This window comes from Anas platyrhynchos, chromosome 1 (assembly GCF_047663525.1).
Source record: "Anas platyrhynchos isolate ZD024472 breed Pekin duck chromosome 1, IASCAAS_PekinDuck_T2T, whole genome shotgun sequence".
Taxonomy (NCBI): domain Eukaryota; kingdom Metazoa; phylum Chordata; class Aves; order Anseriformes; family Anatidae; genus Anas; species Anas platyrhynchos.
The window spans coordinates 105,083,088-105,155,176 of record NC_092587.1 but is presented as its reverse complement, the minus strand read 5'-3'; the positions used below and the strand labels follow the sequence as shown (position 1 = coordinate 105,155,176).

The following is a 72,089-nucleotide window of genomic DNA, read 5'->3' as shown; positions in this document are numbered from 1 at the left end:
AAGTTGACACACTGGAGGGAAGGGATGCCATCTGGAGTGATCTTGACAGCCTTGAGAGCTGATTCCATGCAAACCTGATGAAATTCAACAAGACCAAGTACAAGGTTCTGCATCTGGGCTGGGGCAATCCCAAACAGTTACAGACTGGGTGATGAGTGGATTGAGAGCAGCCCTGAGGAGAAGAGCCTGGTGCTGTTGATGGATGAAAATTTGAACATTAACTAGTAATGTGCATTTGCAGCCCAGAAAGCCAATCATATCTTGGACTGCATAAAAAGAAGCATGGCCATAGGAGGAGATTCTTCTCTTCTGCTCTACTGTCATGAGACCCCACCTGGAATACTGTGTTCAGCTCTGGGGCTGCAAGCCCAGGAAAGACATGGACCTGTTGGAGACTGAGTCCAGAGGAGAGCCATGAAAATGATCAGAGGGTTGGAGTACCTCTCTTACGAAGACAGGCTGAGAGAGCTGAAAATGTTCAGCCTGGAGAAGGCTCCAGGCAGATCTCATTGCAGCCTTCCAGTACTTAGAGGGGGACTACAAGAAAGATGGGAGAGGCTGTTTATTAGGGAGTGTAGTGAAAGGACAAGTAATGGTTTCAAATTAAAGAAGGGTAGGTTTAGATTAGGCATTAGGAAGAAATTCTTCACTCGGGCTGGTGAGGCACTGGAACAGGTTGCCAAGAAAAGCTGTGGATGCCTCATCCCTGGAAGTGTTCAAGGCAAGATTGGATGGGGCTTTGAACAACGTGGTCTAGTGGGAGGTGTCCCTGCTCACAGCAGGGGGATTGGAACTGGATGGTCTTTAAGGTGTCTTCCAACCCAAACCATTCTATGATTCTATGATTCTATAACAAAAAGACATCAGATTTTAAATGTAGGTATATAAAATCAACGACACACACTCACCCCTCTCCATAATCCTGTTCTGTGTGAATGAATTGCTACACCTCTGTATTCGCCCTCCGCTCCATGTAATTCAGTAACAAATTACTGAATTGTTGGAATATTAGCAACCTGTACCTGACCAGGCAAGCAAGATTTTTGGCGTAACAAAAAGTCCCATTCCCATTAAAGTTATCCATGTCTTTGCTGGATTATGATGGAAGAATCAGTCCTTATAGCTTAGTATTGGATTTTTTATTATTATTATTAACTTTTAATAACTCCTCTGGAGTTATACATGTAAAACAGCACCCAAATTACTGATGTGTTGAGTTTCAGTGGACAGAGCATAAGAAAATTTCTCTGTTTATATGTAGATTATAACAAATAAAATATAGCTAAAATTGCCATTTCTCTTGAAATAACTAAATAAATTAACCTGTTATTTTATTTTATTTTTTTATTATTTTTTAAATCTATAAGAATAAACTTCCAAGCAAATGAACACTTTATTAAAAGTCAGAGATACTGTTTGCTATGTTAAGTTTCACACTGAAGTTGTGTTTTTGTCTCACACGTCTGGTGTTCTTCAAAAACAGCTTGGTAACAGTTGTTTTAGAGTTTAATTATTGTGTCATCCTTTAGAAAATATCTGTAAAATATCTAGTAGATAAGGTTATTTAGGTTACACTTAAAGAAGCTATTCATTTTCGAATAAGACAATTACAAAAATTGGGCTTCTTAAACAGAATTCTTCAGAAAACATGTTACTGTTGAACTCCTGACTCACAAAAAAAATAGTTCTCTGTAACCATTTAGATATTATGATTGATAATATGATATTTAGATGTTATGAAAGGTAAAATATATTAAGATAAATGTTAAACGTATTAAGATGATATGGGACCTGGAGCATCTTCTCTATGAGGAAAGACTGAGGGACCTGGGTCTCTCCAACCTTGAGAAGATTGAGGGGGGAACCAATGTTCTTAAATATCTTAAGTGTGGGAGACAGAGGGATTTGGCCAACCTCTTTACAGTGGTTTGTGGGGACAGCAAAAAGGTGATGGCCAAAAAATGGAGCACAGGAAGTTCCACACCAACATGTGAACTTCTTCATGGTGAGGGTGATGGAGCACTAGAACAGGCTGCCCAGAGAGGTTGTTGAATTTCCTTCAAGGAAGGGTATTCAAGGGCCCATCTTGGGTATTCAAGGCCCATCTGGACGCCTACCTGGGTAACCTGCTTTGTCAGGGGAGAAGGACCCAATGATCTCTTGAGGTCTCTTCCAACCACTACAATTCTGTGATTCTGTGAAGACACCTTTCATTCTTCTAGGTAATGTGGTTTAGTAGCTCCTAGCTTGTGTGTGCCTAGAAAGGAATTCCAGAGGCAAGGCATCTGTCTTATTCTTAGGCTGTAACACAGCAATTAACTCAAACATATTCATCGCTACTTTGTAAAGTGTGAGCTAAGAGCTCTCAAAGTATTTATTCTGACTGTGGACTGCCATTAGCAGTCTTAAAACGACTCTCAGTTGTTGGTTTTCAAATTTTGGCCTGGGATGTTGCCATCCATTGCCATGCACTGACTCTCACAGTTGGAGGAAGTTTTTGCCCCTAGTCAGGATGTTAGCAGTCCCTTCTCAGCATGTTTATGGTATGCTTTCATCCAGTGACTCCAGCTGCAATACCAGTTCTTAAGGTCACTATTTCCCAAGAGCTCCTGAAACTCATCTAGCTGTTTACACTACATGTATACCTTCCTTTTTCTTCCAACGCATCATTTCACTCCCTTGAGGGCAGAATGTTTATATTTCTTCTGCAAGTTGATATAGAATATATAGTTGCTGTTGATGACAAGTATGAGCTATACTTCTAGTAGGAAAATTGAGTGAAGAAAGTTTCTCTTGATGTAGTTAAGCAATGAACTAACCTAGGTAAACGTGCCAACTAGCAATCTTCTTCAGAAATATGTACGGAGATTCCTACAGATTCAGGAGCCATTTAGGTAGAAAGCACATACCACATGACCAGGATATTCATGGCCGATAAGACTTCAGGAAGGAAGAAAAGTCTTTTGGCAGAAGAATAGCTGCTTAACATTAAGTAGAGGTTGTAGGCAACACAGAGCAGGAAGGAATCAGTTATATGCAAATCCTGGTCTGCTGTGAAGGGGAAGTGCTGATCTGCCAAAAAAGATTATGATAAATGACATCATACTGAAATGAAGAAAAGACCCAAGGGGAACTGCAGAGGTGGTGATTTCTTGGCTGATTTTATTTATTTATTTTTAGTAATCTGTCAGAGAAAGTAATGTAAATATTGCTAATGCTTTCAAACAATTCTAATTGGTGAACTCTATGCTGAATAAGCTGTAGATACCACAAATAAAGGCACAGGAAGACAGTTTGAGAATAAAGACAGAAAACAACCAAGAGATTTAATAATGGACGGATGCAAAGTAACACCAATAAATCTGTTTAAACAGATTAAAGGAAGACAGCAGGGCACAAATTGGACCTGTTTGCAGTGTACTATAGCTTATAAAATTCCACAACAATTCTGATATTTGCCTTCTCATGGTGGAAAAACAACAAAAACAACAACAACAAAACTAATTGTCTGGTTCTGTCTGGCTTTGGTGCAAGCACAAATGGAATATTAAATAAAGTTCTGGACACCTGAGCACTGGAAAGATAACAGCAAACAGTGGGATATTTAGAGGGGTGCTACCAAAAAAAAAAAAAAAAAAAAAAAGTAAACAAACAAAAAAGAACACCTGAAAAGTTGAAAGGATTTAGGAAAAAAAAATAATCCCAGATTCATATTTAGAGATATTTTGTATATCATCTTCTGGAACTCATATCTTATATCATTATGTGTTTTTAATATTTGTAATAGAGTCAAGGGTTTATTCTTTTATGTGATTATATTTCTAAGTTACTTTTAATGTATTGTCAAAAAATGATCCTGACATCATTTTCTCTTTGCATTACATTCAGTTTCTATAATGTATTCCCTCTGTTTGCCCTGATTTAATTTCATCTGTGCTTTTGCAAAACTGAGTCAACAACAGCAGTCTTGCTCTGCAGATGACATCATGCAAACAAAGTTTTTTGTTTGTTTGTTTGTTTGTTTTAAATGAGAAAGATTGAAAACAGAAATCTAATGAGACTATGTACTATGGTATAACACTGTAGACAATGCTTCTCACCTAAACTTTACAACAAACTTCTTAACAGGTCTTCCTATATCTGTAAATAACCATTGTTTTCTTTAAAATATGGATAATGATATTTCTACACCTCCTGAGAATGATCTAATAAGGTTTATACTCAAGCGTAATATATTGTGAAGTGGGGACAAAACCTGAAAATTAATGAACTGAATCTAATCTTTTAGAAGTTTCATTTTTTCAAGTATTAATTTCCTAGATGCTTCACTTGAAGATATTCAGTTGATCTCCCACAATTTTGCTAGATATACAGGTACTGTGAAAGCTTGCACATGGCATTCAGTTATACTGTTGCAGTTTAAATTACAACAGTATTACTTTACTTGTTCTCAAATGTGAGAATGCTTTCACTTTTTAATTAGAATAGATCACATATAGGAAATGCTGTATATCATAGTGTCAGATAGAGGCATCCTACCCTTTTTCAGTTACATTACTAGTTGAATATAAATTTTACAACTTTTCTATTCCTACAGTGAGGAAAATATTTCTTTCCAGTCTTTTCATAAACAATAAAAGCATATTCCATTCAGCATGAACACAGTTTCTTAAGTCTAAATTTCTAAATGACATTAGGCAACTACCCTCCTTCCTGCCAAAGTCCTCTTTGCTTCTATGCCTGTTTATACTTAGGTTCTCTTTCTTCATCAGCAAATAATTATGGGTTTTGGCTGACAGGAACTGAAGGGAGGCAAGTACCAGGGAGTTGACTCCTTCAATTACTTGTGCCGTTAGCCTTACATCCTTTGCTTGCTGAAAAATAGACAGTGATATATATAAAAAATAGACAGTGATATAGACAGTGAAAAATAGAAAGAAGACAGTGATATGGACACAGTGATAACCTGCTCTTTATTCAAAGTAGTCATTCACAGGGGTGAAGAATGTAGAATATTTTGCATGTTAACTGTTGTCAGCTTCATGTAAATATTTAAAAGGCAAAAGAGATTCCTATTCCTCTTTTGGATCCCTTTACTGAAGAATAGCTAACACTCTCTGATATTAGAAGGGCTCACCTGATTGTGGAGAACTTTTGGATTTCACAACATTGGATTGATGGGGTCTGAAAACTGCTTTGGCTGAATACCTGCTGTTTGCAAGCAATAGAGTAAAATTATGAGAAACTGTGAAGTTTATCCCAAGGCTTTTGACAGAAATTTGGGTAAATTAGATTATTCCTATTACTGAGACATGTACTTAGAATTAAAATGTTTATATCTACAGTAATTGTTAAGATTATTCAATGACTATGGTTTCACAAGCACTTTAGGGAAGCCTAAAAATGCAATGTCACTAAGGGGGATATTTCAGTCATGTCTACATGTCTCCAGCCCCCTGGACTTGATATCTCTATGTCTATCACTCTCCTTTTCTACTAGCACTAGGGCCAGTTTCAGCAGGCTCCAAAGGGACTTGCCAGTCAATGTTGTTTGTGCCTCCATGGGTGCAGATTTAAGAAAGGGAAACAAACAAACAAACAAACAAAAACCTGCTGCATAACAGCAGCTGAGAGAGAGAGGAGTGAGAAACAGCCTCACAGACACCAAAGTCAGTGCAGAAAGAGGGCAGCAGGTGCTCCAGGCATGGAGCAGCAGTTCCCCTGCAGCCTGTGGAGAGGCCCACGATGGAACAGGCTGTCCTTCTGCAGCCCATGGCAGAGCAGATTTCCACACTGCAGCCTGTGGAGGAGCCCACAGTGGTGCAGGTGATTCTGGCCTGAAAGAGGACATGGCCTGTGAAGAACCCCCACTGGAGCAGGCCCAGGGCCGGAGCTGCAGCTCGTGGAGAGGAGCCCACGCAGGAGCAGGGGATCTGGGGGGAGCTGCACCTGTAGGTGACCTATGTTGGAGCAGTGTACTCCTGATGGATGGACCCCGTGGTACAGACCCATACTCGGAGCAGTTCTTGAAGAGCTGCTGCCTGTGGGCAGCCCCAGCAGGATCAGTTTTGGAAGGATAGCATCCAGTGGGGAGGACCCCATTCTGGAGCAGGGGCAGAGTGACCATGAAGGAACAGCGGAGATGAACTGTTAGGGACTTAACCACAGCCCCTGTTCCCCGTTCCCCTGTGCCACCTGGGGCAAGGACATAAATGGATGTGGGAAAGGTGTTTCCAGTTGGTTTGTTTGTTTCTCACTGCTTTGGCTTGTTAGTAATAGGTAATAAATTTTATTAATCTGCTTATGCTGAGTCTGTTTTGCCCATGATGATAATTGTTGAGTGATCTCCCTGTCCTTATCTCAGCACTTGAGTCTTTCTCATCATGTTTTCTCCCCCCTTTCTCTCTGAGAAGGGGGAGTGACAGAGCAATTGGTGTAGCTCAGCTGCCAAGCTGGGTAAAACCACCACATATAAATCTTAGTTTCCTAATGTCATTCAATTTACATAATTTACGCACAGGCAACAAGCATCAAGATGAGTGTCTTACTGTTTTGGTGAAATATCATGTGTTAGCACCAGAAATAATTTGAAGTAATAGTCTTATTGGCTATGAAGAAAAAGAGAGACAGAAAATAACTACAATACTGATAGTGTAAGAATATGGGAACATAATGTAAAACAATCAAAGTTACAGCAGCCTTAAGTTATTTCGTGGTGACAAAGCTACCATAACTATGTATGTGCTGTTAGCTCACCACAAGAATTCAGTCATAAAACCATTTTAATGAATTCTACCTAACAGCAAAACAAACCTAACGGCAGCTACACTGTGATTCTTGACAGCTCAGCAGATAGGTTGTAAATTCTGATCAACTTTTAAAAGCTGGATACTTAAAACTGTGGGAGAACACATTTCCAAAAGTGGGTACATTCTTCTACTCTATAAATTATTTCATTATCAATTAGTTAATTCATATGTTTACTGTAAATATTATCATTAAATTAGTGATGTGAATACATGATTGAATAAGTAGATAAATAAGCAAGCACACTGTGGTGGGTTGACCGTAGTCAGCAGCTAGGCCCCACTCAGTCACTTGTCCACTCCTCATCCAATAGGATGAGGGGGTGAATTGGAAGAGCACAAGATAAAAACTCATGGTTTGACATAAAGATAGTTTAACAGGTGAAGCAAAACTTTGCCCACAAGCAAAACAAAAAGAGAAATTCATTCACTATTTCCCATTGGAAAGCAGATGTCCAGCTGTTGGCTGGAAAGCAGGGACTCCGCAGGTTAACGATTGCCTGGGAAACAAACATCATAATCACAAATATCCCTCCTTCCTCCTCCTTTCCTTTTTTTTTTTCTTCTTTTTTTTTTTTTTTAATTGCTGAGCACAACTTTATATAGCATCAGATATCCCTTTGGCCAATTCAGGTCTGCTGTTCTGGCTGTGTCCTTCTAGCTCACCTTCTAGCCCATCCAAAGGCTACTCACAGTGGGGGATGAGATGAGAGTCAGAAAAAGAGAAAGTCTTGACACTGTGCAAGTACTATTCAGCAACAGTCAAAACCTATGTTGTGCTATGAAGTAAATTAACTCCAGCTAGATCCTGTACGATAGCTCAAATTTTTTATTTTATTTTTTTGAACACAGAACATAATAAATCCAAAGTAGCAGTTACTTACTATTTCTAATGTCAGATTAGATTTCGATCTGGAATCAGTGGAAAATATTCTGTCCTCAAACTGTCATAAATATTCTGTCTAGTGACAAATTTCATGTAATTAAACATCTTTTTTTTTTTTTTTAATGAAGTTGACATCATTTTTATTTATTTTTTGCTATTTTCATACTTATCAACAACAAAAAAAGTGCTTACATATAATATACTCAACAATTCTTTAAAGTAGAAATTCACCTTAAATTGATTTGATAGTTCTTGGAATATATTTTACATATATATGAAAAGCACTGAGAAATCTAGTGCTAGTTACAAAATGTAGGTATCTTGCTTACGGAGAGGTGTGTGTACATGTGAATTCCAATCTTATATTTCTCAGGATTCATTTACGAAGTTATCTTCAACTATGAAAAAGTGTCTACATTTCAGTGTCCCATCTCACTAACAACATGCTTTGTCAAGACAGTTTTTGTACCAGTGAAGTTCTTTGGGTCTGAAGAATGGTACAGATGCCCGGGTGCTGGCAGTGGGGTGCTGTGGGGCCACTGCGTGATGCAGTGCCGGGGCTGCCCTGTGCCAGCCCCAGCCAGTTCCAGCAGCCCCACCACAGGGCATTGCCAGGCCCTGCAGCCAAGATGGCAGCGCCTTGGGGGCAGAAAGTGATGGACAGGAGAGGAACAGGAGGGACAAAAAGTGGTGAATACCAGAAGCAACACCAAGGTCAGAGGAGGAGGTGGATGAGGCGGTGCTCCATGGTGGAGCAGAAATTTATACTGCAGTCTGTGGAGGGGGCAAGTTTACCCTGGAGGGCTGCACCATGTGGAAGGGACCCACAATGGAGCAGGGAAAAGTGTGTGGAGGAAAGGGTTGTAGAGAAGAGCTGTGAGTGACTGACCACAGCCCTCATTCCCCTACACTGGAGGAAGTAGAGGGGTCAGATGAATCAATATCCAAGCCTATTTTTAACTAGCAATCAATTAAATTAATTTTCCCCAAGTTGATTTTTTTTTTTCCCATAACAGTAATCAGTAAGCAATCTTCCTGCTTTTTTCCCTGTTTTATCTTGTCCCATGAATTTTTTCTTACTATTTTCTCTCCCAATACCCTCTCCAATCCTATTATGGAAGGGGAGTGAGCTAAAATCAATCCACCAAAAGTACTTTCAACAAATCACTTTGTTGTGAACTATTGGATGTATGCATGTATGAACAACACCTAGCAAGTGCAGCTGTTGTTAGTGCATTTCTACAGGAAGAAGGGGCTTGTTCTTTCAGGGAGCCAAAAAGACTTATCTTAATCAAATACATAGTCTGCTGCACACGTTACAGCTAGAAGTTTTGTGAAAATAGTTATAGTCCTACACACTATGCAGCACATGTCATATGCAAAGTCTCAGTTATGAGCATGCAGTCAATATTTATCCAAAATTTGAGAACACAGAATTCTTCTTTGAGAACATAGAATTCTTCAGGTTGGAAAATACTTTCTGAATCATCTAGTCCAACCATTCCCCTACCACCAATACTACCCGCTAACATGTGGTAAGGTTCTCATCAGCTGATGTTAGCATTGATGTAAAGTGGATCACCTATCTTCACCAGTAAACCACTCCCTTAGTAGGAAACTGTAACTCTATTTTGAGACCTCATCTAAACTATAGTAAGTTTTTTCCCCCTTTTGAGCATTCTAATTTCAAATCCCCTTAATACATTTTACAAAAGTGGAGAATTTTGTTGTAGGTACCTTGAGTGCAGTGAGCATTTTTGTTTGTTTGTTTGTTTGTTTGTTTTTTCCTTCAGTTTTGGACATTTGAATGTTAAACATCTACATAAATCCATCATTTAGGCTCTTCCTATAGGCACTATTCTGCCTGCCTGTGTTACACAGATGGTCTCAACATCAGAGAAAAGAGGTAGGTATTATGAAGTTTTTTATATAACAATTTAAATTTAATTATTTAAGTTTTCCTTTATTAAATTATATGAACTACCAGACTATGGAAATACTGAGTTAAAAAAAATATATATATATAAATCTTTAGTTCTATAAACGGTTTGTTCCCCTTTGCCTGTAACAAGATTTGGGGTGTAACATCCTGGCTACTTTTGTTAATGTTTGTCCCTGATGGGCCCAACAGCCTCTTTCCCGATATATCTTCTGCTATATAGTGTAACATCAAAGAATGCCATGTCTTGCCAGTATCCACGTTCAAACATTCATTCCAGACTTTACACTGCAGCACTTGTTTACTTCATTTTCTCCAGTAGCCTGCTCTAATTTAGGTCTATTACGTTTTCCGAGGGTTGTGGAGACATTGGTCAAAGCTACATGCTGACATTTATGGGTGGTCAAAAAGAGCATAGTAACCCCTTTTTCCTAAAGAAATAATGTGTATCTCTTGTGCTTGGAACATCCATGGGTGACCATGGGAAATGGTAAAGCAATCCTCATGCAAAGACTCCCAGAAGTCAGTTTGCATGTCTTCATGTACCCTAGAGAAAAGGGTGTACAGTTAGATGGATCTCAGCTCACTATGGTGTTATTCCAAAAGAGCTGCTTAGCCTCTGTACTGAGTTCACCACATCATCACTGAGGGAGATGCTGTACAGCAGACATTATCAGCTTGGATTAAAAAGAAAGGTTAAATAGCAGGCAGCAGTTTGTTACTGAAAATGAAATAAGGAATAACAGAAATAAGGCTCAGGAGATTTAGCACCATCCATTTCAGTCTATCGATCTGTTTCTGTCACACAAAACAACTTACTAATGGACACATAACCTTAGATAATTAAAGCTAGTAGAATGAATCTCCCCACAACGACTTTTTTTTTTTTTTTTTTTTGAAGTACATGAATATTTGTATGGTTTTGATTCCTTCAGTCTCCTTTACTTGTTTTCTTTCTGAGGGATGAAGCAAAGGAACTCTTGAAGGAAAAAAAGATAAAAGTAAGATTGTCCTTAAATTAATACAGTGGGAGTATTTTATGACTATGTGATATAAAGGGCTTACTAAGCTACTATCACAGGTTTTCTGTCTGTTATCATTTTGTTAAACCAACTAACATGTTCTTTAACTTTCTCCTGGGGTTATAAAAATGTAAGCTCAGTTGACTTTTTATTTCACTACTGATCAGGTTAACAGTACCAGATGAATCTTCCTGTCCACAACAATGAGCAGCCTTATATTTTTGTCCAAGACAAATGTTAAATGTAATTTGAAGGTCACTGGGAGTGATGCAGTAGTTGCTGGGAAACACTTAATATCACTTTACTTTTAAACAGTCTGCTTCCAGCTGAGACTGAAAAAGATGTAAGAAATTGATTGTAGAGATGAAAAACAGAATATGTAATATTGGAAGAAGCATTGTTAACAGACTACATATGAAGCCTGAGCTACATAGTTCCCTCACTAAAACAGTTGGATATACAGAGTAAATATCTGAAAGCCACATAACATTCACAATGTGTTTGGCAAGGCATCAGAGTAAAAATTCTAAAACAGACTGCAACATCCCTGAAGATGAGGGACTGGAGCACTTCAAGTGCTCATGAAGAAAAGTCTGGGAGAGCTGGGGGATGTTCGGCATGAACGGAATGTTCTAGGGAGACCTCATTTCAGTTTTTCAGTACTTAAAGGGGACTTATAAAATAGATGGAGAGCAACTTTTCACTTGGGCAGATAATGGTAGGACAAGGGGGAATGAATCACAGAATCACAGACAGGCCGAGTTTGGAAGAGACCTCTGAAGATCATCTAGTCCAACCCCCTTGCTGAGCAGGATTACCTAGAGCAAATTGTGTAGGATGGCATTCAGGTGGGTTTTGAATATCTCCAGAGGAGGAGACTCCACAGCCTCTCTGGGCATCCTGTTCCAGTGCTCTGTCACTCTCACAGTAAAGAAGTGACCTCTCATATTCAGCCAGAACCTCCTGTGCTTCAGTTTGTACCCATTGCCTTTCGTCCTCTCACTGTGCACAACAGAAAAGAGACTGTCTTCATCCCTCCCCATGTCTTCAATGGCCTCCTGCCAGATATTTATATGAATTGATGAGGTCTCCCCTCAGTCTCTCTTTTCCAGGCTAAACAGGCCCAGTTCTCTCAGACTGTCACATCATCACAGAACCACAGAATCATCTAAGTTGGAAGAGACCTCCAAGATCACCTCGTCCAACCTCTGATTAATACTAACAAGCCCTTCACTAAACCACATCACTAAGCTCTATGTCTAAACATCGTTTAAATCCCTCCAGGGATAGTGACTCAACCACTTCCCTGGGCAGCCTATTCCACTGCCTAACAACCCTTTTGGTAAAGTTCTTCCTCATGTCCAACCTAAACCTCCTCTGGTGAAACTTTAGCCCATTCCCCCTTGTCCTATCACCGTGAACGCGGGAGAACAGACCAATCCCCACCTCACTGCAGCCTCCCTTGAGGTACCTATAGAGAGTGATAAGGTTGCCCCTGAGCCTCCTCTTCTCCAGGCTAAATAACCCCTGCTCCCTCATCTGCTCCTCATAAGACTTGTTCTCCAGACATCTCACCGGCTTCACTGCCCTTCTCTGGACTCACTCGAGCACCTCCATGTTCTTCTTGTAGCGAGGGACCCAAAACTGAACACAGCACTCAAGGTGCGGCCTCACCAGAGCTGAGTACAGGGGGACAATCACCTCCCTAGCCCTGCTGGCCACACTGCTTCTTATACAAGCCAGGATGCCGTTGGCCTTCTTGGCCACCTGAGCACACTGCTGGCTCATATTCAGCTGACTATCAATCAATACTCCCAGGTCCTTCTCCACCAGGCAGCTTTCCAACCACTCATCTCCCAGCCTGTAGCTCTGCTTGGGGTTGTTGTGCCCCAGGTGCAGGACCTGGCATTTGGCCTTGTTGAACCTCATACAGCTGGCCTCAGCCCAGATCCTCCTACAGAACCTTCCTACCCTTAAGCAGATCAACATATGATTCTAACTTGGTGTCATCTGCAAACTTGCTGAGGATGCACTCGATCCCCTCATCCAGATCACTGACAAAGATACTAAAGAGAACTAGCCCTAATACTGAGCCCTGGGGGATGCCACTAGTGACCAGCCTCCAACTGGATTTAACTCCATTCACAACAACTCTTTGGGCCTGGCTACCCAGCCAGTTTTTGAGACAAGGAAGCAAACGCCAGTCCAAGTCATGAGCAACCAGTTTCTTCAGGAGAATTCTGTGGGAAACTGTGTCAAAAGCCTCACTGAAATCAAGGTAGACCAAATCCATAGCCTTTCCCTTATCTACTAAGTGCATCACTTTGTCATAGAAGGAGATCAGGTTTGTCAAGCAGGACCTGCCTTTCATAAACCCATGCTGACTGGGCCTGATCGCCTGCTTGCCCTGCACGTGCCGCGTGATGACACTCAAGATAATCTGCTCCATGAGCTTCCCTGGCACTGAAGTCAAATTAACTGGCCTATAGTTTCCCAGGTCTGCCCTCCAGCCCTTCTTGTAGATGGGCGTCACGTTTGCTAGCCGCCAGTCGACTGGTCCCTCCCCTGATAGCCAGGACTGCTGATAAATGATGGAAAGTGGCTTGGTCCGCTCTTCCTCCAATTCTCTCAGTACCCTCAGGTGGATTCTGTCTGGCCCTATCAACTTGCGTACATCTAAGTGCTGTAGCAGGTCGCCAAACACTTCCTCTTGGATTATGAGGGTCATATTCTGCTCCCCATCCCCCTCCACCAGCTCAGGGTACTGGGTATCCAGAGAACAACCGGTATTGCTGCTAAAGACTGATGCAAAGAAGGCATTAAGCACCTCAGCCTTTTCCTCATCTTTTGTAACTAGGTTTCCCCCTGCATCCAGTAAAGGATGGAGATTCTCCTTAGTCCTCCTTTTTGTCTTCTCATATGACAGGTGGTCCAGTCCCCTAATCATCTCCATGCTTCACGGTTTTAACCTAAATGAGGTGCTTCCTCTTCCTTTGTGCTTCTTCTCTTCCTCTGTGCTTCATGGTTTTAAACTAAATGAGGACAGATTCAAATCTGGTACTAGGAGGAAATTCTTCACCCAGAGGGTGGTGAGGCACTGGAACAGGTTGCTCAGAGAAGTTCTGGATGCCCCATCTCTGGAGGTGTTCAAGATCAGGTTGGATGAGGCCCTGGGCAACCTGACCTAATGGGTGGCATCCTTGCCCGTGGAAGGGGGGTTGGAACTAGGTGATCTTGAAGGTTCCTTCCAAACCGAGCCATTCTATGATTTTATGAGGTTCAGTTGAGCTCAAAGGACAATGTTTGTATCTACAAGCTCTGCCATTAATTGTTTAGAGTATGAATTATCCTTATAATTAAAGTAATTTTTTCTTCGTTCTTTTCCACTCTCTGTCCTTACAAACGAATTGCTCCTTAACCATTTAGACTCTCCTTTTAACAATAACAATTCAGGCTTTTTTTTTTTTTTTTTTTTTTTTTTCCCCTTTGGAGTCATTTGGCTATTCCTCCACGAGCTCTTTCCCAAAGACATTATATTTTACCACATTGACACCTATTACCTTCTCATTAACAGGAAACTAACTAACAGGAAACACTGATAATGACTTGGAGTATAATTTATCAAGTTGTGAGTACTCACTTTTTTATCTAGGTTCTTTTGTTTGCTTATGAGAAAGTCCTGTAGAGCAATGGGGAAAACATTACTGAAGTCAGTTACATGTTCTGTTATAACCTGGTAGAGGTCAATTATTTCATCTTGGAGAAAATAAGACACTATCACTTTTGGCACTATTTGATCTATGACAAAACTATACCAGCTGTCTTAATTATTTTATTGTCCCTTAATATAAATCGATTGATAATTATTTCCTGAAGGTAGTTGTCATGATCTATAACCCCTTTACATTCCTCCCCCACCCACACAACTCTCAGTTTTTGTGTGTTGTTACAGAATTTCACATTCTTCTGCATTCTCAAACCACCTGTCTTCCATGATCTATTGAAGAGAACCACTAATATTTTTAAATCTCTTTGATTAGATTTTTTCTCTAAGATTTTAACAATGCATTTATAATGTTGTTCTAAGATTTTAACAATGCATTTATAATGTTGTTCTGACTTAAATTCAACTCATTTATCTAAATAGTCTTTACCCTGCTTATTTGCATATTCTCACTGACAACCTTGTGATAAAACAAATTAAAATGTGTGAAGGATCTGGTTAAAACTATAATTTTCTTCCTTTCTCTCTCTCTCTCTCTATTTCTATTTATTTAGTTAGTTAGTTTTTAAGAAAAAAAAAAAAAAAAAAAAAAAAAAAAAAAAAAAACAAAGAGGGCATTGAATTTAGTCTATCGTGCATAATCTTTTTTTTCTGTTCTCTTTTCTCATTAAATATGAGACTTTTGTTTCCTTTTGATTTCATTTTCTACTGTGTTTATAAAACCTCTTCTTTTATCTAATTTCATGGAGAGCCTTTCTGATTATTTTCATGTCTTTTGTTTTTCTGTCATTCCTTGCATCTATCCTTTGACAATGGTATTTTTGTCAGTATGCATTTTTTTCCCTTCTTTTTCCCTTCCCTTTTTCCCTTTATCATTGATGCATTTCTGATTAGATTTGTATTTTATTGAATTAACTATCTTTCATTTGAATTATGTTAGTCTGGTTGCTCTCTTTTTAACGCTGTCATTCTCAGGAACTGCCAGTTCTCTTGTAGAACAGCGTAGAAGATTAAAAAAAAAACATCTTTCAAATATATAACACACACATAGATTGCTCTCTCACTCATCCCTTCAAATTAACATCTGCCTTTCTGAAAATTGCTGTTCTTATTCTGCTACCATGGTCTGTCCTTTGCCCTGGAATAATGAAGAATATAGTTGTAGGATTGCTTCCTTCCAAATTATTTTCCATTTTCTTTTTAGAAAACCAAGGAAGTTATCAGTGAGCTATTATTCTACATTTGATCTTGAGTAGTGTAAAGCACTACCTGAGATTTTAAATAAGGAAGATAATTTGGTGGAGAAATTATACCTCATCACATTTTAAGAATTTATACTGCTTCTAGAAGATCCTGGGTTAACTGAAGTATTTGTTTTTAGTAACTGCAGTTCTTTGCATGTTTCTGTTTCTCAGAAAAGTAAACAAACAACAGAAGAAAAAAAAATCTGTCTTTAAGGTCTTGTTTTTCCAGTTTCTCTGTTGCAATTTTCTAATTGCAATTAGTCTTCTTTCCACATACCCTTTACCCTTTCTCTAGATTTCCACTATTTCACAATATTTCATAAGATAAATAATACCTGCTTTCTAGTAGACTTCTGCCAAATCTCTTAAGTTCTTCTTCAATAAGTCCAGGATAGGACAAGATTGTATTTTTATTTTTATTTTTTTTTTTGGTATGGAACTTGATCTCTTGCCAGTGGTTTTGCTTCAAGAAATATCATCTGTGATATAAAAAAAAAAAAAAAAATCATTTATCTCAGATTCTCATATCAAATATTAATGAAGTTACACATGTATCTTGTAGTATTTGTAAGTCAGTGCAATAAAATCTATGCTCAAGGTGAGGGACTAATAAATACATCAGCTGTCTCCTCACCTCTTTCACTTACTCTAGAAGACTGTCATCACATCAGTCTTATATGAGTAACATATATCAGTGTCCACAATAATTAGTAAAGTACCTTAGACTGAAGATTGAATGAGGCATGGCCAAAGGGCAGCATTAGTATTGGCAATATATCTTTAATATCTTTGATTTAGTTCTGGTTAGGCTTCATGTGTTGGTTGTCAGACAGGATTAATTCCCTCAGCTGGGGACCTTTAACTATCTCATTCTTCACTTTGTGATGTTGGAATAGTAGCAAAAGTCCTCTCATTATTAAGACATATAGTCTCTCATTTTTATTTTTTTTTGTGGTCATTGTTTTTCTTTTGATCTTAGCGTCACACAACAGTCCTTAAACTTGAAGGACAGGGAATTTGAATAAGGCTACTGAATAGTTCTTGTACTTATAAGGTGGCTGTCACCTCCTTTCCTTTCCACGGAGCCAGCTAGTGCTTTATGCACAGTTAGCTTGCTCTCTCTCAGGAGCTCCTTGCTGCTGAGATGTTTTGACTGGTAATGGGTCGAACCCTTCACATCCCACTGACCTTCTGTGATGCCTGAACTGCTCTGCAGCAGAGTTGAGGTCACAGTGCAAACTGTTGCCATTTATAAACATAGCAAAGAATCATAAAATCATAGAATATCCTTAGTTGGAAGGGACAAGAATCATCAAGACCATTATATATTTATTCCCATGAGGCTACTAACATCCTCTTGAAGCAGGTATTTTCTTCCACGGTGAAGGTATTTTCTTCCCTGTTTGGCGAAATCCTGACAATCCTAGACGTGGGAGCCACTGTGTCCTGACCTGGTATTCCATCTTCCTTGGGTTCTACACCTAAAATTACATTTCATACTGTGTGCGTATCACCTTTGTGTTTTGTTTTATTTATTTATTTATTTATTTATTTTCTCCTACTGGAAATTGAGATTCCCTTCCTTCCAGGGTGGTTCCCCACATCTCTGTCTGGGCTATATCCCTGTGTTAGGTCACAGAAAAAAGAGCTCTCAACAGTGCTGAGTTCTTCCATTCTAGACTATTTATGAAAGAAAAAACTATCTTGTGTTTGAATTTGGCCTGTTGGCAAAACTTTTCTTTTTTTTTTTCTTTTTTTTTTAATGATTGCTAGAGATTGTTTGGTCTTATACAATGATTATTCAGTGGTTATTGTCACTGACATTTCAATGAATATTTTTCTTTAAACTACCTTAAAAAACTATAATCATTATGTTAGAACTTAATCTAAATGTAGGCCATTAGAGGTTAGAGTGGAATTGTTAGCTGTTTTTGTTGTTATTTCTTTCAAGCCATGGCTTCCATGCAGATGAAAAACAAACCAAAAAAAATCTGTATTACTTGTGTTATGCTATCATGGCCATGTTTTTGCTTCTGCTGGTATGACTTGAAAAATTCCCATAGTTTTTAGCTGCAATGACGGAACTGGTGTTTAAATCCAACAGCTGATACTGTATGTCAGCACCTGAAGTAAATAACACTCTTAGTGATGTACTTGTCTGTCCCAATAAACATGTTCATTTGAAACTGTCATGGAGAGACGCCATGATTTATTACAGCTTGAGTTTCCATACAGTAGCATAATCAGAGCCATACAACAGAATGGCTAGACAGAAACTGTGGCTTCTCTTCTTTAACATACTTTTTGTTACTTCATTTTAATGGTAGATCAGAAGATTACTTGTTTTAATAATACTTTGTGGCATCATATAGTTAATATTCTAATCTCTCGGCCTTTTAAAATTCATATGAAAGATTAGGTAACTTACAGAGGGGAGTCCTGAAACTTTAAGAATGTAACAATGAACATTTTAATATTTTCTTTTCAAGACTGAAGTTATTGGAGATGGAAATCAGCTAGTTATTTTTCTTAGCCTATGTGTTCCATTACTCTAAAATACAATCAGTTCAGGATGACCTTTTATAGTGAGTCTGTTTTTCAGAATAAGACATTGAGGGAATTCTCCATTTTAAAAACTAAGGTCATAGAGAGTACAAAGTAATCAGTCTAAACAAGTCTAGTTTCATTATTCAATGGTTTGTCCCTACCCATCTGTTCTTGACAGGTATGATTCAGATGGATTGTAAAAATTCTCCAGTGAACTGAGGATGTAGCAGAGTGGAAAAATAGAGGAGCAAATGGGAATTGCAGAGGAGTTGCTAAGAATGGTTTTGAAATAGAACAGAAATAATCAGTGAGGAAAGGACAAAATGATCAACAGAACTAGTCAGAGTTGGAGGGAGCAGTGAATTTTCAAGGCGTTTATAGAAAAAGTGCACAAAGAAAAAGCAACTTAACTACGGGCTGAAATATATAAATATGTGGAAACTAAATGAGAATCTTTTCCTGAAAAATAAGATGCCAAAAGAGAAGTAGAAGAAGTGCATAAAGGATATATATTGTTTGAGTAAAAACACAACCTGAAATTGTTTTGAACACAATAATTGGTTTCAAACATGGACACAAAAATTATTTTGATTTTTGCACTTAACTAAGTGATTTTAATATGCAATTCTATGTCAGTAGTAGACCAACTGGGCTAGTTTTTATTAAACATTTCTAGCAATTAAAATTACTGTTCTTTGTTACTGCTGTTTTTCAAATGTTTTAATTAATTCACTACTTTGGAAATTAATTAGGCTTTCTGCTGCTTTTCTTTTCTTCAACACTTCAATTCATCTTTTATAATGCCTAAAGATTTCTTGGCATTCTGTTGTATAAAGACTCATTATTTTTGTGTAACCTGATGCACTGCTTTCCAGAAAACAGTTTTAATAACAATCTGACTCCCTGAAAACTATACTCATTGGTCAGCAGCACAAGAGGATCTGAAAAAAAAAAGTGATACAAACAGAAATGTACACAGAAATTAAAACAAAAACAACAAAAACAAACAACAACAACAACAAAAAAAAACACAAACAACAAAAAAAAACAGCAATAGGAGGGAAAATTTTTAGAAAGGAAATTTTTCGAGCTATACTGAAAATATGTGCAAAAGAAAAATCCTTAATAAAATGGTACTGTGTTGGGTTATAGGGTTGATGAAAACAAAAGCAGTAGGTAAACTGATAGTCCAGTAGAAATCAAAGAAAAAGGGCTACAGAAGAAAGGCAGTATCTGTGTGGAATCAAAGTGTAGTGATTCATGTTTAGAATTAGCAGGGGCAGACTGCCTTACTAGAGAGACCTTGTGGTTTCCAAAATGGGCACTCATCTCTGAAATTTTGGCTTAAGTTTTTGAACAGTAAAAGCAGTGTTAAAAAGCACTTTTAATATCTCTACAGAATAAAACTGTGATAATTCATTTCTGTCTGTTACTGATGTATGATCTTTCTTTCAGATGTGAAAAGGATAAAGTTAAAAGAACATGTCACTGCTTACAGTGATGAAACTAATAAAAATAGTTATGTAAGCTAGTATACTACCAGGTAAAATATGAAAGTAGAAAGAAGAATAGATAATCAAGATCTGTAAAAGAAAATAGTGGAAGCCACCAGGTTTTGAATTTTCTCTCCAAATATTTTGATTGAACTGGTCATTGCGCATTGATTTCTATTAACTATTCTGAGTCTGTTGTACTGCAAATAAGAAGCAATATCTAAGATAAAATAATGCTTCTGCTAAATGGCAGTCATTTTACTGTACTCTTCTATTTGAGCAGAGTAAAATGAGGGTCAATTACTGAAAGAGGTTGCAAGAAGAAAGAAATAATGTGACATGTATCACAGCTCTAAGTGATGTGTCACAAATGTGACACACATCTATCCCTTGACAATGATAAGCAGGGAAAAGGAGACAGTGTTGGATCATTTTTTTGTACATGAGCCTTGGGAATAAAGAGTGAGAGGATCACGCTTCACTGGTCCTGTGAAAATTGCACACAAATCCTTCATAGGCTAAAGTGCACTTCTAAAATGACAAGGCTTGCACCCTGGAGTTGCAGTACATGGCAGTACATGGGCTCTGAGTGCAACAGAGCTGAAGAAGGAACAAAGCATATTCTGTTCCTGCTAGGGCATCTGTAAGATCTAGCCTTCAATATCCAGTACCCATTTCAGTCAAAGGCAAAAGTTGCTGCATTCATTTGAACTGACATTCATTCGCCCAGAGGTAATATGGCAGCAGTGCTTCACTCCAAGCCAAGCCCCATGTACAAATACGTGCACACATATGCACAAAAGGGGGCAAGTCTCCTTCCTGTCATATACCTTCATTTCCCAGGCTTGGGCCTCAGCCCTTCCTACCTGTATACACACTTAGGCTTCCACAAATCTCAGTTCCTCTGAGGCATACCCTAATAATAATAATCTCATATGAATTCCTGAAATGGAGATTCTGGTAACCTAAGTGTCATTAAACATTAACATCTGACAGGTCATTATATGACATTTCATGTCTTATTTGTATTTTACTGATGAGCTTTTTTTTCTATACTTCACCCTATTTTTATACAGTGAACTAGTCCAAAAAGCTGAGTGTGTGTTTTTTGTTGTTGTTGTTGTTGTTTGTTTTGTGTGTTTTTTCTTTCCACAACAGATGTGAGGAGGAGGAGAAACTATATGTTCATAATAATTTTCAAAGATTACAAAGAACTCCTCCTCTATAAAATAATAAATATATGTGGAGGAATGGTTAAGTGAGGCAGGACATGTGGATGTTGAGCAGTTGGGAGGCAATGGGCTGGTGAAGCACCCTACTCAACTCACATGAGCCTGGGCACGTACACAGCTGGCTGAGAGCCAATCAGGCTCAAGGACACGATGCCCTTGGGCGATCCGGGAAAGTCCCTAAGGCTGGACAGGTAGCCAAAAGAAGGAGGACCAGACTGAAAAGCCCGGGAAGTGTTAACCAATCCTGAGCTTAGTTTCTGCAATATGTATGAGTTGATTATGTTCAAACTAGATAAAAGGCGACTGAGCTATCCATTAAGGTTGAAGTTCACCGTTCACTCATATTGAGCGTCTGGGTCTTCCTTCCGTCGGCAACAAATATAGAAATGGACAAAATGTTCCTTATGAAAAACAGGAATGCACAAAGTACACTTCCAGCCAAATAAAATAATTACATCTGCTCAAGAATCATATAAAGCAAATTCATTTTATTTCATTATATGAGCGAAGACCTTAGTTATGTGACCTTCTCTATTATTTTCATTTTTGCTCTCCACTAAGCTGCATGTAAGCAGCTCAGTGAAATATGAAAAAGAATGGTACATCAAGTTATTTTCCTATAATTACATGAAAAATATAATATAAAGTATAAGTGAAGGAAGGAGCTGTGATACATGAAAAAAAAAAAAAAAAAATTAGAAGTTGTCTCTCCTGTAGTGTTGATCATGATCAATCATGTGTTATATCTATTTGCAAATATTTGCAAATGACAGCTGTCATTTTCCACAACCCTAACGAAAGGGTTTATTGCTTTTGTCTTGATTTTAACATACTAAAGATTTATTAAAAATAAAGCTAATTGATCAGACAAACCCATCTGGGATCTAATGTCTCCCTTTCCCCATTCAAGATGTTATGTTTCTGAATAATGTAGCAGATTCCAACTTTCTATTTGGAAATCTCCCACATGTTGCTTTAATGTTAAATGTTGCATATTTTTAGTGTTAAAGATTTCTTCAACAAAGATGTAAATGAATTGGGATTAAAACTAGTAACTCTTGGAGGAAAATAAACCAACAAAAAACAGTATTCCTTGCCTCGTTGCTTGGTTCTAAACTCTTATTCCAGTGGTCTTAGTATTTTGTTCTTTGTTTCTTTTATAAGGGTTGTTTCTGTGTACTTTGTTAAGAGCTTATGTTCTTTCAGTAAGCACTTACTCATCAGAGTAGCTCCATTTCGATTAATATGACTAAGAACCAAACATTTCAGACTGTTCCTGAGCAGTCTTACAGCCTACTAACAGTGGGTTGCTTTCCTCAACTGAATGCTGCATCTTATTGAAAGATCCCTTTAGTCAGGTGTAGGTAGAATAACAGACAAAACAACTCAGGGTATAGAGAAAAAATATAAAGAACTGTTAAGTTCTAAACTGTTCTTTGTGAAACTGAGAGTATATTTCATTCCACTAGTGACTGGTAAATGTGATTTTAAATGGGCATTTAAAATCCACTCAAACTGATGGAAAGTGTCCAGCGACTCCAGCGGGTTTTACATAAGGACTATACAACTGAGATGTTTTGACCTATCTGCAGAAATTCTAAGAGCCCCACTAACTAACATGGCTCCATTAAAAGAAAGGAGATATTTCCTTTATCTGTTGTGACTAGTTTGGAAGATAGTTAGACAGCATCCAGTTTTGTTAAGCAAGTATGTTCTGCCAAATACAGGTTTGCAAGCTTGTGCAAATTAATATTCTCTAAGCCTCAGATTTTTTGGTATACCATCTTTGATACACAAACTGACTGTGGTTCAGAAATGCAAGATGGAAGCAGAACTGGAATCCTCCTAAAAAGCTACGATATCTTTTAACCCTTTCTAAAGCAGAAGAATTTACATACTTTTTTTTTTTTTTTTTTTTTTTGTTAGACTAAATCTGCAGCTGAGAAATTAATGGTATAGCAATAGCATAAGGGAAGTCACACATGTAGCGTGTGCTATTTTCCTGTGAAAATGGGGACAGTATAAACATTACAGTACAATTCCCTTGTTCAGAGTCTTCCTTAATGTGGGACCCTGCTTTGAAGTGACTAATTTCTCTATTCTTCCATATCAATGGATATGTTTTATTTATTTATTTATCTATCTATTTATTTATTTTAATCTTTGAGTTCTATATCCAGATGTTTTGTGTCTGGGCATAGCCATGGGAAAATAAATAGGTTGTAAGTAAATACATCTGCATGTTTATCACAGTGAGAATTAGTATGCAAATTTTTCTTCTAAACAAGAGCTATGAAAGAAATTAATGCAAACTCCAGGGATGCTGAAACAATCCAGGATACTATGTGTATATTTGTTAGTCCCTTGTGTACGTAACTTTTCACTTTCTAGGCATTTCACTCTTCTGGAAGAAATATATCAAAGCATGCAGAAATCTGGAACAGTCTGCTTGGTAAAATCTGCTAAGTATGGCCAGTCCACACTGCTGTTGCAGTTCATTGGCTCTTTCTTAAGGAGACAGGAGTGGAAGACAGGAGAGAACTGTGGTTGTGGTCCTCTGTTTTTGCCAGCAATCCTAAAGCAAGTAGAAGCATGAACTCAGAAGAGTCCCCTGTACTGTCCTCTGTGGGCTCAGTATCCTAGATCTGTAGTCAAAGATTTTTAATCTTTAAATAAAAATAAAAAAGCCACAGCTTCAGTGTGCTATTAGAAAGCATTGAGGAACAGATGTTCTTTGATAGAATCCAAAGGAAAGTCGGATTCGGATGTGTCAGCTAGCAAATGTACACTTTACAGAATGGGGCCTGTGTAATTCAAAATAAAAATAAAAATTTGCATCTATCTTCTAAGCAGAGGAAACTCCTCTTGGACCTGACCTACTGGCAAATTTGTTTATCTCCAGAATGTGAGCAAAGCACACTAAACAAATAACTGAAAGATTTCAATGCCACTGCTGCACAAAAATATATGATTTCTAGCTGCTGTAACTGATAATGCTTCAGAGAAAGGTAAAAGAATATCCCCTACCAATAAAAAAATAAAAATGCTCACAGGTGAAATTTTACAGTGCTTTGCCACCTAGACCTTAACCATAAGTGAGGGAAAGACAAAAGCATAGTGAAAGGTAAAACTATTTGGATCTGTTTACTGAATCTCCACATTCAGGTCTCATTCAGTCAAATTAAAGCTTCTGTATACTTACTGCTTTTGAAAAGGATGTTTTGTGTGCAACAGAATTATAGATAGAATTACTTTTGCACCAGTGCTAAAAATGAAAAATTATCCTGGGGAGGAAAGTCAAATTTTTCTCTGTCATACCGTGTATCACATTTTTTCTCTAATAACAACTGAATGGCTTTCTGTGAGTTCCTTGAGAAAATAAATAAATAAATAAATAAAAATGTCCTGTGGTTTGATAGCTCATCCTGTTGATCAGCTTTAATATTTGTTAATTTTCTTTTAAAGGTCTTTTTCATTTTTCCTGGTAATTCCTGTACACTTCTGCCATCCTTCCCGAACTGAGCCTGCAGGGGCTGCCCACAGGCTGCATCTCTCCAAGCACTGCTCCCACACGGCTCCGTCCCACGGGGTCCATCCCCTAGGAGCAAACTGCTCCAGCACGGGTCCCCCACAGGTCGGCAGCTCCCCCCAGATCCCCTGCTCCTGCGGGGGCTCCTCTCCATGGGCTGCAGCTCTGGCCCGGGGCCTGCTCCACTGTAGTCTCCTCCACGGGCTGCAGCGTGGAGATCTGCTCCATGTGGGACCCATGGGCTGCAGGGGGACAGCCTGCTCCACCAGGGGCCTCTCCACAGGCCGCAGGGGAACTGCTGCTGTGTGCCTGGAGCACTTCCTGCCCTCCTGCTGCACTCACCTTGGGGTCTGCGGAGCTGCTTCTCACTCCTCTCTCTTCCAGCTGCTGATGTGCAGAAGGTTTTTTTTTTTTCCCTGTATTAAATCTGCTCTCACAGAGGCGCAAATAGCTTCACTTACTGTCTTGGCTCTGGGCAGCAGCAGTTCCTTTTGGAGCCTGCTGAAACTGGCCCTTATCTAACATGGGTTAGCTTCTGGATTCTCCTCAGAGTCCAATCCTGCAAAGCCCTGGTACCAAAACTTTGCTGAAAGAAGGAAGTAAAGAAGGAAGGAATAAAAGAAAGAACAAAGGAAAGCAAGCAGGAAAGCAAGAAAAAAAACAGGAAGAAGGAAGGAAGGAAGGAAGGAAGGAAGGAAGGAAGGAAGGAAGGAAGGAAGGAAGGAAGGAAGGAAGGAAGGAAGGAAGGAAGGAAGGGAGGGAGGGAGGGAGGGAGGGAGGGAGGGAGGGAGGGAGGGAGGGAGGGAGGGTGGGAGGGAGGGGGCGGGGGATTCTCATATGCCATTGTTCTAGACTACCTTCACAGTCAGTAGAAACCTGAGCAAGTCCTTCTGTGATCTGCAAGAAGGTTTCAGAAAAGGATTGAGCTACTAGAGGAATGACCTGTGGATGTTATTGTCTGCCTAGATGGGACAGTGGAAGCTGAGCATAGACATACCCAGCTCACTACAACCTTGTCTTGGTGCATGATGGCATCATCATGAGATTGGGCATTACTCAGATACTGCAGCATGTAGGTTTAGGACTTTGCTTCGGAAGCAAACTTTCAAGTTCATGTTCAAAGCATTTTTTACACACTTGTGCTGGACTCTTATTCAAGCAGAATAGACCACTGTGTGCCCTGCGGGAGGGGAGCACTGTCTCACATGAGCACTGCCGCATGTGTACTCTGGAGCTGATCAGGTCTGGTTTCCTGTATACACCCAGTTCCTGTCAAATTACTCATCAGCTGCTCCTGGGAAGAATCTGCCAGGCAGAGATAATGAGCAGAATTCTTCTCATTTACTGGGCAGGAGAGAGCCTGTCTTGCACAGACCTTTTCATTCCCCGAGTGTGACAGAGACTGAATGCCAGAAACCCCATATGAAATGCAAGATTCCTCTGCAATTTATTCTTGACATTTCACATCAACCTGTTATATATACAGTCCATTAGAACGTTTGGTATTATTCTTCCACTTACCCTTCTTCTAAAATATATCCTAACCCTAGCTTCATTTTCACACAAAGGCCAAAAGCCTCTCTATGCCTTAATGCCTTTTGTGAATCATCAGAGATGCTTGTCATGAGCCCTTGATACACGTTGGCAACCCACTAACCTGCCGGATTCAAACTCAAATAACATTCACTGAAGAATTCATAACTCGTAATTGCTTTACTTTGGATACTCCTTATAAAATCCCTTTTTATTGTACCTCTTTTCTTTCTCTTTCCCTCAGCTTTTACCCTAACCCTGACCTGTAAAAATTCATGTATAATTCATTGAAGATGTCTGTTGGTAACCCTTTATTTCATTTTATTTTATAGGTGCTTCTTAAGAATCCTATTCACCTTGTAGCCCAGTATTTCTTCTGCAAAATCTAATCCCAACCTTAAGTCTGGCCTGACAGACAAACCAAAATTTGAACCTAAGTATAATTTATTAAAGATTTCATTTGATTACTCTTAATTCATTTGATTACTCTTAATTCCTTTGTCCATCATCCCTCATATATATTGTCTTTCTATGAATGGAAACTCTTACTGTGTATTTAATCCTAGTTTGACATAAGAACTGCCTAAAAGTGAAGCATTTCTCCTGGATTTAATCCCTAACTTTAATCTCAGTTTTGCAGAGAGGTTAAAGACCTGTGGTAGTCTGAAGCCCATACAATCGTTAAAAATACTATTAAGAGTCCTTGGTTTATAGCTGTTATGAAATAAATTGTTTGTCTTTGGTTTATCCAGATTATCCTAGTTTTATCCATGATGAGCTGGTGATTGAACAGCCTCTGCATTTTATTTGCTTCACAGATGCTGCAGACTGTGGCCCATTTTTCTCTCTGGGTACCCTTTATGAATCCCATTTTCCTATCAGACTTTAATACCATTGCATTTGTTTTGTAAGAGATACTTTAATAAATACAATTACCATTATCATCTCACATTAGCTTACTAGAAGAAGTTATACAAAAAGTAGATCAGGGAATCAGAGAGAATTTTCAGGCCCAAAGCAATTTAGTCCCATATATAATTTCAGGACTGTGTCCTACTACAAACAGTGGATTGCTATTGTAGAAAGCTGAGTCAAAGTTTTAAATTTCATACCACTTACTACAATACTTACAGTATTTTGCATTGTATATATATATACATATATACATAAGCAAATACAAAAAAAAATATTACTTTATATGCTCTGTGTTTATGAAATATTTTTTCTGTTTCTTCAATATCTGCACTGCCACTAGAAAACCCAATGGAGAGAGAGAGAGAGAGAGAGAGAGAGACTGCTAATACTGGCTCAGACCTATGAGATTCAGCTGCCCTTAGTTAATTAAGGTTTGGGGAGCTGGAATGTGCACAGTGAATCAGTTTGCTTTAATGGTCATGATTGTGTTAATGTCTGCCACCCAACAGTTTCTATTAACATGATGAAAGAAAGAGGGGATAGAGAGAAGTGAGAATGATGTATGAATACCCCCCCCCCAAAAAAAAAACATCTTGAAAAAAGAACACAGTAGTACTCTGGCTTGTGTGAAAGTGCAGTTTTTTCTAGTTTTGCAGAAGACAGTGACAGTAGCATTATTATTAGTTAGTTGTTTTTTTCCCCCCAAATTTTTCTATTTTTCTCTTTTGGGTGAGCTTGAGGATTACTTTTTTTTTTTTTTTTTTTTTTTTTTTTTGTGTGTGTGTGTGTGTTAAGCTTTTCTGTGAAGTCTGGGAGGTAATCTCTTGGTGTCATATTACTCCTTAAGTATCTCTAAAATAAATATACTTAGCTTGATAAATATAATAATATGCAACATTGAATGATTGATCAATAACCTTGGACTACAATAAAGCTTAACATTGTGCGGATGTGCACAGCAGGTGAGTATAGTACTTATTTGAAACTGAAAACAACTACCTCTTTCTTCTGCAAAGTAGGTAAAGCAGATCTATGCAGATGTACAGTTCTTAAGTCTATTTAATTATTTTATGCGAAGTGCCAGTTGATCGTTACTAGACAAGTTAAGACAATTTGAAACAGTTTATTTATATGTAGCATGAATGCACTAACAATAAAAAGAATGCTTGCATTGCATAATTTATTAGGTGATATCACAATGAAATTTATGTTTTATGACTTGAAAACTAAGCACCCACTACATCTTGCTAAAGATGACAGTGCTTGTCAATTGTCAGTGAAAAGTAAGACCTTATGCCTCTCTTGGGACAGCTGCAATGTAAATCACAGAACATAAAGAGATGTTTTTCATCAGCTGAGCAACACTTCCACTGATAACAAAAATTGAATGCTTTGTATTTAAAGATTTTTAAGTGTAGAATCTAGATTCAAAACTTTGCAGGCAAAGTCCTTTATTAAATTTGATGAGTTTATCCATGGCAGTGGATAATGATAGAGAGCTCCTCAAGCCATCCTTGTGCTGTTTTACTCTTCAGATCTTCATGTGGTGAGTGAAGCAAGCCTGTCTCTATTCTCCAGTCTCCTCTTGTTTCACCACACAAACTATGATGCTTTATCTCAGGAGAACCGAATAGGTGAAATAATTCACAGTGTGGCAGCTCTACTGACAACTGTTTCCATTCTACCAACATTATTTTTTGCAAGTCACTGAAATGCCATTACATAGTAATTACTTTTTACCCCTTCCTATCTGAGCTTGACAGAAACTAGTGGCCTAGTCTTGTAAAGCTTAATCTCTGATTACTCTTCTTTCTTGACACTTTTAGTCTCTCTTTCATTGCATTCAATTACAATGTCTACCACTCTGCATACACATGGTATTGTCATGTGTTTGAAATGCTCATAAAGTTTATTGGAAGTAGTATTAAGAAAAAGGTGTGAGATATGTTCATCTGATTCGTGTCAGTATGGAACAATGCTAGGGCCTCATGGTATGATGAATGGGACCTTCTGTCTTACATACCCTTGTATAACCACAAGTCTAAGAAAAACAGAGTGGTTAATGTATATAATTCTTGTATCTTGCAAAGGAATGTTTTAGCAATTCGTGTCAATAGAGAGCTTGAAGGGAAATGTATTTGTAGGTTTTTCCTTGAAGTCCCTTGATATCTGGGGGGTTTCAGAGTAACTGCTAACTATTATGACTATTGCGTGAGACACTATGCAAGTCTCTGATATCTGGCCAGGAGGTTAAGGAGATGGGGAGAGCTGAAGAACAACTAAAAGACAAAGCTTGCAGGGGATGTTGCACAAGTCTCTGACATACAGCCAAGTTGGACAAAGGAGAAGGACAAGAGGGAGGAAGACTATGAGCTTTCAGCACGAGAGACCCCCAGAGACCCCCAGAGGGACCACCAGAGACTGATACGCATGCTCCAGTAGGAGGGTTTGTATTCCGGAAACTAATTATAATAACCCTGTTTTTTTTAGAAGTAGTAATGAATATGTATCAGCCTAGGAGCATAAAAATCAGCTGCTTGATGTAACTGGTGTGTGTCTTGGTGGAGCAGAGACTCCCGCTGCACCCAGCGCTGTTTGCTTACTTCTGTTCCTTTAATAAATTGTAAACTTTGATTATAATCCTATTTTGAAGACTGAGCTATTTATTACAAAGGGAAAGATATTTGAGATTTACTTCCATTAGTTCTGATGTGAATAAACAATGATTAAGCCATTTTCAAGCAACTTTCTTAATTTAGTTTATACTGGTTTTGTATGGTGCACAAAACTTTCTTCCCGATCCTTTTTTGTCAGAGTAGCATTTATAGGAGATCACGTGCAACCATTTTTACATAAAACATCACCGAAATGTAAAACTTTGATGAAAAATAAAGGTGATAAATAAAAATAATGAGAAATCTACAACACACACACACACACACACACAAAAAAAATAAATAAAGCAAGCTCAGGTTGTTGCATGACTACATTTGACTCAGAGAGTTATTAATTGTTTGGTTTGATCTTGGATCTTGGCTGGTTGCTAGATGCCCACCCAGCTCTCACTCCCCCTCCTCAACAGGATGAAGGGAGAAAATGGAAAATATGAGTTAAAATAAAATAGCATGCCTTTACAGTAAAAACAGACTTGAGAAGATTAATTTACTGCCAATTAAAATGAGTTTGGACAGTGAAAAACAGACAAATTAAAAGAACACCTTTCTTTCCACTACTTCCACTTCAACCTTTTATTTCCAGCCCATGTGTCGTGGTTTTGGCTAGGATAAAGTTAACTGTCCTCCTAGTAGCTGGTATGGTGCTGAGTTTTTGATTTAGGGTGAGAATAATGCTCATAACACAGTGATGTTTTAGTTATTGCTGAACTGTGCTTTTTCTAAACCAAGGACTTCTCAGCCTCTCTCTCTGTCCTGCCAGTGGGCAGGCTGGGGGTGCAGCAGGAGCTGTGAGGGGACAGAACCAGGACAGCTGACCTGAACTGGCCAAAGGGGTATTCCATACCATATGATGTCATGCTGAGCAATTAACATAGGGGAGCTGGATTTGGCTCGGGGATAGGCTGGGCGTCAGTCAGTGGGTGGTGAGCAATTGCATTGTGCATCACTTTTTTTGTACACATTATTAGTACCAGTACTATTATCATTATTATTTTCTTTTATTTTATCTTCTAATAAACTGTCTTTATCTCAACCCAGAAGCTTTTTTTTTTTTTTTTTTTTTCCAATTGTCTCCCCCATCTCAGAAATGGAGAGGGGAGTGTGAGTGAACAGCTGTGTGGTGCCTAGCTACTGTCTGGGTTGAACTAGAACACCATGGCTGTTTCCCTCTGCTGTTCCTTCATTCTCACACTTTTTTTTTTGGCTCTCATGGGCCCTTTCCATGGGTTGTAGCCCTTCACAATAAACCTCCTTCAACATGGGGTCTCCATGGACTGCAGTTTCTTCAAGAGCCTCTCTACAGGTTGTATTTCCCTTCAGAAATACCTATCTGTTCCACTGTGATCCTATCCATGGGCTGCAAGAAGATACCTTTTCCAATGGTCTCTCTGTGGGCTGAAGGGGAATATTGGCTCAGGAACTTGGGTCACCACATTCCCGCTCTCCTCCTCTCCCCTTGCTGTCTGTACAGCGCCGCTCCTCACACCGCTCCCCTCACCGTCCCCTTGCCATGCGGTGTTTGCCCTCCCTTCCCCAGGATGCCCCCGAGGTGAGGCGCCGCCATCTTGGCTGCGGGGCCCAGCTGTGCCCTGCAGTGGGGCTTTTGGGGCTGGATGGGGCCAGCACAGGGCAACCACAGCATCACCTCATGAGCAGCTGTGCCATGCCCCTAATGCCAGAACACTGATACCTATGCCCAGTAGAGCCTTCTAAAAAGTTAGGGTATCTCTGCGTACATTGCCCAGTTTGCCAGACTGTGCGAGCCGTCTCCATTGATAGCATGATTTCACTGTCACATGTCTGAAAAAACAGAATTATGGACTTGAAATCTTATGGGATTTCTTTCAAAAATATTTTTTGTATGATCGCTCTTGTAATGTTCTCCCTGAAAGTTGTCTACATGTGATTAGTTTAAGTGAAACAAACATTTGAGTAGTAACGGGTGAGGGGAACTAAACTGACATAGGCTCAATTTTGAAATGGTAATCTATCTTCAGTATGATAGAGAAACCGATATTTTTATTTTGATGTAGCAATTTGGATGTAGCAATAACATTTGACAAATAGACAGATTTTCAGAAAACTTTAGGGACTCCAATAATGCATTTATTTGCCTTTAACAATCAGATTAGTCACTCAACCTGTCAGAGATGGGCATATAATCAGTGCTAGGCCATCAAACTTCAATAATCACCAAACTCAAAAACAAACAAACAAACAAAAACTATGGATGACTTTTTATTCTATTCACTTGAAGGTGCATTGTCTAATGTACCCGTTACAGCTGTATTTCTTCAGCAGACCATCAGTGGAAAATTTTGTGATTAACATTTTCTCTGATAAGTCACTCGCGTGGACTGATAAATTGCTTACAATCACTTACTGATATTCCATTGCTGTTTTCTTTTACAAATGTTACTTTCCCACTGTTTGCCATCTGTTTTTTTTTTCCTTGCTCAAAATAAAGAATGTAGAATAGTTTGAAGAGGGTTTGCTGTTATTTTTTTTGTCGTTGTTTTAATTCTTTTTCCACTTGCATGTCCCTTTTTACCTTTGAAGGTATTAATATTTTTATTTTTTTTCATTAAATGTTTGTTGGAATATAGTCATTATTAACTTGTTATGTTTATGACTAGTTGTTCTAGGTCACACATTGCTTGAAGCAGACCTCTATTAACATGTAAATTGCAATTTTACACCAGTGGCCTCTTTAAAGTCAAAGGGGAAATAAATTTTTTAGATTAGAGTTAGAAGGTTACCATACCGAAAGGGATAACAAATCAAATAGAGTGTGTTTATATCACTATGTTTGCATGAAGATTATGAATGGATTTCTTTATCCTCAATAGGATACTACATTTAAAACTATAAAGTTCTTCCAGGTGATAATGCTTTCTATAATACTTATTTTTCTATTTTTCTCCTGGCCATTGTTTAGCCTTTCTGTTCTTCATAAAGTATGTGTTTGGACTGAGTTTGAGGTCTTTGTTGTGAAGGGAGCTGTGTCATGTAATCACAATGTAATATTATGCAATCAAAAACATGGCTTAATGAATTTGAGTTAAATCTTTTGTTCATGCAGTTAATATCCTCACTCTAATTTCTGGTCTATTGCATTGAAATCTTACTGACATTCATGGTTGTGTCAACATAATCCCTTAACTTTACCTGTTTATTTTAATCAGTGTTATGGGGGTTTATGATTTTTATTCAGAGAAAGTAATCACCTACTTTTTCAGCCTTTGCTTTACTAGCCAACATTTGACAAATTTTTTCTGGTAACAGTGGGTGGGATGACCACTCTCCTTGCTATCTGAACTCTGCTCTTGCATTTTCGAACACTGCAACAAGTTGAGCCTGGTGTAATATAAACATCTCACCATGTATATCACTCTTGATGATCTTACAGATTGTTTTTAAACACGTACTGCTCTCATGTTGTTAATCCATATTCAGCACCATTCCTTTACTCAAAAACTTCCATACAAAATAACACCAAGGAACTATTTTAATTACTGGACAATATGGGTGGGCAATGTCAGCTGAGGAAATTTGTGTAGCTGCTTCCAAGAGAAATCAGTTTGGAATCACAGCGGCTGAGCATCTGGTCATCTGCCTTAAAAATGCTGTACCATCCCAGGATTGACATCTCTGGAAACAAAGATATCAAGACTGTCTGAGCTCTGTACCCAATGACATTCTGTCTATGTTTACACACATATATATTAGACTTTACAGAGTTTGTGTTTTGTCTTGTAGACCTCAGAGTACATAAAATTGTGTGGTTTTCAGGTAGGTAATTAAATTTCTTTTTAGGCAAATAGGAAGAAGAAGAGAACAGGCTAACAAAATGTTTTTATTTATGATATATTTGGAATGTAAATGCCTTGAAAATGAGATGTGCAGTATTTGGATCCAGTAACTGGATCAATCTCTTCAAGGAAGATGACACATTTTATTTTACTTCCATCTCTGTTGAGTAGATCATAGAATTTGAACATCATTACTATAAGAAGTGAAAATAACAGTACGGAAGATTGGGCTTGTCAATATGGAATATTCCAATATGGTATTGGATTTGTCAAATGCAAGCATAGACTTACAGTCCTGTGAAAATGCCTCATGATCAGCATGTTTTTTTATATTGATGTTGCTAATACAGTATTAACCATACTTTTTGTCCATTTTCATATTAATGAAGTGAAAGATGAGAATTCATTAATACCATGTCTCTTCATCCAGATGTCACAATCCAATTAAGTCTTCTTCACTGAAAGGATATTTATATGTGTATTCATGCTAACAAATGAATTTCATGTGCTCCTGGGTAGTGCCCATGGCTACTGGTAGTTAAGGTCCTGTGTGTGGTCCAGATGACAAAACCTACAAATTCAGGAGAATTCTCATAACCTCCCATCAAATGCACAGAGCAAGCTACCTGTTGCAGGTAGGTTGCTCTGTGCATTTGATGGGAGGTTATGAGGATTCAAAAAATCCTCATTTTTTTGAAAGGATACACCTTTTCAAAAGAGACTTGTTAGTATCAAATCACAGAATCACAGAATTGTCTTGATACCCAAATCACTTGGCTGTTATTACTTTTGGATAGTAGTTTTAAAATATATTTACAGCTTGAATCTACAATTTCAAAGGAGACTGATGCATTTCCATATTTAAAAATCAGTCCTAAAACAGATAGATCATTCCATTTTTTTTTCTTTTAAATTCTACAGAATTTCTATATACAATAAAATGAACATTACAAACCATATTACTGAGCTACTGACTAAAAGCAGATTATTTGTGCGTATTAAAATATCTTGTTCTTGAGTATTTTGTATTGGATTCCAGACAGGGGCATCTCAAAGATTAATATTGGAATGCTGTAGAAGATGTCATTATACCCATAAGGGTTTATTTATTTATTTATTCCCAAAATAATATTGCTTTTATAAATAAAGACCTCAGCTCTTATAAGGAAATGGATTGTTCCAAAAACAAAAACAAAAAACAAAAACAAACAAATAGAAGATTTCGTTCTAACTATGGTTATCATCTCTCAGAATAAAAGATTTTGGTTTGTAAGCAATAAAAATCATGAGTACTATTACATTAGCTTCATTTTCTTCTCTCCTTATCCAAACCTGGCAATTGTGTTAGACTCAGAGAGATCCCAGCTGTACATGTAAATTTTTCTTGCTAAACTACATTAAACAACAAATGCATTAAACAACAAATTACATTACATTTTTACATTATCAATCGTAACCAAAACAAATGCTTTTAAATTCTTGAAAATGTATCAGTGATTGAAGAACTAGGAAAAAAAAATGTTTCTTCATTATTTTAGTGGCAATAAAAATAGTTGCATAGTAATACATAGGGTAATTCTACCATGGTTTTGACTTTTAGATTTATAAAATTAGTCTTTCACTTTATTTTCTGTACTTTGAAGCACTAATATTAAATGCTTTTTAAATACAAGTTAACTGTACTTCTTTGGAGAAGTATAAATTTTTCAGATAGCTCAGTCTGAAAAAAGCTGATCTACATTAGTTTAATTCTTTGATATGAGTTTCTTGACATATTTATTATTCCTCAGGAAATGGGTGGGAACAGGTATGCAGAAAACAGTAGAACTTTTGCTGTCAGAAATATTGACACATTCATAAAATGAATGTGTCAGTACTTTGATGTCTACACAGGAATACATGTGATCCTATTCTGATTCACACTTGAATAAGAAACATGCCATAAATTAAGTTCAAATCCAAATATAAACATTATTTTCTTGTCCATATTTTTCATTAGGTTGTCCTAAAACTCTCTTGAATATAAGTAGTTGAGATTGTCACCTCTGATTTTCGTATGAACTGAAGGGATAGCAAAATTGGAGTCAGTCAGTGGAAACCTGTATGATATGTGTCTACACATATTTGCAGCTAGATGTATTCAGCCTTTTGCTATTTCAGAAAACTCTCAAGCATCATCGTCATGAGGAAATCCCTTGCATCAGCTATTTTAAGAAGTTATCTTCCTTAGCCAGACTGTCTACTTGTCCAGACTGCACGGACAGCATGTTTTAGTCTTCATACAGTGGCTACTACAAGGACTTTTTTTTGTGCACTTTAATTTCACTTGTACATTTATTAGTACTATATTATTGTCAAAAAAATCTGTGATGAATTCTTTGTGGAAATACTGATTACTTTTAAACATATGCCATGTTATTGTATTCTTAGGAGATATAATTATAAGACCTTGTTGTTAAGCTTGGAACTGACAAGATTTAAGAGCTCTTTTTGAAATTCTAGGGTACTTCTGTCAGTGGACCTGCAATAATGTAAATAGTGCCAAATAGATCATTCACCTTAGCAGTTTGGTAAGTAGCTGGCAAAATGTCAAAATGAAATCCTGCAGATTTCATTTTTCTATAGGATTGAAGATAAAGTTTTGATGATGTAAAGTCATTATGCAGAAGGTAGATATAAAAATCAGCACACTTCTGTGTATTAAATTTTAATAAATCAAGTTTGCCAATGAGCACTATAATTTTACTCTGTCCAGTATTTCAAGTTGTGTGTAACTACTTTATTTGTTGGCTTGAATTAGATATGGATCTCGAGCTACAGCTTGAATTAGAGCTCTGTCTGAATGCATGTGGCTGGGAAAATAAACAAACAAACAAACAAACAAATAAATAAAAAGTCTATGTTTGCTGCAAACCCAGCTCTAAAGAAATTCTATGCTAGTTCCACTGCACAAAAATATCATGGTAAGCGTCAGACTATTTGGTATACATATAATAAAAAATATTAAAATATATTAAGAATGTATTTAGGAGTCTAAGAGAAAGAATGCCAATGGCATTCAAATATTTTATTTTTTTTACTATAACATTTCCTTCTCTTTTTTGAGCTTGCATGTAACTTAATCTTTATTATTATTTGTTTACATTATTTGCAATAGAAAAAAAAAGTCAAAAATAACATCAGCTAAGTATGAACCTCATGTTTCTTCAAGGTTTTGCTTTTCATTCATCCTCTGAAGCCAAGAAATAGAAAAGCTTCTAGAAACGGAAGCTGATTGTATTCTAAATCGATTCTTATCTGTCAGATGCTTTAGTTAATCAGTGCCAATCATTAACACTTGTTTTCAGATGCTGTCCTACTCGAGTGCTCAGACTTTGCATTTTGACAACTCAGGTGTGTAGTAGTTAGACTATATGTTCTATTCTGAAAGTGACCTTGAATCTTCAGTGTATAGCAAGAATCAGCCTCAGTAAGTTAAAGTATCTGCATTTTTTTTTCCCTGAAATGATATATTTAGTATATCAGTATTCACTTCTGTTTTATGGGGCCAAACCCTTGTTGGGCCTAGGTGATATATTGCTGTTATAAATTGGAGATCAATGAAACTCCATTAGAGGTTTTGTGATAAATCAGTGTTTATTTAATAATTCAAGTTGTAATTGTCTTTCTTCAGGATATCAAGAGAGTTAGGGAGTGTACTAGCATGTTGGGGGAGGAAAGAAAGAATGTATTAGAAAAATCAGATTTCTTTCAAACGATTAATCTTTCTAAAGCTGCAAGTTCCATCCAACTCATAATGCAGCTACCAGCAACAATGTGAGTTCCAGAAAGAATAATTTGTGAAAGATAAAACATTCTACAGTGATTTTACAAAGGGAGATTTCTGCTTGTTATGTATAAAAATGAAATATTCTCTTTCATTTTATTAAAAAAGAAATCAGCTTTTTTGTATGTAAACATCTTTTCCTCCGTGTTCATTCAAATTCATATCAAATGGTACAGCAGGCTCACTTTATTACTCAAATAAGTATATATAACTCTTTTCTAAATCCTGTCAGATGAAAATAGCTATATTCTAAATAACTACTATATTGATTTAAATGCCAATATAAATGTTTAGGAGCCAACGTTAACTGATAACCTATCCTGCTGTTTAAATTACATGTATATTAGATGCTTAAAATTTGGTAACATTACTGTGAAAGTTATCTTCATATGAATACTAAGTTGTCTCAGGTTACTTAATGAGTAATGACTATGCCTTGGACTTAGAACGCACATTCTTTAGTCCTTCATTGATTATACATTAATACATACAGACCTTTTTAGAAAATAACCTTTTCCTCTTTAGGTAGCAGATCAGTTTCAACACTTCTTAAGAGAATACAGTGAATTGCATCTGGAACATTATTCCAGGTGGTATTTTTTATTTGATATAGTGTCTGGGAAGTGAATACACAAAAATGTGTATTCCAAAGGGCAGATAAGATCGAGTAACCAAGTCTATTCATAGTGACATACCTCAGACTTTCAAAGGATGGAGAGATTAATCTTGGATATGTTATCATTATAAAAATTCATGAGAAATCATTTAGATCTGTTCCAAAGCAGGTTGTTCTAGATGAGTTCTTCACTGTATGATTTATGTTTTTCAACTTTTCAATCTGCCCCTTTTCTTCTTTTATGTAGTTTACATCTTGCCCTTGAGATGTGATTTAACGTGCAGCATTTACATGCATTTAATGCAGCATTAAGGTTGTTCCGTACTATGCATAAGTATTAGCTTATTAGTATTAGTATTAGCTATGTCTAATACATCCTGAAAGATTGTTTACTTCAGATGAGAGCAAGAAATAAAAAACTAAATAGGCCCAGTATTGATTTTTTATGATAATGATAATATAATATTTGAATATGATAATGAAATTTGATATTGAAATTTGTTTTAATTATATTTGGAATTTACCTCAGCTTTTTTTTCCATGTAAGGAAGAATGGACACTTTTATATACTTTTATACATAACATAGTATAATGTATATACTATTAAATTAAAACTACTTTTTTTGTGTGTTTTGTACTTGTTATTTTTACTGTTACTGGGATTTGATCTTCAATTCAGAATTTAACAGTAGCTAAACTTGCCTTCAGGAAATATTTAATATATCTACCCTTAAACAAACAAACAAAACCCACAAACATAATAAAATTGAAGTAAGATTGTATAAGATGTCAGTCTTTATTGAATACTAAAAGAGTTACTCAGAATAAGGTTGTAGTCTTCCATGAGGTATATTGTAGAGTTTCTTCTTTATTTTAGATTTAAGAAGTTTTTAACACCACTGACATATTTTTTCGCCCTCTGGAAACCCAACCTCTATTATGATAATCGAGTATATTTACAGGTGTTAGTGGTTATTCTACACAAACAATGCAATGTTTACCTGCCTGAATCTAACTTGAAGTGACTTTGTGACCTTCATATTCTTTCTCAAAGATAAGCAAATTGGGAAAAAGCTTAGCATTAAATGTGAATTCACTGTTATCCCTAAAATAGAAAATAAGTTTATTGTTTGAAACACCTACTTGTGACTGCGACCAGAACTCTTGCCAAAATGTCAGTTATCCAGTTCTCAGCTAGAAAGTGATCTCCATTGGAGTCCTACAATGAAAAAAAAAAAATAATAATAATTTTCAGCACTGAACATGTTCCAAACCCAAATTTTACCATAAAAATTACTGGATTTAGTAAGATGCATGTTCATCCATAGATGTCTATACAAAAACATCAGACTTGCAATGAAAAATCTAGAAAATCTTCGTGATACATATTATTTCCTTCAGCTCTAATATCTGTGTTTTTCTGTATTCCTGTAGCTTAAAAATTATGCCTTCAAATTTGAAATAATTATTTTGGTGAAAACGTGTCATTACTAATATGAGTAAGCCCAGCTTATTTGAACATTTTTATACTTAAAAAAATAAACATTTAAATATATATAAAATCAGTTTAATTGGCATGGATTTCATTGCAAGTCTACGTACTTTTGCTGTTAATGAAGCATAATGATTAGCAAAGTATTTCCCAGTTTTCTGAATGTGAGCCAAAAATTTCAATGAGAGTCAAAAAATAAGACTCTCTGGACTTGAGCACATCTACACTGAATGCTTTATAGGGAGTTTAAGCATGCAGGGATTACGTGTGCCAGGTTAATTTTGGAGTGTGAAGAGGTATGTGGCACATTAGGAGCTGTTAAATTTGAAGATAACTTCCTCAAAGTTTGAGCAACTCCCTTGACATTTCAAGAATAAACAAGAGTCAATAGAATGTTCTAGGGGTTGGTATCTGTTTTTAAAACCTCAGTTTGAAAACTCCTCAATAAAATGATATATTTTCAGGTAAAAATGACTTTGAGTATCGCTGCACCTTTGCTGAGATTCTGTTTATCTTCTATTATAAGACACTTCAATTGTATGTGCACAAGTACCCACAGTCTGAGGGGAGGAAAAAAAAAAAAAAAAAAAGGTGGGGTGGGGTGGGACTAGAGTTCAACACAAGCATTTTTTGTGTTATTCTTCACTGACTAGAAATCCCAGAAAATTGGGGATTCAAGGACAAGATGAACCTGGAAATTGGGGTTCAAGGACAAGAGGAACTAACTGCCAGTAGTAAAAGAAGATTCTGTCAGGGATATGTTGAGAAATCCCAAAGCAAGTGTGCTTTGTTAAAGTGTGCTTTGATACATGTAATTTCCTTCCCTATGGAAATGACTGAAGATTTGGGTGAAGTTAGGCCAGTAGATGTTGTCTACCTTAATTTTAGCAAAGTTTCTGATGTTTCACCCAAGATGGAACAGCAGAGTCAAGATAAAGGGAAAAACTGGCTGAAACAGTATTGTGAAAGGGTAGATAGAGGCTAATGATTTGTCATTTACCTGGAGGATGTTTACAAATGGAGGAGTGCATGGATCTGCCTTGGGACCTGTCCGATATCTTATGATCTTATGTTGACATGGAAGAGCAGATAGAAGTCAATGTCAATCCCTTTTTTTTTTTTTTTTTGGATGACAGCACACTGGGGAAGCAATTCATATTGCTTCAGGAGGACAGGGCTGGGTTCCTTTCTATTAAGTGGGACCTGGAGGAATAGGCCAACAGGAAACGTAACATTCGGCAAGGAAAGATAAAATGTCCTGCCATAGGGAAGGGGAAACCTTTGGTGGTGATTTCAGTCTCGTTCTTGATTGGGCAGGGAGCAGCTTTGTGACAAAGGCCCTAAGGATGGTCAGTTGAGCAGGAATCAGTAGTGCAGGGATACAGGTTGAAAGCATCTTCAATAGCAGGCATGTAGGCTGTGGATTGAGGGAAGTGATTATTCCCCTTTATTCCCCTTGTACTAGTTCTTTGGTTTGCAGTTCTGCTTCAAGAATTATACTCTTAAGAATGCACAAGAATGACTTGAGGTAACTTTTTTTTTTCTGTAGGTGAAAGGCTGTAGATGAAAGGCTCTTTCTATCTCTATGCTTTTTTACCACTCTCATCAATAACTACAGAATAGCTGTTTTAATAAAAAATATATATTTCATCAGAGAAAATAGAAAATCTATCAAGATATATATTTAGATAATTGCAATGTCTTAGTGTCATCTGGCACTACAGAGATTTGTGCACTCTTCTCACCAGTCACTTACTCTCCATATACTGTCCCTCAGGGGTCAGTCTTGGTGCCCTTCAACATCTTTATCAATGACATAGACAATGGAATCAAGTGCAACCTCAACAAGTTTGCAGATGACACCAAGATGAGCAACACAATAGAAGGAAGGGATGCCATCCAAAGGGACCTGAACAGGCTGGAGGAGTGGGCCCATGAGAACCTAATGAGGTTCAACAAGGCCAAGTGCAAGGTGTTGCACCTGGGCTGGGGCAATCCCAGATATTTATATAGACTGGGAGAAGAAGAACTGTGGTGAAGGACTTGGGGCTCCTGCTCTACAAGAAGCTGGACATGAGCCAGCAGTACATGCTTACTGCCCGGAAGGCCAACTATGTCCTGGGCTGCATTAAAAAGGGGGTGGCCAGTAGGGAGAAGGAGGTGACTGTCTCCCTCTATTCTGGTCTTGTGAAACCCTACCTTGAATACGGCATGCAGGCCTGGGACCCCCAGCACAAGAAGGATGTGGAGCTCTTTTAATGGGTCCAGAGGAGGTCCACTAAGATGATCAGAGGTACCTCTCATATGCAGAAAGATTGAGGGAACTGGGCTTGTTTAGCTTGGAGAAGAGACGACTCCAGGGAGACTTCATTGCGGCCTTCCAGTACTTGAAGAGAGCGTATAAAAAGGAGGGGGAATGCCTGTTTACATGTATTGATAGTGATAGGACAGGTGGGAATGGTTTTAAACTAAGACATGGCAGATTTAGTTTAGAAATTAGGAGAAAGAATTTCCCTCAGAGGATGGTGAGGCACTGGAAGAGGTTGCCCAGAGAGGTTGCGGATGCCCCATCCCTGGAGGCATTCAAGACCAGGCTGGATGCGCCTCTGGGCAGCCTGCTCTAGTGGTTGGCAACCAGAGCAGGGGGTTGAAACTAGATGATCTTGAAGGTCCTTTGCAACCCAGGCCATTCTATGATTCTATGATATATCCCCCATAGCACAACTCTACAATATTTTCCTGATTTTTATAAATTATTTTCATAGTACATTATCTGTCTTTGTTTCCAAATTCCCAATATTTCTTCAAGTGATTTTTTTTTTTTTTTTTTCACTGAAATCCTCTCACTAGGTGTTTGAAAGTAAATTATGGTCTGTGATTTCTGTCTCTTTATCATTCTTGATCATAGCTTGAATCTTTGGATGTTTATTTTTCTTTTCTTTGTTTTTACACCATAGTTGTTTATACTTTGCCTAACTTCTGCCAAATCCATCAGACATTGGTTCCATGTCATTCATGCATAGGTTAAAATGTCAAAAACCACATGGAATAAAAACATAAGTATTGCTTTCCATCACAGTCCATCAGAAAAGCCAGTATGCAGATAAGCCAATATTTAATCTTCTCATTATCATAAAATACAATATAATACAATATATAAAATATTCCATTTAATTACACTAGCTGCTTTACTGGGATGCCTCCCTGGGATATCTGCTGACTTAGTCCAGTGAATAGCAGTGGCTGAGGCTTAATTGGAACACTATTATCATAAATCTCTTGATCCCTTTTTATTTTTAATGGCTACCACTATGACTAATATCACCTGATTAAACACTGCTTAATTAGGTGTTAAAAATTATGATGTTTTTATATCTGATGCCATAGGTGCCAAGTAGTAATGGTAAGGAAAACCCTTAACAAGCAAAGACCTCACAGCTAGTGGGAACAACCTGTGCTCACACTATTTTAATTACAGCAGTCCTTTCCCTGAAATTAAAAGTTCCGTATAGGTGTTGGATTTGACAGTATCAATGATTAGTAAGTGAGGGTTCAGATTCATGTTCTGAGCCAACAGAAAGTGCACAAGAAGTACCAGTTATTTTTAGTTCCTGTGTATATGTGGAAGAGAAGTCAGGATAACTAAGAACTTGCAATGTCTTTCAGATTGACCAGAATGGTAGTAGTCACGTTCAAAGAAGGGCAGTTTGGATGAGATATTTATGTTACTCCTAAGGAAGTAGTTGTTAGCTACTGTGTGCTACCAAGACAGTACTTACCCTGCTATCCTGTTCTGGTCCCTCTCTGGTCCATGGGGATAACCTTTGAGTTGTATTCAGTAATTGTATCAATATGTTTTCTGATTTCTTGGATAAATAAGAAAATGCATATTGATAATTAGTGTGAAAATCTTGTCTTACAGAATACCTTTAGAAGCTGATAGTACTAAAGGTAAGAAAACATTTCAGTTACATCTTTGTTGTATTGGTTTTCATAGATCTCTGTATAAATCCACCCTGCCAGGAGGATGGTTAGTCTATTATTGTAACGAGATAGAGTAGTCTCAATGATATGGTGGAATACAACTCTTGGAGTTGCCAGAATCTCATTAATTTGTCCATGTATGTATTTGCGTATATAGTAGTCACATACATGTATGTGCACATATGATCATTTTAAAGAGTTAGGTTACACAACATCTTATGAAGCATTCAAGCAACATTTGTGGTGAAGTCAAAAACATTTGATGCTACATTGAATCAAACTTCTTTGTCTGGTGTTGTCTTTGAAGTACCTAAATACGTTATGGAATGCAGTTTTAGCTCTGTGGAACATATGCTTTTTTAATCCACTTAGTGTTTTTAGGAGACATTAATAAAGAGCGACTCCTGTGAAATTTGTATTGAGCTTTTCTAACTTATTGTGTTCTAATAATGTAAGAACTAAAGAAAAGTCTGAACTTCCTGGAATTCATCTGAAAATGTATTATAAAATAACTTGGGTATTGCCTTTTATTCTTTCTTTTTCCTTTTTGAAAGTTGCAAAATAAGGCTGCATTGATGAGGTAAATCCTGCTGCCTATTTATAAATTTTGCAAATATGTATCTGTATATTCCTAACTTTATTCTTTTGATGACAATTGAATAGATGAGCAAAAGGTTTTCTAGATCCGATTTAAAAGTTTTAATAAAACCCAATTATAGTTTATCACAAGCAAAATTTTCTGTGCAAAACAACAGGTTTAGGAGATATTTTGATCTTTCAGCAGAACCTGAAAAAGGAAGCATTTTAAAATCATTATTTTGAAGATGGGGAAGCTATTAAGACAGTATTTGCAGCACTTTGTTGTAATGATAAAGGTCATACATCTGTATTTCAAGAAGGCTTTATATGATTGGAAGATGAATATAAATTTTATCTTTTCATGAAAAAGAAGTTTGATGCTGTAATCTGAAGTAAAAAGAAGTGACTTTCTAAAACGCTGGGTTCATTATTTTCTTGGAGTTGATGTAACAATCTGACCTCCCATCTCTCTCCACCGTTACCTGTGTTGCATTATGAACTGGAACTAAAAATTTTATTTGGTAATAGAATAAAAAGAAAATAATAATAATAATAAAAACTTTTACAACTATATAAAAAGCCTATGTGTGTACATCTTTCTAAGTGTGCTTTGAAAAGAGAGAGACATTTACTCAAGCACCTCAGGCCTGAAAAGTTTTTTGGAGAAAAAAAAAAAAAAAAAAAAAAAAAAAGAGAGAGAGAAATTAAGTGAATTAAATGAATAAATGATGTATAACACCTGTATCTTCTCAGACTAGCCTTAACTAAACAATGTATAGAGTTAAGGTATATTGACAAAGCAGGAGCTTTAACATTTTAATTTACCAGAATAAGTGCAAATTCTTGACTGAGAGTCAAAGAAGAGGTGAATGGTTAAACATTGATGTTTTCAATCTGTTTGTACTTACTGGTACCTTGAAGGACGTTTGATAATTACTGTTACTTTTTTTTTTTTTTTGTGACTGCCTAGTGAATGTTCTTGTGAAATTTTTCTCTCTGTTTAAAGACTTTCAGCTCTCTACTAAAAAAACAAACAAACAAACAAAAAACACCAAAACAAACAACAACAACAAAAAAACATAGACTACTGTTTCATGAGAAAAATAAGATTTTCTGGAATCTGGGACCTCTTTTTGATTGAGTAGTTGAGTATTACCATGAGCAACACAAACAGTTATGATGAAATCTTTTAGGCTGCATGTTTAGTTTTATTTTCTCTTTGGATTAGTACATTGGTATGTTCCTATAGTTACCTCAAGAAGGTAACTATAGCAAATGACTAGAGAAGTGACAAAGCATCAGAAATCCCATCTGCCAAGATAGAAGCCACCCACTCAGTTGTGAAACTCAGCCCCCAGCAGTTGCTGTGACACTGAATGGATGTTTTTTTTAGAAGTTTAAGTTTAATAATGCTTTTTTTTGGGGGGGGGGTTGGAATGGCTCCAGGTGCTGTTACTATTGCTGTCTTCTCAGAGGCTGACTGAAGAAAACAAATTTTTGAAAGGAGGAGCGAGCACTCTCACCTATTGTTCTGCAAGAACTATTATAGAGAGTATAAATTATTTTTGTTGGCTGTTAGCTTTATTTTTATTTATTTATTTATTTATTTTGCTGTTAAGTAAACTATATTTCAATTATGTAAGTGATATTTCAATGAAAAAAAAAAAAAGAAATTAAAAAAAAAAAAGAGTAAGCCCTGTGATTTCTACGATTTTAAGGCTGTAAAAATACTATGCTTGTTTTCCAGTAGTTGCCCCAGTGGTATCACATCTCCAGTTTGATAAATGCACAGTCTCAGTTTGTAGCTGTTAAAACAGTATTTCAAAGAAATTGTGTGAAGCACCATGTCAGTGCTCTGAGATGTAGGGACATCTAATATTGAGTACTGGAAAACTGCTGCTCCAGATCATCTGCAATTTGTTTCGAAATTGATAAAAATTTGCTGAACTGGTGATAACAAAAACTCAGAATTCCGGTCTCCGAGTTGGTGTTTTTTATCATGAAACTCTGTTTAACTGAAAAAAATATCTTTCCAGATCTACTTGAAGCCAGTTCAACAGATCCATATAATAAGCAGTATCTTTAGTTTGCCTATTTTGCTAAATTTACTTATGGTAATCCTAATACACCTTAAGTACATCTGCATCAAGAGCACAGACACATTTAAATGATGAATCTCATCTAAACAAAAGTTGCTTTTTTGATATGATTTCTTTCTCTGATTTGATCTGGGTATAATTTCTGGATATACCAGAGCATTAAGACTACTTAAAAGTTTGTTAAGATAAAATTAGTAGCCTCTACAGTGCAAATGTATTTGCATTTATTTAAAAAACACATTTTAACACATTTTAATAGGGATTCCACTAATCCTACTTTTTTTACAGACAAAAAATTCAGACCAATGCAGGGCCAAATTTCATCACTGGCAGAAATAATACAGATTTCCAAAAACTGCATGTCCAATTCTTTCATAACAAAAAATTAAATCTTATATTATAATTGTAATACATAAAAAATGCCATAAAAACTAGTTTTTTGAAAGTTAATAATGTTTTATTTATCTATCCATGTCTGTCTATTGACTAGAGTTTTGTTCCTTCCATAAAAATTATCCTTGCCAACAAAGTGGCGTTTTTTTTTGTTGTTGTTGTTTTGTTTGTTTGTTTGTTTTTGTTTGTTTGCTTGTTTTGTTTTTGTTTTGTTTTGTTTTTCTCTTGTTTTCTCTTTTAATTTTAGTGTTTCTGTACTGAGGGATTTTTCTCGAAAATTTTCCAGGAAAGTCATTATTAGCAAGAGATTCATATAAAAAGGAAAAAAATAAAAAGAAAAAAAAAAAGGAGAGAAAAAAATATTTAGGATAGAAAAAAAATCATAATGTTGTGCTTGGAAGTGGAAGATCAAGTATTGTAGGGTGGGATGCCTTCCTTTAGGAAGTAGAATCTTTCCTTTTCAGCTTCTTACTGAAAAGTTAAAATTCATGACTGAGTAGGTGTAGGCCAGAATATTCACTGTTAGTTTTCAGTGCCTTTCAATCTTTTCTTTCACTTCTGGTGGTTCTGTGAAGATTCCTTATCTCCAAGTTCTTATGTAGGCTTGACAAAATAGATCTTTCAGTGAAAAATATGTTGAGCTTATATTGCCTGAAATTAATTCAAACTATATCTATGCAACTGTAATAAAAATAATTGAAACCATAATGGATAATAATAAGAAAAACAAAGACATATTAAAAGTTAAAAACTAGCTTTGGTATATACTGAGGATTTACAGTACAGAAATACATAATATTTTAATATGAATTTGTAAAATAAATATTTGATGTGGATGCAGTTTCATATTGGTTGCACCCAATGAATACACACATTAGAATAAATAGCACATTATAGATGTATTCTGCTTTTTAATTTCATGAGAGTTCCATTTTAAAATGCAATAACCCAAAGGTCAGCCACAGAAAATAATTAGTAGCAATTGCACCAAATGATTAACTCAAATTTACTAGTTTTTAGAGCTTGTCTTAATGTCAAGCATAGTGCTGGAGAACCAATAATACTAATTGAATTATGGTTCTAAAGTAATTAGAATTTCAGAATAAACAACATTATTTTGTGTATGTATGACTGTGTTGCTGGAGATTGTAAGCTCTACTTCATTAATTAATAAAGAACCCATATGTTCTGTTTTTAGTGGTGCTGGAGGCTGAAGTATTTTGTTTACCAAGGCATAAATCTTTCATAATGGTTTACCTCTACAAGCACATGAAGGATATGCATCATTTTTATGACTTCCTTCATCCACAAGATCTTTTTAAAATTATAATTTAATATCAGCATTTGTATATTACGTCTAACACAAAATGTGAATGGAAAGCAGATTAAAATATTTTAGCAAATGGAGTCATTGCTCATAATATTTGAGCTTTATCCTGAATATATTAAAATGTTGAGGTATTCTGGCTTTGGCTGGGATAGAGTTAATTTTATTCCCAGTAGTTGATATGGTGCAGTGTTTTTGATTTGTAATGGGAATATATTGTTGATAACACACTGATGTTTTAGGTGTTGCAGAGCAATTCTTACACAGGACTTTTCTACTTCTCACACTAGGACACAGCTAGGACAGGTTACACAGGCTGACCCAGGGATGTCCCACGCCACATGAGGCTCTGTTCAGCAATAAAAGGGGGAGGAAAGAAGGAGGAACTGGAGGGTCATTTGGTATGATTGAGTTTGTCTTCCCAAGTAACCACTACTGAACCCTGCTTTCCTGGAAACCTTTGAGCATCTGCTTGCTGATGGGAAGTGAAATAATTCCTTTACTTCGTTTTGCTTGCACACACAGCTTTCACTTTACTTAGTAAACTGTTTTTATCTCAGTCCACAAGTTAATAAACTTCTACCTTTCCAATTCTTCATCCCACTAAGGGGAAGTAATCAAGTACCTGTGTGGGGGCTCCATCGCCTACCAGGATTAAACCACTGCATGAGGTCAAGTCATTAATCAATAATTTAAATTGGAGAAAAAATAGACAAAACTACTGACTAATGAACTCTCCCTCTTTGTATTATCTTTGCTGTCATTTAAATATGTATGTATCTGTAAATCTAGATGAAAACTTTGATGAAGATCTTTTCAGATCTACTGGCTCCTGATAAATGATTATGTACTCTTTCCTGATTAGTGTCTTTTATCTTCAAATAAATCTTAAACCCTAATGCACACACAGGTCTACTCATTCCTGATCTAATCCTAATTAATAAGTTATTAACCTTAACTTTTGTCACACTTCTGTTTCCCAAAACCACATTATTCTTGTTAGTGGCAGGATTGTCCAGTTATTGTGCTTTAAATCAAAATTACTTTAAAACTTTTGGACATATTTAGAAAAATTATTTTCTGGATTCACTAAATTTTTGAAGTATTTTGCTCTAAATAGTGGGCTTTTTTGTAAAGAAGGGCAAACTTGTATCTCTTCACACTAAACTAACTAGGATATGTTAAGAAAAATAGCATGGATCTGCCATTCCTTTGTATGATGTAAGCTCTTATCCATTCATTTCTTATTGCTAACTAATCTTTTATTGTATTTTTTGAAAGAAGCATATGTGTAAATCATTCACCAGAGATTATCATACAAATAACTTGAGATCCTTGCCATCTTTGAATCAAATCATGGTTTGGTAGCATCAGACATGTGGGTAACATTGGGCTCTGTATGTGTTCCCAAGTACTATAGTCATTCTGTTTATGAAGAATCATGTACTAATAAATGTGTTTTTAATACAAAATTCTCAAAACTGCCCTTTGATACTCGATATATTAGCAGAGGAAGAACAGGACTATAATCAGCATATTTTATTCACTGTTTTTGTTGTTGTTATTTCTGGCAGGCTTTCAGTAATGAGAAAAATATTATAGATTGAAGATACATACAGGCATTTGCCATTCACTTTATTGTAATTATTACATTATTATTAGGCAATGCCTTTATCACTGTATGGAAATCATGCTGAATACTAACACAACCCTTGGTTATTGCATGCTACACTGAATATCTCCTTCATCTGTCTATAATTACTATATATATTTGGACAAATTGAGTTGCTTATATTCTACTTGCTGTATGCTCTCTTTGTGCATGTGGAATGATTTTATGAGCAGTAGTATTTATTCTTTATTTATTTGTTTACTTATATGAGAAACCTCATGTTCATAAAATGTTTCAGATCAACTTTTTTCAGTTGGAATTAATAAATATCCAAACTGGAAAGTATGTGACTTTTTTTAAAACCCAATTCAATATTTTCATTTTCTTAAGAGCCTTAAGAAACATCTTAACACAGCTGTGTCTCTAAATTAAGATAATGGCTTCCTTCAGAAGCCATTTCTTTGTAGCCTAGGACATATGTAGGAAGCCAAAGCCACAACAGTTCAAGCAGTTAAAGTCTTGATAAATCAGATGTCACCAGTTTTTCTTCTTTTCTATTGTTTTCCAAAGTCTATTTATTCCTTCTAATATAGCAACATATATTTTGTGCAAGACTTCTTTTTTTTTTTTTTTCCCTTTAATTGCTCAAGACTTTCTAGAAAGATGTCTGACTGCCTTAAGTCTCTATGGTGTTTTCTTCCTAATTTTACAGTTTGCCTCTTGTTAACCCAGGTAAAGATCATAATATTCAAGATAATTACATGCCAGATATTTCCTCTAAATTCCTGGCCTACATATATATATATATTATTTTTTTTCCTGCCAGATGGTTGTGATAATGAAACAAAACAAAACAAACAACAACAAAAACAAAACAAAACAACAACAACAAAAACACTGGGATGTTGCAATAAATATTTGGGTATAATGCTAGTAAACTATTTTGTTCATCTTTCTTGACATGCAGCTACAAAGAATCACCTCTGAGACACATTAGCCAGTTGTGGTCACACTACATTTTCCTGAAAGATGATAGTCTTGAGTTATCGTTAATACTGTGTCACTGTTATTCAAGGTTTTTATAGCAGTCACTGGATATGAGAGTCATCTGAAATGTCTCTGAAGTCAAATTTCACAGTTTATGCATTAAAAAACAGTAACAATAAAACCTCTCTTTCTGTACTTCGCTCACTTCTGCATGCAGACTATTAATGTAAAAGAAACTTTTCTCTCTAAAAGACTTTGGTGAAAAATTACCTTTCAACCAAGCTTTGTAACTTTTTTTTCTTCTTATTTTGCTTGGAAAATTATTGTGAAATTACTACTGAAGCTGATTTTGTTACTTCTACGTACTTCTGTAAATAGGTGTTACATGCATCAAAATGCTTGACATCAAGCTAGCTGAGCTCAGTAAAAAGTAACTAATCTTGGTGCAACAAATAATATATATTCCCTGATGTGATGGAAATGGCTTGTGAAGACTGCTGTGGTAAAACACACTATTCTTGCAAGCATATCTTTAAAGCACAGAAATCTGAAGCATTTTATAATTTTAAAATTGTCATAATAAAGTGATGGCCCATCCCTGTGCATTGTTATGCTTCCAAAGGCAGAGGTTCCTGTACCATGTCAGAACTCTGGGCATGGATGTTTCCCCCAACAGTGCCATCATCTTCACTATTGCTTTCTAACTTATGTGGTTGGCACCACCAGTCACACCCCAGGCCAATCTCTGTCTTTCTTGACATCTAAAGCCAGTTAGTTGTTATTAACTGGGGTACTATCACCTCCTGGTTATCTGTCATTCCCCAAATGTGTCACAAGGATGAGAAACTGTTAACAGTTCAGCTGTGCTTCTTTACTATATGCACCTAACCCCACAGAGAAGAGTAGCTGTAGGCCAGAGCTAATTGGTAAACTGTCCCCAAAACAATAATCTGTGTTTGATTTGTTTTCTTGGTGCATAATAGCACTACCTACTAAATTAAAGCTGTGCATATATAGTGAAAGTCTCACCTGTCTGATACACATTTCACCCCAGGATAAGACCTGTTTTCTTTATGAGGCTATTCATCTCACAAGGTCAGTCTTAAAGTAACATAGGTCATTTTAGGTACTAGGACACAGAATTTCAGCCTTTGAATTTTATACAGAGATTATGTTCTGTCTGACACTCATTTGAAAATGTGTCAGGGTAGAGAAGTGTATATAAAAGAAGAAAATTTCCATTATACACTATCTGTTCTGAGCTACCCATCTAGCAGAGGTGAGAAGTTTTAAACCTGGATGCTTAACACAGGTTTATGGCTTCACATTCCTGTATCATTTCTAAACTGGCTGGGATAGTCTAGTCAGTAAAGCCAACATATTTATTTTATATACATAAACCTCCAAATATCCTATGTTATATTTTATATTTATGTTTATAATTATATTTGCATTTATATTTTACATATATTTATATTTTATTTTTATTTATTTTTATATTTATATTTTTTAACACCTATCACCATATTGATAAACATTCTTTGGAACCATTTTGATGGCGGGGTAAGAACAGGAGTTGGCCTTTTGACCTCAACACTTCTGTTTCCAACCAATTTTAAAAATGAACAAAACCAAAAAAGCAAGACTCCTGCCACTAGGCTAATAATTCCCTGAAAAGACATGTAAGAGGGAATGTGAGTAAACCATAAACTTTGCAAAGAGACCCCTGTTGCTCTGCCATGTTGTAGCTCTCATGGCTGCACGTAGGCTGCATGCCTACTTTCATGTACAAGGGCTCCTATCTGAACCTGGAAGGCATCAGACCTTTTAGTCCTACTTTCTTAGCACCAATAACCTCTGATTTATTAATTCTATTATCAGTTCCATTCTCGGTAGCATATTTTCAGTTCACCAAGGTTTGGGCAGAAAAATGAATGCATACAGTTTCAAACTTGCCCATTTTTCACTTGTTTGATCTTTTTGTTCCAATATTCTTCTGCCTTTGTAAATCTGTGATCCTCTCTCATTTTTATTTATTTTTTAACCAGTTTCCCAATCCACTCATTCTTTCTTCCCCTTGTTGATAGCTTTGATCCTACAGTTATATCTCTTTTCTGCTGTTTAAACAAAGCTTCTTTCTTCTCATTCAAATAGATTCTGCCTTCTACCCACCTCAGTAATCTTCATTTTGATTATGACTCCCTTATGACTCCCTTTCACACCTTCTTCTCTTTTCCATGCTTTGGGAAAGTACCCATAGGTTTATTGTTCCACTCACTTCATGACTCTGCGTTGTCACTCTTTTCATCCTTATCCCATAATACTCTGTTTTCCCCCATTGTTTTCATTTCTTCCAGGATGTTTATCATCATCTTTTAACACCATCTTTTAAACACCAAATCTGTTTTAAATCACTACATCTGTGTTAAATCTGCACATACTTTTCTTTTCTGTCTCTACCTTTTGCAGCACAGAGAGAGAGAGAGGAAAAAAAAAAAAAAAAGGAATAGCTGAATAGCAGCAGAAGTTTGGGGAAGAGAAACGTTTGTGAGAAGAGGTTTCCAATGGTGTAAACTGAAATGTCAGACACTGAAAATACCATATAGATGTCCTTATTTCAGAAGTTGTACTATCATCTATTTTCTACTCTGTTGCTTATCCAGACTGCTAAATTGGTATTCATGAATCATAGTATAATTAGAATTAACCTATAGTATACCTTTGTTCAGTTTTCAGTGTGATTTTTCTACCATATCTGAATGCAAATAGAGATGCAAATATTTTGTTTCATTTTCTGTTTTGTGCTGTAGAAAACACTGTTTTCTAAGTATTAGACTATTTAGAGAGTCACTGTGACTTAGTGACAGATTGTCACTGTGGTTTACAGTAAAAATAACAGATACTTTGCAATTGGTTAGTGAAATTTCCTGGTATTTCAGGAGTCTAGAGCATGAAAATGTCCTTCATCTTCCTTGGAATACTGAAGATGTGTTTTTTGTTGTGAATTTCTCCTCAAGAAACTGGACATGAACAGCATTCTCCTCAAGAAACTGGCTGCTCTTGGCTTGCACTGGCGCACGCTTCATTGGGTTAGAAACTGGCTGGATAGCCGGGCCCAAAGAGTCGTGGTAAATGGAGTCAAGTCCAGCTGGAGGCTGGTCACTAGTGGTGTTCCCCAGGGCTTGGTGCTGGGGCCAGTCCTCTTTAATATCTTCATCAATGATCTGGACGAAGGCATTGAGTGCACCCTCAGTAAGTTTGCAGATGACACCAAGTTAGGTGCATGTGTCGATCTGCTCGAGGGTAGGAAGGCTCTGCAGGAGGATCTGGATAGGCTGCACCGATGGGCTGAGGTCAACTGCATGAAGTTCAACAAGGCCAAGTGCCGGGTCCTGCACCTGGGACGCAATAACCCCAAGCAGAGCTACAGGCTGGGAGATGAGTGGTTGGAGAGCTGCCAGGCAGAGAAGGACCTGGGAGTGATGGTGGACAGTCGGCTGAATATGAGCCAGCAGTGTGCTCAGGTAGCCAAGAAGGCCAACGGCATCCTGGCTTGTATCAGAAACAGTGTGACCAGCAGGGCTAGGGAGGTGATTGTCCCCCTGTACTCGGCTCTGGTGAGGCTGCACCTCTAGTACTGTGTTCAGTTTTGGGCCCCTCGCTACAAGAAGGACATCGAGGTGCTCGAAAGAGTCTAGAGAAGGGCAACAAAGCTGGTGAGGGGCCTGGAGAACAAGTCCTACGAGGAGTGGCTGAGGGAGCTGGGGTTGTTCAGTCTGGAGAAAAGGAGGCTCAGGGGCGACCTTATTGCTCTCTACAGATACCTTAAAGGAGGCTGTAGTGAGGTGGGGGTTGGCCTGTTCTCCCACATGCCTGGTGACAGGACGAGGGGGAATGGGCTTAAGTTGCACCAGGGGAGTTTTAGGTTGGATCTTAGGAAGAACTTCTTTACCGAAAGGGTTGTTAGACATTGGAACAGGCTGCCCAGGGAAGTGGTGGAGTCACCATCCCTGGAAGTCTTTAAAAGATGTTTAGATGTAGGGCTTAGGGATATGGTTTAGTGGGGACTGTTAGCGTTAGGTCAGAGGTTGGACTCGATGATCTTGATGTCTCTTCCAACCTAGAAATTCTGTGATTCTGTGATTCTGTGATTTTAGGGTAGGTTTAAACTGTGCTAAACAATGTTGGGAAATAATTTGTGGCATGTGATGAAGTTGGTTGTGGAGTAGATGTTCCATGAAAAATACCTGTTACCTGGCAATGAGCTTCCCTTCACAGATTGCTTTCAGGCTAAAATGGGTCACATGTTTGAGATCTCCAGGTTTAGATTACTTCAATGCATATTATATCAGAATGAATTTTCTGTAAAAGTTCTGGACAGTAAATAGCTCTCCTGTTGCAGAGTACAGCACTGAGTACATTGAGAGGTCAGTTCTTCTGTACAGAAATCTCTAGGATGCCTCATTGTTGAGGGATATTTTGAAACAGCAAAAATCCCATGGCTTGCTGTAGCTGAGCAAACCAAGCTACCAGGGCAACTATTAGAAGTTCCCATGACAGTGTTCCCACATAGCCCAATTGAGGAATTCAGAAAAATATTGTTACCAGTAGCTGGCTTCAAGGACAAGGTCTATGTGACTGCTAATCACAAGGGGGTTGTTTTATTGCAGGTGGGGTTGTTTTCTTGTAGTTGTTTGTCTGAGTGCTTTTGACCAATAATCTTGTGTGAGACACTATCCACCCCTGTTAAGTTCACTATAAAAGTTAGGCTATTCGGGCAATAAAATGGAGCATGATCTGACTCTACTGGTGTCTGTAGTGCTTTCGGCCGTGCTTCCTGCGACACCTCATTAATTGAACAAAAGAAAGAACAGTTCACCAGGCATAAGAATGGAACAAAAATCTGTAAGTAATGAGATTTTTTATATTCAAAATGTTCAGTTCTTATCCTTTCTCTTTCTAAGTTTGTTTACTGTGCCACTTATGAATAAAGATGAGACATTTGTGAGAGGGTTCATATAAACTACAGCTTCATTAATGTATCTTGAAGATTTACTCAGCAAGAAATCAAGTAGTGCAGGCTGGGTTTTTTTTGTTTGTTTGTTTTTGTTTTTGTTTTTTTTTCAATCATTTCTATTTGAAGGTTGCTATTGAATTTTCCTTTTCAAGTTGTGTTAGACAGTGGTCCTCTGTGTCTTGTGCTGGTGGCATACACCTCTAACTTATCTCTGTATTTGAAATTAACCCAGCAAGAACTGCTTTCCAGTGCTTTCTATTTTTAGCCCAATTTTCCATCTGCCCTGTCAAGCTGAGTGGTTGTATAAACAATGATATGTTTTCCCAGCTTGGCTTTGATTCTCAATTAAAACACAAATACAAGGCAAAAAGCATACTTACTCATTTTTATGTATCCTGAATGTTCATGCATTTGAAGTATAAATTTTCTATACTGTTTTCTACAAGTAGGCAAATATAAATTATTGGTTCCTATAGTTTCTGAAGTAGCATAACTGCATAAATCTGAAATCTGCTTGTAGAATGAAGATGTTGATAAATGTTGGCAGGAATAGCCAGCCTATATTTATATATATATTTGAAATCTTTCTGCAAATAGGAAGAACCAGGGAAATGGTAGATTTACTAAAACCTTCAATCGACAATGGAGTAGCTCATCCAAATGTACATTTTCAGGTTGCATGGTTTGAAGAAATAGTGACTTGCTTTTGCATCTAAATTTTTGTTTTTACCCAGTTGAAAAATCTCCCACATTCAAAGGGAGATTTTTAAGAGAATTATAAATATTAGTTTTTTGCGTTTTTTGCCTTTTTTTTTTTTTTTTTTTTTTTGCCACTTTTTCTTACTGTACTTTGCTGTTTGAAAATATGAACAAAATGAAAGTAAGTGAAGAAGAATTCAAGCACAAAAATGTGTCTGCCATTTCTGTTTGTCAAGTGAAGGCCATCATTAATTCTTTGGTTTCTCTTTAACATTGCACATATTCTTGATAGCTCATGAGTTACAAACTTTACATCCTTTGATCTGCTATTCTTCTCAGGTTCTTTGCTAGAAACCACTCGAGAACACCCATCTTCAGAGTCAGCCAGTAGGAAATGTGGTGCTGTCAGGACCATGTAGAGCAACTGAAAGGGCTGATTGAGAGAGGTGCCCTTTGGGCAATAAGCAGTCTACCTGTCACTCAGCATGACTGTGGCTGCCAGGAGTGCCAGAGAACTCATTACAAACAGACTTGCTGGCAATCAAAGCTGTGTTGGAGTTCTTCAAAGCAGACTGGTTGTGTGCAGAGCCTATTACAGATAGTGTAGTTAGGGCAGATAGTAAATATAATTGCTGAAAAAGGATGATAGGGTACTCAGAACAGTACTGAGACCAGTGGTGCCAAAAAGCCGTTCAATTTCAGTAATTATGCTCAGAAAAAAAGTGAAAAAGTAAAGAAAACCAAGTTCAGAAAATGTTAGGTATGCAGTGAATAAATAAATATTGTAATATTACTGTAATATTGTATAATACAAACAAAGAATATTTGTGTAAAGAAATAGCAAAAAAAAAAAAAAAAAAAAAAAAAAAGTAATATTTTTGACCTGTAAAAAGAGATGAAATTGAATTACTTTGATGTCCAAATGAATTATACTAAGATACTTTGAGCTTTACCCTATGCACAAATTCCTGTTGATTTAGCCGATATTCTGTAGAAAGAAACTTAATTTTTCCCACTATGTGTGAAATAATATGTTCTTTCAGTGATATCATGCCATGAATATTTGGAAAGTGCTTACATATACCCAAAAAATCAAAACATTTTATTAACTTTTGTTGTCATTTAATGATAACAAAATATCATATTATTTATTTTAATATGACTATGCCAGAATTTCTGACCCAAATACTAAATGACAAATACTGAAATTGGTAAACTTGCAGCCAAAAAAAAAAAAATCCAATATTTTCCTATATTTTCCTCTTTGCTTTCTGTGTTCTAACAACATCTACATCCATATGTATTAAAGAAGCTTTCCAAATACATATGAAATGGAATAGATACAATCTATTCAGCTATTCTGGGTTATGTATCATATATCAATAAAAATGACTGCACAAGGAGAATTTTAAATGGAAATAGATACAGTATTTTAGAAAGTAGTTTGCAGTTTGTGAGAGAGCTTATTTCTGCTTACTGCTGATTAGATACTGCTGGATCTCAAAATACAATAGGAAGATAATCTTTTAAATCTTTGTGATCATACTCCATGCTGGCTGGAGTCAAATCAGTAATATGTTCATTCTTATTGTTACTTTAACTGAGACATCACATTTTCATAGAAATGCAGGGAGCAAAAATAAAAAGACTGAGAAACCCTTTCTTAATACGTTGATTTCAGTAAAACATTCCTTTATTAAGACATGCAATAGCAGCCATTATCTCAAGCAAATGTTTAAAAATACATTTCAATAAATTCAGTGTAGAAGGATATAACCCTACACAACAGAAGTCACACCTTTGACTGACTTATAATTTGAATTTTTAGGTGTTTAGAAACTTTATTTAGAGCAAGTAATGAATAGTTTTATCCAGATCACCTTTACAAAGTTGGCAAAATGAAAAATTTGCTAAAACATGTTCCTGCTTGCTTTTCCTCTCTGGTTGTTTGTATTTCTATAGGAACAAAGAGAGGGACAAATAATTAGCATTTTCATTTGTTCTGCTTTCATTTATTGCATTTTTATTATAATTTTCCATTGGGAATTCCATCAGATCTATTATTATGCATATGTTTTCAGAAAGAGTGTAATATACGTCACATATATAAATTTTATTTGTATTTGAAGTCAATAGAAAGCCACTTGAGTATTTCTTATCTTTTTTATTTTTTCTTTTTTCATTTTAAAAAGCATAGTACAGATCACATCAGAATGAGCAGGTTTGAAAGCTAACAGATTTATAAAGATAAGGGGGAAATGTGAGATAATAAATAAAAATATATATTTTTTTTATATTGTTCTGAAAAATAGTCAAGATTTGGATTACAGATATGAAAGAAAGCAAAACCAATAAAAATTAGCACATTGTCTTGAAGATCAAAACGAAGTCTCTTCTATTTTCATTTGATATAGTTAAATGACAAACTAAAACTTAAAAAAAATATATTTAAAGTTCTGTATAGTGGGCTTAACAAATGGGCTATAAAATCAATTTAAAATATTGTTAGATAGGAGGAACAAAGATATAAAAGATATGTAGAAGTCAAGATCTTAATGTCAGCCAAATGTTGACAGTTCATCCTTCATCTTAGGCTTCAAAGCTCCTGTCTTATGAAGGAGGGAAAAGAGGAAATTGAAAAGCACTTAGGAAACTAGAAATGTAACACAGAATTATGTAGTTCTTCTAAACTTCAAGACGTTATTCACTAAATGAAAAAAACATGCTTCAAGGCAGGTTTATCATTAAACCTTATTGTGATATGCATGAACTACATTTAAGTAATAGTGGCCACTTGAATGGTGTTTTCTTTAAACATTTAGAACTCATCAACTTATGAATAGTTTTATTGTTCTGCTGTGAAAAGTCACTTTGCTTTTTAGTTTGTTTTGATTTTTGTACTTAAAGGATCAACTTCAAGAAGTTTATATTCTCAAATTTTAAGTAAATAAAATGAGATAAAGCAATTTGTGTACTGGTAGCCTATCGGAGGTCTTGAATGCATCATAAAATGATACTAAAAAACTATTAATGTTGTTAGCAGAGGATTTTTAAATTTTCCTGCAAAATGAACTTAAATAATCGTTTTTCTTTACACACAGGTGCTTAGATCACCTTAGTATTTTGTCTTCTAGTGTGAAAGTCACATGGATGACAGGTTTTATACAAAATTTTTCAAAACTATAACACTCAGCAGAGGCCTCTCTCCCACTACCCTGTACACTTTCTGGAACTTAGAGGAACTTCTTCATAAGCACCCTTATAATTTCTAGCTTTACTATAATAATTGAGCAAGACTGGACCCTGAACCTTTAGATTTGATAAAGAAGATGAATAGATCAATAGAAACTTTAGTGGGCTATTGTTTTTACCTGTTGTTAAGTTTCATTTGCTGTATTGAGCTGTATTATATTATATATATTATATGTATCTCATATATATAATATAAACACATATATATAATATAAACACATATTATATATGTGTTTCTATGTTAACACAGATGCTTTTTTTCCCATATACAGGAAATGTAAAGCAACACTCTATTACCTTAAAAATTAAGCAAATACACCTTTTTGATCTATATGTATATGGAATCATTGCTTAGTATTATAGAGACAGACCAGAGGACAAGAATGTAAATATATGTAAATATTTACTCATTTTCTTTATTTGCTTAATATATCACCATCACCAGAAAATTCTGTATTATATGCTCAGCAGGTTTTTTCTTTCCTTCTTGAAAGCAACCTTTCAAAGTACTGTGTGCACACAGTACAAACCAAAGTAAATGTTACAACTCACTTGTTTTCTTCATCTCTGATACATTACAGGGAATCTATCTACACTTGTAGTTGAATACTATTTAAAAAATCTGTGTTGTATTTCACCATTTGTGAAGGCTTTTCAGAGTATTTTAAAAGAATGTAAATTCAACAGTCTAGTTGTTCATCACTTCACTGAAGAGTCTGTTCATTGCCAAGAGAGTGATAAAGCAGCATTTTTTAAGAGCTATGGAACAGAAATGGACACAGTTCTTGGCCACTTGGTTTCCTCATTGGTCTGCATGATCTCTGTCACAAGCAAGTCTAGTTTTGTCTTTGATTTCAATATTTAATCTGTTTTTGTTGTTGTTGTTGTTTGTTTGTTTGTTTAGTATTCTGTGGAGTCTCTATGACAGTAAGCTGGGATAAAGTGAGTTTTTAAAAGCAAAATAGGTGGATCTCATTCTGTTATTGTATAGCTAGATAGTCTCTTTCATGCAGGCCTGAATCATTTTGAGTGATTACTAAGATTATTAATAATGCTGTTTTTCTAATAATTATTAATCTTCTTCCTCTGTTGAAGACCCCAATTTATTGAGTTCACACGTCTGACTGCTTTTCCTTTGTACAAGAAAGTAAGATTTATATATTCTACTATTGTAAAACTGTTTATGGTGGACTTGTGTTAGCTCCCTGGAGATAAAGGTCTACTGCTGGTGCTCTATCGAAGACTCTGATAGGTGTCACTTGTGTTGCATGAAAAGCAAAATTTGTATGAAGAGATATGGGTTAGAATTTTCTAAAACATCTGTATAGTATATCTGTAAAGTAGTGTACAGTTTCATCTAAATTGTCCGATCTCTCAATATCAGCCTTTGCAAATTCCATATATACTGAATAAAAAGAAGACACTAAGAAGGCTGCATAAGACAGATGGTCATTTTGGATGATCATCATGACTGGATGTGCAGAATTAAAATCACTCCATCTGAGGCCTTAAGAACAATTAGACTGGTAATGTTGTGGTATTCCTCAAATTGTGAGGGAAAGCTTAACACTTTCCTCAGCAAACTCTGGTGTACTGGGAGAAACCTCAGAAGCAAGCAAGCCACTGAAAGTGTGGTTCCAATTGTCCATATCTGGAAGTCTCCTATGAGCTCTCATAAAAGGCTATTACTTATATAGAGGAGGCATTGTTAGCTGAAAAATAGAATTTTCAGATAATTCTAGTTTTGAATACTTCTTAGGTTTTCTCTTTCCTCAGTGCTGTCTTCATCACAACTCCATTTTACTTTTCATATGTAGATAATAGTATACTGAAAGCAACATTTAGACATGTAACTACTCTGTGTCTTTGTGCCTTGTTTTTCATCTCAAATTCTTATTTCTTTATCATAAAAGTCCATTTCATAATAGATTTATAGGAATTACTGCAATTTTCCTGTGCCAAAATTTGAAGAAAAGAAAATGGTATCATAAGTTACAAACGTAATGGAAATTCTGTCACCTGCAGATATGGGCATTAGGTTGATGTTATAAGTAATGAAACTATCCTTGAAATAATAAGCTAAAAAGCAGCAACTGGTTGTTAAAATTGACTTAATATCAAATCAGCTGTCACTGGTATACCTGTGGAAGTAGGAGGATTTATTGATTATTACTAATGCATTCAAAGACACAGTGATCTTGGTTTTGAATAAGCTATATTTAATGAAAAGGCCTAAAAAAGTTCTCTCATAGAAAGTGACATTACTTTGAAAGTATCTTTTTCTCTCATTTAGAGAGAAAAAGATTTTTATTTTAATTTATAAAATTGGTGATCTATAGCACATAATCCAAGAAAGAAGTACTCTCATTCTGACTCTGATAGAACTAGCCATGCACTGAAAACTATTTCAAGATTCTGGGGTTTCCTATAAAATTAAACTACTAACTGAGATTTATCACCATGCTAAGGTGAAACAGCAGAATAGAATCATCAGTGCAATTGATAATATGACCATTAGAGGGAAGATACAATAATGTATATATATATATATATATATATTTTTTTTTTTTTTCTTTTTTAATCTGTTTTTCGACTTCAGCATTACAACTTCCAGAAGAGTCCATACCTCTGTCAACTGCCTTGTGGGCTATCAGCAGAGTTTTTAACATGTCCAATAGGCTGGGATCCAAAACAGTATTGTTCTGTGGGCTTGGAAATTCACTGCTGAACATTATTGACAATAGCAGAATTTACTATGGTATTACGTACTATGATGAATGCACTTGGTGGATGACAGGTCAGTCATGAGCCAGCAGTGTGCCCTGCTGGCCAAAAAGGCACTCCCTATCTACTCTGCCCTGGTCAGGCCTCACCTGTAGTACTGTGCCCAGATCTGGGCTCCGTACTACAAAAAAGACAGGGATCTCCTGGAAAGAGTCCAGCGGAAGGCCACAAAGATAATATGGGACCTGGAGCATCTCCCCTATGAGGAAAGGCTGAGAAACCTGGGTCTGTTCAGCCTGGAGAAAAGAAGACTGAGAGGGGATCTTATTAATATTTACAAATATCTTAAGTGTGGGAGACAGAGGGATTTGGCCAACCTCTTTTCAGGGGTTTGCAGGGACAGGACAAGGGGAAATGGTCACAAAATGGAGCACAGGAAGTTCTGCACCAACATGTGAAAGAACTTCTACATGGTGAGAGTGACAGAGCACTGGAACAGGCTGCCCAGGGAGGTTGTGGAGTCTCCTGGAGATATTTAAGGCCCATCTGGACACCTACCTGGACAACCTGCTTTAGGGAACCTGCTTTGGCAGGGGGTTGGACCCAATGATCTTTTGAGGTCCCTTCCAATCCCTACAAATCTGTGATTCCATGATTCTGTGATGTTCTCTAGATAGGTAGTTCTTAAATTGTTGCAGAACTGAAAGGTAAGAAGTAGGCTAAGGTAAGCAACATGCTAAAATGTTGCAGTGTTCAGGTTAAAAATCAAAGCTACATACAATTTTTAAAAGGAAACAAAACAGATCAACAACAACAAACAATTTTTTTATTTTTTTTTTTAATGAAATAATGTATTATACTCTTGTGGAATAGGACAGAAGAAATATTTTCAATATTTCACATTACACTGTCAAAGTCCCTAAAAGGTGTCTCTCTGTAGCTGACTGTGGTTACAGTATCACCTACTCTGTAGAAATTTCCCCTGGCATGATGTAATTCTTCAGGGACACAGAACTGAAGAAATAAAATCTGTCTGTGTTTCCTCTTTGTTTTCACTCTGAATAGCATTTTGGTAGCTGAAAATGATGGGAAAATAGTAGAATGAATCCTTTCATTTAATGGTTGCTCTTGTGCCTGCAACATGGTGCAGAGCCCCCAAGCTGACTTTAAGAGTGAGGTTTATTAGAGGCTACACAACAAGCTTATTTATAATTTGCACAAAGTTTAAAGATACGTTTGGTTATCCAATTTTATGCAAAAATGTGTTTTTACACAAAGAAACTGTATGCCATGCAGTCTACCATGAAATACTTATTTTAGATTAATGTTTGCCTTGAGATTCATGCTTTGTGCTGATGCTTTTGATTATGTTGGTGTAAAATGTTTCTTGCTTTATCAGACAAATTAATCAGATGATGAGTTATCAGAACTTGTATAGCACTCTTGAGAATGTGCATCAAAGAAGCATACTGACAGCTTTTTATTTTACAGTCATATTGTCAATACAGTATGTGTTCCAAAATGTAGGACAGGTCCTATGAATCTGTATTGACTTACAATAGCAAAGAATCTGAAGAACATTGATGCCACGTGAGTGTACATCAGTAAAGACTTATCAATTCTGTTCTTAAATAGTGCCAGTTCATGTATTAAAGCTAGCTTATATGTTAAGAGATTTTCTCTGCTGACACTCTGCTGAGTCATATGACCCTGGAGAAAAACAGCTGGTTGATTTTCCCAATTTTTTTTAATTTTTTTTTTTTTTCTGCAACAGCTGAATTGCTGACCTGTATTTTTGCAGGTGGGAAATTCTGAATGAGAGCATGTCTGTAAATAGAATATAACATATTTTCTTGTCTGTCTTATATAAATTTATTTCTCCAAGCTAAACAACCTCCCTTCCATGAGCACATACAAACATGCACCTGATTTATCTCCGTATCTAATCATATGTAAAAGACATTGCTGGTTCCCATAGCAACTATGGTTCAGTATATTCATTGACCTTTTTCTTGACTTATTATTCAGCATAAAAAATTGTTGTCATATCAATAAGAATTCTAATATATATAGATCCTAATGCTTTTCCTCTGTCCAATCTAAGACATACTACTTTTCAGAGGTTCAGTCCATCACTAGAAAACGTAATTTAAATGTAAGAAGTATAAGGGCTGCTCTTGAGTGTTATTTACGTATGCTGCACCTATTATTTGAACACACAGCGAGGATTTTTTTTCCATCTATTTTGACAGGCTCAGCTCTTCAGTGAATTTATTTTATCTCTAATGTTAGAAGCTGATTCCACTGGCACTTCAGGCACAAATTTAAAACACAAAACACAAAAGAGCCAGTATGTCTATTCTTGTCTTGGAGAGATAAAATTTAATGTAGAGAAAGGAAAGAGCTACAAATATTCTGCTTGACATTTTAAAATTTTTAATGGAAAAGGAGCCAATAATGCTGCAATACTTCCCTGTATCACTGTGTAGGGGCTGAGCTTTAACTTCTAAACATATTTGCCTTTCATTTGTCTTGATTCTACTATTTGTAGAGCAAAGGTGGGCCTCTTTGTTTTCTTGGCTTAATCCAGTTTAAATATTAAAACCCTAAATGTTTTCATTACTATAGTATGTGACTGTTACTGTTGGTTTTTTTTTTTGCTCTTTTTTAATATGTATACATATATATATACACACACTCATATATTCTGTATACACATACATACATCTATTCTGTATTTACATATACAGGAGTAATTTTATACAGCTTTTCTGTTCCTATCAATAAACTATTGGTAACTTAAACATATTAAAAGTCAGATGCAATCATGAATAAAACAGGAAAATATGTCAAGGTTTATATTTTAAAAGTGCTGAAAATTGAACAATATTTTAAACAAACAAACAAAAAAACATTTCTAGCTTTTTATATAAGACAAGTCATTCTGTGAGTTTAAAAAACAGTTCAGACATAATGAAACACCAGGAACACAGAACTCAAAGTGTCATTATTGTCTGAAATGCAGGCAATGAGGGAGTTTTCCATCTTTTTTCTGTTCCTGCAATTTTAGTAGTCTCTTTCATAACTCTATAGACAGTTGATCCAAATTTTGTTTCTCTGTCTATATTATTTAAAGAAATTACTAATTTACTGCTGAAATTCACAAAATGATGCTCACATAAAATCATTTCAGAAGCTTATAGATTTGATTTTGGGGAGATTTTTATATTAAGCTTTCATGCTGTAAAGTTGAGGTGAAAATCTTGTCTGAGACTTTAATAATCGTAATCATAATGTTAAAAGTAGGTTAACTGATGTTCAATTCATTCAGAAACTTTATGGATATGAATGATGCAATAAGCATAAAGACATGTAAGCACATAGTAATCAATTGTGTTTTCTGTTTAATGAAATTTGAAGCTTTCTAAGGAAAGAAGGATCTCACAGTGTTTCAGGCAACCTTCTCAAAAGATATTTCAATGGCTCTACTAATAATCACTGCAACAAAATCACTAAAATCAAAATAATGCATGTTTATATGTTTAATTAATTAACAGACTCACAGAATGAGGAAAAGAAAAATGGATAGGAGACTAACTGTAAAATTCAGAAAGTGTTCTGTATCTTTGCACAGCACTCTCTGTTTAGTGGTCATCTCCTACAGGAAATAATAATCAGCCACTCAAGTTTCCTGCACTGTCTGGGCAGTTTACAGATTTACTAGAATTCCGGGGAGACTGAGATAATGTTTATTCTGATTGTGTCCTTAGCAGGGTTACCTCCTAGGATCTCTGACCCAATAAATCTGTTCTCCTCAGTATTCAGTTGCTGTCTGCCTTTGAGCACCAGTCTTCTCTCCATCTTGCACGCATTACTGACTGCAGTTTTATCAGTCCAAGTCTCTGCACCTGCTGTTCTGATTGGTTTGATTACCAGCTATCTCATATCTCAGCCTGCTTGGTAGAATTTATTATGTGAGTACATGCCTGAAACATTTCCAGATTTTTATCTAATATTGTATTTGCATCAGTTGTCAGGAGTACAAAAGGTATGCTAAGTGAATTTTTTTTTTTAAATTAGACTACTCACTCTTATGCACAGTAGTAGATAAAAAATTATAACACTGTTGCCATGAAAATGTAAGTTATGTAAAGCTTTTCCATTTGAACAAAAAGCATTTTTTATTTTAAACACTTCCTTCCTTCACATATTTTTGTTTGAAGTAAGCACTTTTCTATAATTATTTTTTACCTTATGGTAGAAAATGTTTATTCTTGAGTTCTAACCATAATTGCCCATGTTCCAACTTGTGTCTTTTGCCTGTCAGTTTGTTACCATACACCTCTGATAGGGAACCTGGCTATGGGTGTTACTGAAGAATTAGGGCTCCATTCTTCCTCAGTAGTCTGCTAACAACCTTTTAATTTGATGTGTCAGTAAGGTGTTGAAGAGATCCACAGTATCAAAAACTGTGAGACACAAATTTATTAATAATGTTTTCTTTTCAAAATTTCTTGAGTATTTCTTGTGTCTTAGAATTTTATTCATGTCTGGCAGTCACAAGAAAGAAATTTAAGGTGTGTAATCCTTAATGGAGAAAGAGAGAATACAAATATATAAATAAATAAATAAATAAATAAATAAATAAATAAATAAATAAATAAATATGAAACCTTGTCCAGCTGCTGAGTATATCATGAAAGGAGGCAATCCTTCCTCTCTGCTCAACACCAGTGAGGCAATATGTATTGTGTTCATTTCTGGGCTTTTCAATGCAAGGAAGATACGGACTTACTGTATATGGAATGAATCTAGCACAGAGTCACTTATGGTTATTAAAGGACTCTTAGGAGGAAAGAATGGGAAACATGGGACTCGAGCTTGGAACAGTGAAGATTCAGGGTGATCTTTCATATATATAAATACCTTATTGAAAGTATTAAAAGGAGGAAGCCAGGCTCTTTTCAGTGCCCCTGACAGAACAAAAGGCAAACAGTACAAATTAAAACCCATGAAATTCCATCTGAATGCAAGAAAATATATATATATATATGTGTGTGTGTGTTTTGTTTTGTTTTGTTTTGTTTTGTTTTGTTTTCTGTGCCAGTGACAAATCGAAGCACAGGTTGCTCAGAGAGACTGTGGAGTCTCCATCTACAGAGTTATTCAAAACCTGAGTGGACACAGTTCTGGGTAACCTGCTGTGGCTCACCCTACTTGAGCAAGGACTTGAACTAGATGATCTCAAGAGGTCTTTTCCAGCTTCAATGATTCTGTGATTCTTTTTCTAGGTCATCAGGCTGTACTTTGTTGTTAACCTGGTATGTTTCTCACCAGGTAAATATTACAATATCATTTAAGAAAGAGGGAAGGAAGGAAGGAAGGAAGGAAGGAAGGAAGGAAGGAAGGAAGGAAGGAAGGAAGGAAGGAAGGGAGGGAGGGAGGGAGGGAGGGAGGGAGGGAGGGAGGGAGGAAGGAAGGAAGGAAGGAAGGAAGGAAGGAAGGAAGGAAGGAAGGAAGGAAGGAAGGAAGGAAGGAAGGAAGGAAGGAAGGAAGGAAGGAAGGAACGGAGGGAGGGAGGGAGGGAGGGAGGGAGGGTGGGAGGGAGAGAGGAGATGAGGGAAGAGAGAGAGAGTTTCCAAAACAGAGGAAAGGATCCATTAACTATAGGACCTAGTCTAGTTATCTTCAGATATTTTATTCTTTATTCTGTTGTGTGGCCTAGAAGCATCACATTGAGTTTGCTTGCATTATATCCCTTGAGAAATACCATATTACTTCCCCAAACAAGATTATTGTTGGTTGCAGGGGTAACAGAGGAAGTCAGAGAGCAGTTTTTCTCTTGGCTAAACACATACAGAAGCATGTATACAGAATCGATGCGGCATTTTTGAAAGACATCTTTACACGCCTACTATCCCAGCTTTGTTTCTTATCTATAGCTATAACCACAGGGTAGGAGAGTGAGCCTCTGATATTTTTAAGGTAATATATTCAGGCATCCTGAAGTTCTACAAACATTCAAGATCACCTTGAGTCTGGTACAACAAATAACTTGTTAGAATAACTGGAATCTCATACTTAAGACTGTATGTGTTGTACAAGCAATATAGCAGACTGAATGCCAACATTTTCCATAAATGAAATATATTTCCCCCCTGGGGTTAGACCACCATTTACTTTAATTTAATCAATTTAATTAAATGGAAATAGTGGCACAATCCCTCAGGGAGTGTGTGCTTCACTTATGAGGTATTTCATCAAAACTATTTGAGCATTTTTTCTCTCAATAGATGTGAAGAGCATATTTATAGAACTGCCAGAGTTAGTGTGATTTCCCAGTTATGTCAAAAATGGCAGCTTTTATTGTACAGAAAAAGGATAAAATAACACAGAAAATATATTTGCATATAAAGTTATCTTATTATTGTATGTCATAATATTACACTGATTTGTAAGTTCATGAAAGCTACATGATATTAGTTAGCATGCCTAAATGACAAAGTAAGTATTACCTGAAATGGTTCTCCATATACTTCATTTAAATTATTATAAAAGAGAGGATACATTTCTAAAATTTTAGAGAAATTTAGTAATTCATAATTTAAAAAAATATTATACAATCTGGCTGTTATTTTCTATGAGGATGCAAAATTCTAAAAAATACTTTGGTGTACGTGGTGTACATGGGTATGTTGGTAAAGTATACGTTTCCTATAGGATCACTTTTTTGTTTTAACATTTATACACACTAACGACAACAACAACAATAAAGATTTAAAAATGAAAAAAAAAAAAAAAAGAAAAATAGTAAATATGGAAATATTTTTAAACAATTACACACTAATGATTTGGAATTTTCAGGTGAAAATCACATTTTCAGGTAATTTACACCATTGAACAGAATTTTAGAAAAAGTTTTTGTTCTGCTGTTATACCTTGCAGCACAAGTGAGACAAACCTTGAGTACAGAATAGATCTAGTGAGAATTTCAAAGTGACTTTACATGACCTTCTAAATTGGTTGGATCAATCCATATAGGTTTTGAACAAAGAGAGAGGAAGAGGAGCAAGAGGGAGGACTACAGGGCCCAATGGGTAGAATCCAAGTAGGTGGAACCAGCCATCTCTGCCTGAATAGAAGTGGTAAAAACATTTTAAAATCACAAAAGCATGTGGGTTGGAAGAAACATTTGAGAGTTGCCTAGTACAACTCCTTGCTTAAAGGAGGTTTGTCTGACATTACAGAGGATAGCTCAGGTTCATGTTTAGTTAAGCGTTGTTTTTCTCCAAGGATGGAGATTCCACAACCTTTCTGGGAAACCTGTTCCAGGTTTAATACAGTCACATATTGACATATTTTCCTTATATCTAATCAGAATTTCCCTTGATGACATCAGCCAGCTCCTTTAGCAGCCTTGGATATGTCTAAGCTAGTCCCAGCTATTCTGACACTCAAGTAATTTTAATACTTGTGTTATTTTTGGTGAAACAGGAATCAAAATCCTGAAGATATAGGAACTTATTATTTCAGCAATACTTTACAGAAAATATGCATTAATGTAAGTATGCTTCAGCTTTGTGACATCTTGGAGATGACTGCAGCTTTGCTTTATGTTTGTGTTCTAAATATGAAATTTTGAAAGAAAGGGAAAAGAAAAACTAAAAGGCCCCAGAACTATGTTCCTAATGCATTAAATCAGAAACTTTGTCAGTACAGAGACAAAACCAGAAGTGGAAACAGACTATCACAAAATATTTTGAGGTGTAAAACTAATATATATATTATTACTGTACAGATCTCAAACAGGGAAAGATTCTCTGAGCTAATTCTTATGATGGTGTGATATTTATTTGATTTATTTGATGGATAATACCTTCTGATTAAGAATGCTTTTCAGTGAATATTGACTTCAGTCTGTATTTAATCAATGCTATGGAAGAACAGATGTTCCTTAAGGATATCAAGTGGGCTTAAAACTGAGGTAAAGAGAATTGGGACTATGAAATATGAGGAACACAGTAATTCCTTCTCCCTCATGACAACCTAGGTGCTATTTAACATTAACATGTTTTTCATAACAAGCTTTAAACTCTTTAAGACTTGACATCCAACTGATAGGTTGGCTGCTTCGTAAGAAGTCCCCTAATGATCCAGTCCTTGCCTTTGCATATTAATATAACCTCTGCAGTGACATTCAAGTACTAAAGTATCTGTACTTATTTGTGGTAGGTAGGTGTGGTTATGACTTTGTTGGTTGAATTTGAATGGGATTATCTGATTTAAGAGGAATTATTGATTAATCCTCTCTCTACTATTCATTTAGTGGCTCTGTCTTAGGTTTCATAAGAGACAGTATTCTTAATATTAGTGAGAAGTGTAACAGGAATATTTTTCAGTGATTGTTTCTCTTCATTTTTTGTTATGTAGAGTAGGTTTGATTTGTCATCAATCCTTTAGACTAAACTTTTTGTCAAACTGGCTAAACGATTCACCTAATAAGAAACGTGTCTTCTCCACATAGTTAATGTTTTTGAACAGGTTTGTATTTATAACTTTAAAAACTCCTCACCTAAAAATAATTACTAATATTAGCAATGAAATATTTTTTTAGATGTTTGCTTAAAAATTTTGTCTCTGGCAGTTACAGAAGTATGGGATCACATTTTTCTCTAGAAGCTCTTGCCTCACATATAAATTGTGTGATCGTGTCGTGTCATGTGTTCGTGTCTATGCAAGCTTGGGACTATTATTGAATATCTATTATTAATATCTATTGTTGTAAATTATCAATTAACAAATAACAATTCAGCTGGATTGTTATTAAAAAGCTATATAGATTATTGAACTCACATTCAGAAGTTTTGGATATAACTTCATTTTTTACTTTCATCAATGTGGCCAAAATAATTCAACTTCCTTTGCTCAAGAATAACAACTGGAAAATGCATTCTTATTTGTTGAAAAGATGTTGAATATAGAAAAATATTTTGTTAAATGATTCGTGCTTCAACCATATTTCACAATTTTAACTTTGAAATTTGCTCTTCTTTATACCAACTGAAGATTGTGTTTTACTATCAATTCATTTACTTAATATAATACATTTAGAACAGCTTCTGAATGCTACATCCCTAAAATGTATAACACAAAATATACAAAACATAATCCTTCATTGAATAAGCCTAAAATTAACATAATTTTGATTATTAGAATTAAAACAAAATATCATCTAAGCAATATACACTCCCATCTTAGTATTAATTACATGCTCTGTGTGTACTTTCCAATCTATAGAAATTAATTTTGTCCTTTATAAAGACTTTCTGTATGATGCACCTATTAGTATAATGGGCAACATACCGAGATGCTGATAGCATTCCTGCAGGTTTTCTCTTTGTGGCTAAAATATTATTTATTTAATTTTTATAAATTTTACATGATTTTAATGCAGATTATGCCACCCCTACTTTAAGGGGGATTTTTGTCACCAGGGAAGACTTTACAATATATTGTAGTTAAGTATAAACACATTTAGTTATCATTCATGGTTTATAATTATCAAATTGTCATTATATAAATATATGTATGTATATATATATGTATACATATGATAAAGTGAACAATGTATTCCCCCATATAATTTTTCTTGTTTTTAAACTTTGGGAACATAAAGATATATGTATATATGTATGTATGTATATATACAAGCAAAATTCTGTGAAAAGCTAGAAGACAAACCTGTTAAAGACATTATATTCTGTTAAGTTGCATTGCAAGACCAAGAAATAGAAGATGATCATTTGTTGTGGAGAAAATTCTGACACAGTTCTCAAGAGAGTTATCAACCTTTTCTCTTCCCATCTGCTCATTCTTGCAAAGCTTGGCCCTTACTCCTCTAAAATGACTTCTGAAACCACAGACTTGTTCAGCAATCTTTTTTCTCCTGCATGCAACCAGCTTAAAAGGCTTTGGAAATAGCCACAGGGATCTGCGGAGATAGCTGAGCTGGTTTTGAATGAATTAGCTGTAGGTTTGGAAACAAAATAATTATATAAGCATTGAGGTACCCAAGCAACACATGAACTCTTGAGCTCACCTAACTAATTAGCCTTGTAGGGAAGC

At 36.2% G+C, this 72,089-nt stretch overlaps 2 long non-coding RNA genes across 2 annotated transcripts; one reads left to right on the top strand and one right to left on the bottom strand.

Annotated features, from left to right (window-relative positions):
* Positions 1-14,184: 14,184 nt before the first annotated feature.
* LOC140001447 (uncharacterized) lies at positions 14,185-25,098 on the bottom strand. Its single transcript, XR_011806680.1, has 3 exons — positions 24,765-25,098; positions 15,957-16,100; positions 14,185-14,332 (listed from the first exon to the last, which is right to left on the bottom strand). It is a non-coding gene; the product is annotated as an uncharacterized lncRNA (long non-coding RNA).
* Positions 25,099-36,734: 11,636 nt separating this feature from the next.
* LOC110352582 (uncharacterized) lies at positions 36,735-48,809 on the top strand. The gene is made up of 3 exons (XR_002401751.4): positions 36,735-36,826; positions 43,214-43,242; positions 47,964-48,809. It is a non-coding gene; the product is annotated as an uncharacterized lncRNA (long non-coding RNA).
* Positions 48,810-72,089: the final 23,280 nt, after the last annotated feature.